The sequence below is a fragment of the Sinohyriopsis cumingii genome, chromosome 10 (genome assembly GCF_028554795.1).
Source record: "Sinohyriopsis cumingii isolate HCF-2022 chromosome 10, ASM2855479v2, whole genome shotgun sequence".
Taxonomy (NCBI): Eukaryota; Metazoa; Mollusca; class Bivalvia; order Unionida; family Unionidae; genus Sinohyriopsis; species Sinohyriopsis cumingii.
Genome location: NC_142970.1, coordinates 18,360,105 through 18,432,193, shown reverse-complemented (window position 1 = coordinate 18,432,193; position 72,089 = coordinate 18,360,105). Strand labels below are relative to the sequence as shown.

The following is a 72,089-nucleotide window of genomic DNA, read 5'->3' as shown; positions in this document are numbered from 1 at the left end:
TTACATTTACCAACTAGATGCACTTCTAGTGTACATTGACATCAATGTAAAGGTCTTATCAACTATAAGTTACATTAGTTCTAAACTTTGGTTACGTTGGCATAAATATTGAAGTATACCAAGGACTATTAGTTTGAGTGTCAAATACTCAATTGTTTCATTATATATTCAGTAAAACCTAACGTATTTATTTAAAAGGTGTTCAATGATGTTCAATTATTGGTGTCAATTTCAGGACAGAAGAACTGAAGAAACAGATCATCCTTGACTCGCAATGGGTGATATATGCCTTGAGAACCCTTATCACAGCTGAGGATTTCATCCTGAAGAAAATAAAAAAGCCCAAGGTCGTTCAAATGTGGCGTGACTTCAGGAAAACCGGAAAGCTCAAGCAAGACTTGATTGGTAATCTGATCAGCCAGAAGTTAAAATGGGGTTCAATACAAACATTTTATATAGTAATTACAAACCATTTCGTTTGTAGGCTTATACGCTATATTTCCGTTAATTTTGCATTCAATTTAAGTTTCCGTTTATGTATCGTGTCATAATTTAATGTTTCCATTTTCGAGCTCCGAAATGCATTCAGATTTGCATTTAATGTTTTTATACATTGTTCGCTTTATTTTCGCTCTGTTGAAACAACTTGGAAAATAATGGAACAAAGAAAGTCGGATTCTCCACAAACGAGGTTTAGTTGTAAAAGGAGAGAACTATAGTTTTGGTTTCTTTCCTTATTACAAGTGCACGTTTTGACTGTCAATTGCTTCAAATGGTAAAAACAGGATCGAACTTGTTTCAGACCAATGAGAACAGGAACTAAAAACATGTAAACATAACCGAGTATTTGAGAGCATATTTCTGTCAGCATGTTGAGTCTTTGTGAGCACATAGATTAATTGACAGCACATTTTTGTCAGTGTGTTGTGCATTTGTCAGCACATATAGCATTTATGAGCGCAGATAGGGTACTTTTGACGAGGTTTATGTCAGTGTCTTGAGTAAAAATCAGTACATAGAGTATTTTTCAGAATATTTGTGCCAGTATGTTGGGTGTGTATCAGCGCATACAGTATATGACAGCATAGTTGTGTCAGTATGTTGAGTGTGTATCAGCACATACAGTATATGTCAGCACATGGACTATTTGTAATGACATGGATTATATGTCGGTGCATATAGTATTTGACTGCTCATTTTTTATCAGTATGTTGAATGTTTTAACTTTAATAGTACAGATAGAATTACCAGCGATAATATCGAGGTATTTCTATGGAGAATGAACTAGCAGTGATAATATCATCATATCGATAGTTTTTATATGCAGATATAACTTTAAGTTATAATGTCGCCATATCGATATCTCCATACAGACACCCAAACCATTGAAAAGGTCGTCACATCGATATTTCTATACCGTTGCAACTACCAATCATCATATTTTCACACTAACATTTATATGCATATACAAATGCAAGTTCTAATATTGTAACGTCAATATTTTTACACAGACACCCCTACCAGCAATAACGTCGTTATATCGATATTGTATCGTTGCATATACATCTACCAGTTATAATGTCGTCACATACATAATTGTATGCAGATACAACTACTAGAACAATGTCACATCAATATGTATATTCAATTATCAGTGATAGACTAGTCACATCTATATTTTATATTCAGATACAACTACCAGAAATAATGTGGCCAATAGATCTTTACAGAGACAAGTAACATATAGTGTCACATCCTTATGTCTATACAGGTACAACTACGGCTGATAATATTGTCACATCAACATTTATATACAGATACAAATACTGTCAATAGAGATACGGCTAACAGTGATAATAATGTCACATCAACATTTATATCCAGATACAAATACTGTCAATAGAGATACGGCTAACAGTGATAATATTGTCACATCAACATTTATATACAGATACAAATACTGTCAATAGAGATACGGCTAACAGTGATAATATTGCCACATCAACATTTATTTACAGATACAAATACTGTCAATAGAGATACGGCTAACAGTGATAATAATGTCACATCAACATTTATATACAGATACAAATACTGTCAATAGAGATACGGCTAACAGTGATAATAATGTCACATCAACATTTATTTACAGATACAAATACTGTCAATAGAGATACAGCTAACAGTGATAATAATGTCACATCAACATTTATTTACAGATACAAATACTGTCAATAGAGATACGGCTAACAGTGATAATATTGCCACATCAACATTTCATTACAGATACACCCTATCAATGATGTCACATGGATGTTTTATATGCAGACACAACTACCAGTTAAAATGTTGTCACATAAATAATTATATGCAGATGCAACTGCTAGTGATAATGTTACATCACTATTTATATGCAGTACAAATACCAGTAATACTGCTGTAATATTATTGTTTATGCACATATACAACTACTAGTAATAATATTGTAGCATTCTTATTTATACATAGATGCAACTACCAGCGATAATATAGTCACATCAATCTTTACATACAGATACAATTACCAGCGATAATATAGTCACATCAGTCTTTACATACAGATACAATTACCAGCGATAATGTAGTCACATCAATCTTTACATACAGATAAAATTACCAGCGATAATATAGTCACATCAATCTTTACATACAGATACAATTACCAGCGATAATGTAGTCACATCAATCTTTACATACAGATACAATTACCAGCGATAATATAGTCACATCAATCTTTACATACAGATACAATTACCAGCGATAATATAGTCACATCAATCTTTACATACAGATACAATTACCAGTGATACTTTAGTCACATTAATATTACTGTACCGAAGAGAACAATACTACGATTTGCAAGGGGTGAAACAAAGTATGATTCAAGAGTGTTATGAACAAAGGATCTTCTTAAGCCTAATCGATTTTAAAATCAATTTACGAAAATCAGCGCTGTCCGATGCATCATTTATTGGTATGCGTTTTGCGGTTGTGTTAGCTGTTTCATGAAAACGCATTCGTTTTGTATTACCTCTTTCGCATTAATTATGCATTCATTTATTTATTTTTTTTTTTGCATCGCTGGACAAGTCGCTAATTTGAGCGTCTGCATAATAGGCAAATTTCGTTGGATACAAGTGTAATAAGTTACATAGATCGCTATATTTAGCCTAATTGTTGTAATGATAAAAATAGGAACCAATGTTTTTACATGACAATTTGCATTTTTCTCCATCTTTAAAAATTAAAATAATTCGCGTTGTGTGCAAGAAAGAACCATGTGTTTACAGGTTACAAATTAATTGTCAATGTTGTTCTTATTAATAATCGATGCTGTTCAGTGACATACATGTCCTATACATGCTAAACTACAGGAACAAAAACTATTATACGTGGGACAAGTGTATATCTACCATTCATTGCATCATTTATAATGTTAAACACGCTAATTGCTTCCGTTATCAATAGACGTCTTCTTTCTAAGGTCTCTTTTATCGATCGAGACACCTTCATAACATTTACAAAATATGTGCATTTCTCTTGCAGAGAATAATAATATTGCAGTGAGCGTGACCTTGTCAGACAGTGTAGTAATTTAACATGTTACAGAACTCACAGTGAGTCGTAATGTAGCAGACATCAAGAGTGGAATAGATTCTATACACTGATAGTATTGAAGTCAGCGGGACTGAGATAGATTGATTTATGAGCGATATAAAGTATGCAACTGATGCATATATGGAGAATAATGTGGTGAAGAGGGATGTTACTATTTAAAACTAACCAGCAATGTATTCTTTAGGCAGAAAATGTTTACATGTTATTTTCTAAGATATGTCTTGTTCAGAAAATATAACTTAAGCAATGACATGTTCTACTTCTAGATGCCATCTGGACAAAAGAAAATAATTCTGATTTTCACGACAACAAGGACCTGCTCTTACTGTTGATGGAAAAGTTGAATATAATTACCAGGTCAAGGGAAGTCATTACGGTTGGAGATGAGGTCAAGGTAACATTATGAAATTATCTGAATTTGCAAAGTCTCAGTCGTAAGGGTCCTTTTTTAAATGGATTATAGGGCATTGATCTATGTCATGTACAAAGAGGACATTTTACATTTTTTCTTCGGTCTGAATATTTACTAATTTCTTGATAAATATAAAAGCAATACCAATATTTGAAGTAGAGTAAGAAATTGGCAAGAAAGATTATGGTCGGAAGATTTAAATGTGTGAATGCAAGTAAAATAAAGGAAATTGTAACTTAGACCTTTCACTAGGCCAATACGTCCTAATTTGTGCATTATCACTACGCATGATTAAAACGATTCCTGGGACGAACTATCAAATGAATTTGACAATATAACACTGCCGTTTCTGTCAAATAATATCTTGAATTATTTAGAAGTGATGTTAGTATTCCATCCATGAGGACTACCCTGCATAGACTATATCAATAAAATCCTCCTCATAATTGCATGCAAAATGTAACCATGACCGTTACACTACCCTTATCTTTAACGCAAATTAAATAGAAAACATCCAAACTGAAGGACTTTGTTTTATAATGTTTTCTATTTATGACGCATATGGCTTCCAATGATAAAAACATAAATATAGTTCATATATATCGGTTGCGGATACTTTAGCAGTATAGGTTATGCTCCAATTCTGGGATTTACACTACTTATCCTTATGTGCTTCTTCAAGTCTCCAAAGGTCATAGGCACTAGCTCCAGTATGGTTTAACGAGTCGAATATGGGGGTCGGCAGCTAAAGGCTGCGTTTGCTTTGGCAAATCTACAGTTGGTGTCATTATCTGTAGGGAACGCACGTGACAGTGTACTGCCGTTGTATATGAATTTGTCCGCTTTCTGGAGGATTCTGCCATTCACTGTGATGGTAGGCTCTACATTAGATTGTTCTAGTGTTAGCTGGTTCATTACTCCTGTCTCATAATAATATAAACGGAAGAGAACTGGTACGTACTCTATTGTGTGTGAGACACATATCTGGCATCCAGGAAACAGTCGTCAGCGGAGCATGATCATAAACATTCACTTCATGGAAGCGTGTCTCCACAATTAGTCGCATTATATTGACAGGATTGTTATCAATATGGTATCTTATTTAGTTTCCAGAGTGATAATCATGGAAGGCATAAGTAAGTATGACGTAGATCATCATAGTAAAGAGGGATTAAGTCAGGACGCAACTCTTTTGGTGTCGGGGAAATGTTCGGATGACTCGACGTCGTTTATGACCCACGTGAGCATGCCATCATAGATTTGTTGAATCAGTATGATACATTTATTGGGATAACCAAATATTGTCATGATATTCCAGTCACCCTTATGACCGACTGAGTCAATACCTTTTGCAAGGTCAATGAATGTCATGTACAGGATGGAGATGTGCTTTTGGAATTTCTTATGCAGCTGACGAGGCGCAAACATCTTGATTGTGGTCCCTCGTACTTGCATGTAGCCATACATGTCCTCAGGACTGAGCCGTTGTACCATGTGATGCACAGCAATTAAATTGCTGCCTTTTTAACAGCACCGAAATCGTTGGTTGTCGCATGGTTGTCATTTTGCTATACACATATATACTTGGACTACTGATCGATTACCATATTCCTGCGGTATAGTTGTTTCAGTCCATACTGACTGGCAGGGTGCAGTCCTTTTGTGTGCCTCGTGCAAGCCTACGGCTCTGTAGACAAATGATAGCATATAATCTGCTTTGGATGATTTGCTTATCTACACCATAACAATTGATAACAATTGTATTTCAAAGTAAATCTTCATCGGAGGCCAGCATAACTATATATTGACTTCAGCATGGTACAAATGTTCTTGACTGATATATGATTGTTGCATTGTCGATGCAGTTGAAATGTTCTTCCAGTTTTGTAGTACTTTGAGTGTTAATTGAAGATGGCTTTCGTTCATTATTTAATTTGGCATCTAAGCATGGTTTAGATCTGATGTTTCTCGTTCAGTACACTTTGTATGTCAGAATCATTTTCGTCAAGACAATCTCGATCTTTGCTTCTGGAGGGACAGGGAGTGTTGTATGCAATTGGATATATAGAGATTATGAAGGAGGCCTAGTTTTCGTTGACGTTCTCGGAGTTCACATCACTTGCATTAGTTAGCTGGACAGTTCAAACGTCAATGCATGTTTCACCTTCTGCTATTTTCGTCAAGACAATCTCGATGTTTGCTTCTGGAGGTACAGGGAGTATTGTATGTAATTGGGTATATAGAGACTATGAAGGATGCTTTGTATTCGTTGACGTTCTCGGAGTTCATATCACTTGCATTAGTTAGCTGGACAGTTGAAACGTCAATGCATATTTCACCCTCAGCTATTTCAATTTCGATATACGGAACTTAGTGGATGAAACCGGATATTGCCTTAGAGACAATGTGATTATAATAAGGACACCATATTGTACTTGTCATGGCATTAGTAATTCAAAACATTCAACTGTGTCTGACCCTGACGATCCAATAGTCGATCAGATCCCGCATTTGGAACGCAAGCGAATCAATGACGTCCTGTTCCACCTGTTAGGAGGTAGACTTTGTTAGTGACTAAGATGCTGTGTTCTTCGCTACTTCAGATTTGTCCATTTCCAGTTCAAAGATGAAGGCTGAAAGTTTGAAAATAAAGTGTTTGCTCTGAAATTATGGTGATAGTTTATAACCATAAACGCCATATCTAATATTGCTATGTTTGGAGTTTATACTGTACATCCACACATAATAATGGGAACGAATAAGGAAACGCATTGATATATACCCATCAGAAACCAATATTATATTCATTGGACGTGTCTAGGTTATTACTAGTTACATTACTGAAGTACGAAGAAACTGCTCGTACGATATATTCAGTTGCTGATTGTAAATGGCAACCTTGTATGAGGATGCCATAACGAATCATACATAAAACTGTTGAAACAACATCAAAATAAGAGTGTAACTATTTATACGTTTTTCTTCAGTGTGTCAGTTATTCGATATGAAAATATGCAAACCAGAAGGACGTTTTAAGCGCATATTTCTTACATGTTCATAAACGGATATTTTATATTCACTGTTTCCTCTTTCCACAATGTCGGCAGTTTGTAGAATGAAGTCATTGAACTACATTATCTCAAAATTAATGGAACCTGCTGAACAGAATAGGATTTTACTATAGTTGAACGATTGCAATTTTTCATGAAGACCTCGTTCAACTATTAATGATATTATACACGCTACTGACGATGTATACAATTTTTGTATTGTCTCTTGCATAATGCTGTTTGTTTGATGCGAATATGGTGTGTGACATCAAGTAAATGTTTGCGTCTTATTCTCCATCTAAATATATTTAATTAGACTACACAGCATCTCAAAGTATCTTTCTCAGATTAAAACACTGATATAGCAACATTATGATTGTAATACCCTAACATAATGCTAATCTTGTCTCGTTTTTCTTTATACGTTTAGGTTGAGAATTGCTTCATTGTACCGTGCATGCTTAGCGAAAAGACACCATTACATATTATCTTCCCTGAACGCCATCCTGAAATGGAGAGCTCGTCAGTCCTTTGCTACGTCTTCACTGGAAAATTCTTGCCGTCTCCAATTTTCCATAGGCTCCTTGCTGCTTGTGTGTCTCAATGGCCAATTGCTAAGAAGAAATCAGAGAATCTGATCTTCTGTGGATGCTGCGTTTTTGAAGTCGACCCTTGTCATAAACTAACTTTACACTTGAAGGACTATGTTATTTTCGTAAGAGTGACAAGGATGAGTAAAATCTGCAAGCTTCCATCATCCGATGTTTGCATTCAAATTAAGAAATTCATTGATGATAATTTGGCAACATTCATTGGATACATGTGCCAAAACCTGACGTTCGAGAGGTATATACAGTGCCCCCAATCCCCAGCAGAATGTTTGGAAGCCATTATCCCCGTTTTGCGACTGCAAGAGAGTGAAGAGCTGACCTGCTCTTCCCATGAAAATGAACACACAGTTGCATCATATGACTTATTGAAGTTCTGGTTCCAAGATAAGGTGGGTGATTCTGGTGTACCCAGCAACAAAATGATAGGATTATATAGTGATATATTTGCCTTTTGGTCAATATCTTTGTACACAAATAATTCACGCCTTCGCTAAAATTTGACCATAGGTCATTATAGAAATCATAAGTGGGTCTCTATGATCCATTGAAAGGTTTAAATTGATGGAGGGATAACTTTGCTATATGCATATGTTGATAAAGTTCTACATTCCTCACACTGTAACGATGATGACATATGTAGTGAATACTTGGAAAACATAAAGTACCATATTTTTCTAACGGATCGTATGTAATTGATACTTGGTACAAATGAGGACCTACCATAACCATGATTTTCACATTGTACTCCCATTAAGTATTAGAGTCTAAATATACGGTATTTTGGACTATGCATAGGAGAATTGTAAGATTTTTCTCACAAGTAAATCATTCTTTAAAAAACTTTTCATCCTCATGGGTAAGAATTTACTAAACGGTTTCATTTCTGAATAATGTATTTGATAAATGTTGCGTCCTTAAAATAAAGGTAAAATAATGTATGATTTTAATTCATAAAATATCAGTGAATATTGATTTAGGTATGCTATTGGTTAGAAACATACACTCATGTTTATCGGTTTCATCTAATTAGGGTCATTTCTTGTGAATGATCTCATCTCAGCAAGTATGTATTGTAAAACATTTGTACTTTTACAGATCACAATATCAACAGATTATCCCATAATGTAAATGAAAATGTTTGTGACTGAACATTTTGTGAATGATAACAATCTTTAATGTAAACGTATGTTGCTCTGATAATATATGAATAGACTTTAATGAATTCTGGAAACCATAATAATTCCTCTCTATAAACTGGAATTACAACTAAGTATAGTAAAATAAAGTAAAATATCTGGCAAGCATTGAAACGAAAGGGAGAGGGATAAGTAGATTACAAACCAATCGAGTGGGATAAATACATAAAATAGTAATCGAGTGGGATAAATATATTGAAGAGCAATCGAGTGGGATAAATATATTGGAGAGCAATCGAATGGGATAAATATATTAAAGAGCAATCGAGTGGGATAAATAGATTAAAGAGCAATCGAGTGGGATAAATAGATTAAATAGCAATCGAGTAAGATAAATAGATTAAAGAGCAATCGAGTGGGATAAATATATTAAAGTGCAACCGAGAATAGTTGTAAAAGGTTTGAAACACTAGATCAGCTTAAATATAAAATTCATTGTCAGGTGCAATAATATTAGGTATAATATCTTTGATTTGGACAACATCTTCCAGTTAGCGACTTCAGCGAATATCATCAACAAAAGTCGAATTATGTTGACATATAATTTACCAGCTTTGGTATTAAGTAGTAGCTTAATAACATTTAATTACATTATCTTAAGACCACAACCGAGCATGTTCTAGTCAACCATGTCCTAATTACAGTATAAGGTCATACACATTAGATATTAAAGTATATAACTGGTATTCATCCAAGATACATTCATGATTGTCAACATTATAATTTTACTATCATTGTTGCGGTTCTTAGATGGGATCGAGATAGATTCTACAGCTCTACTGCACAAGGAAAACATTTTTATTTAATTACTTTTTACATTAAGGCAGTGTTCGGTTTTTTTCCAATCTGGAAAATATCTGCATGAATTTCATTCTAATGCTTTCAGTTCATAAACGTGCTAAGTGAATAACAACTTTTCGAGGACCATTTTGTATATACGTTTATATTCTGTTCGAATTTTGCACTTAAATAGTGAAATATTTTTTGAACGTTAGCTTCAGTTTTTTTGACGTTACTTATTTCCTAAAGTTATATTCTACTAGGGCAATATGCAAATGATTCATGACAATCTGCCAGAGTGTCTCGTTTGAGATTAATAGAACGACCAGTTAAGTGAACGAACATACATTTGATACTCTGTTTATTTCAATAAGGATGGTGCAACATTTTACAAAAGTAAACTATGCAAACTATATTCAATAGCATGTCCAAAAACAAGTGTTTTACCTTTCCTATAATAATTCCTTCATTAGGTTTATACTTAATTCGTTTCATCTATTTTGTACTTGGAGTTTAACTTCTAATCTCCTCTCAGGAATTACACCAATAGCTTTACTATGCAATTGTAATACTTTTTAATTAATTCGAAGATTCGAAGAAAAAGCATCTGTAATTTAACAATTAGTTTAATCTTTTCAGAAGTAATCTGCACTACTAATACTGCTGCTAACATTAGATCTACAACCTCCACAAGTTATTAATGTTTTTTCTACTAATGTTTTCACTACTACTGCTACCACTACTACCACTAATATTAATATAACTACTACTAGAGTTACCACATCCATAGTTGTCAATATTATTATAATAATGATTTCACTATTACTGCTGCCAGTAGAGTTATACCTCCATATCTTGTCAATATTATTCTAATAATGATTTCACTCTTGCTGCTACCAATTCAATCACTAACACTTATTACTAGCATTATAATTGGTTCAATTACTACTGATAGCACTAGCACTGCTATCTCTGCAAGTTATTACTATTATTATAATAATGTTTCCCCTACTACTGATACCACTAGCACTGCTATCTCAACAAGTTATTATTAGTCTAATGATGTTTCCACTACTACATATAGCGCAAAGCACTAATATCCCTACTAATTACTAATATTAGTCTAATGATGTTTCCACTACCACACATAGCACTAGCGCATGCTGTCTCTGAACGTTATTATTAGTCTAATGATGTTTCCACTACTACATATAGCACCAGCAATGCTATCTCTACAAGTTTTTAATAGTAGTCTAATGATGTTTTCACTACTACTGATACCACTATTTCTACAAGTTATTAATGTTAACTTAATGATGTTTCCATCACTATTGATCCACTAGTAGTGCTATTAACATACGTTATTAATATTTGTTGAGTGATGTTTCCACTAATACAGATAGCACTAGAACAGTAATCTCTCCACGTTACTAATATTAGTCTAATGATGTTGCCTCTGCTACTGATACCACTATCACTGCTATCTCTACAAGTTATTAATATTAATCTAATGATGTTGCCACTACTAATGATACCACTAACACTGACATCTCCACAAGTTATTAATATTAATCTAATGATGTTGCCACTGCTAATGATACCACTAGCACTGACATCTCCACAAGTTATTAATATTAATCTAATGTTGCCACTACTACTGATACCACTAGCACTGCTATATCTACATGTTACTAATAGTAGTCTAATGTTGTTGCCACTACTACTGATACCACTAGCACTGCGATCTCTACAAGTTCTTGATATTAGTCTAGTGATGTTTCCTCTGCTAATGATACCACTAGCACTGCTATCTCTACAAGTTTTTAATATTAGTATAATGATGATTCCACTACTACTGATAGCATTAGCACTGCTATCTCTACACGTTATTAATATTAGTCTAATGATGTTTCCACTACTACTTATACTATTGGCACTGCTATCTCTACAAGTTATTAATATTATTCTGACGATGTTTTCACTACTGATACATACATTAGATATACTACCTTCAACTGTTATTAATATAATTATAACAATGCTTCCATTACTACTGCTACTATACACATAATTTATTAATGTAATGTTTCCACTATTGTTGTTACCGCTAGAACCATTACCTCCACAATGTATACATTTAATTCTTAATGTAATGTTTCCACTATACTCTTACCGCTTGAGCTTATACTAGCTAAAGTTATCAATATTATTCTAATTTAGTTTCCACTACTACTGTTACTACTTGGGCTAATACTTGTGAAAATTATCAGTATTATTCTAATTGAGTTTCCAGCACTACTGTTACTTCTGGAGCACTTTCTACACACGTTTTTAATGTTCTTGTAATGTTATTTTCACTGCCACTGCTGACACTGCAGCTACTAGTTCCAAATGTTATTATTAATCATATTCTAATTGTTTTGTTAATCATGAATGTTACATATCCGATATTGTTGGTATATGATACATCTAAATGAGAATTATGCTAAAATAACCTCCCAAAATGTAAAGAATTATAATGTGACCTCACAAAATGTAGACCGCTCCGGTGGCCTAGTGGTTAGAGCGTCCGCCTCGGATGCGGGAGGTCGTGGGTTCGATCCCCGGCCGGGTCATACCAAAGACTTACAAAAATGGTACAACAGCTGCCTCGCTTGGCGCTCAGCATTAAGAGGTTAGTGTTAGGACTGGTCGGCCTGGTGTCAGGATGATGTGACTGGGTGGGACATCATGCTACATGTCTGCGGCATGATGCCCCAGTGCTAGACATCACTATAAACTGCCACATTGCAGACATCGTAGCGATATGACTGAAAAATTGTTAAAGCTACGTTAAAAATCCAAATCACAAATTACAAAATGTAACGTATGTAGCAAACGCTGTCTGTCCGGAATGGATATCCAGATCTAAGTTTTGAAACTACTTCTTTCATGCAGGAAATGGTTGTTTCTGTACAACCTCTAAAATGCTTGATTTATGACCATCTCAAAAATCTTCATACCATTACAACCTCTAAAAGAACGGTCGTCTCGTCATAAAGGGGTCATTAAGATTCTCTAGGCGCTGATAAAAGCTCTCGTCTGCCCTCCAAACTAAAACGATAGACAAAAAGAAAACCTTGTGTTCACCAGTCTTTTTGATTTAAGGTTTATGTGCCATTCTTACTATTTTTACAATTCGGTATAAATAATCTATCAAATGTTATCAAAAAGGACACAATATTTTTAAAACAAAATATAAATGAAAAAAACAATTATATATAACATTTAGGTGTAATTACACAACTGCCATTGTACTATGCAATTTCTAATTTAGCTTTCACAAAATTACATACGATTTACAAAGTCCGGATGACATACGTTTTATTTACATTTAACTACCCCTACCCCGTAAGAAAAAACAAGTTGCTATCATTTTAGGTTGCCTATCCATAATATCATGTGGTTTGAATGGAATGAAGATACCTATATCCGTGATTTCATGATACATATTAGGGCTTGTGTGATGATAATACTGAAATGTCTTTACTTTGTAATTCTCTGAAAACGTTTTATAAGCTACAAGTTAACAAATTGCCTCATCGCCTGATCAACAATTTGAAACTTTATGTAATTACAATACTGTATGCTACATAATCTCATCTGTTGGATTTATTATAATGTATAGTTTTTACTGTGCTCATTGGACGTTATATGGCCAAAGCCCATGGTTTACTGGTACATATTCACAATAAAATACATTTGGCCTTTAATACAGAATAGTTTATGTGATTACTGTATCCATTGTACGTCATCCGAAAGCATACCTTTGTTATCACTAGTCTTCGTAAGTTTATTTAGTGGATTACGTTGAATTCATCGCACTAACATGTATCCTATTGTCTATTTGTGTCCTAAATCAAAATGATGCCTCTCAGATCTCTGCCACGGCGGTCTCGTTCACATGTTTGTTCAAGGAACTTCTCCTGAACGGAAAGCCATATCGACTTTATTTCACCAGACGACTGTTTGTCTTAGGAACATGGTGTTAATATGGCGTCCATTATGGCTGCTATGGCTACACCACCTCAACAGAAGCCACATCACATGGAGACTTTCACCTGAATGCTTATTATTGTGCATATGTCTTTGCTACACCACCTAACATAATTCACATGAAATGGAGGCATTCACCTAAGTATTATTATTGTGTCTTGTTCTCACTGAATGAAAATAGTGATATCTGATATCCAATACGGTCACTAGGAAGATCAGTTTCAAACATTATTATTGTTATTTCTGCTAACTAGGTATCATACAGACGTTTCAGTTCACCAGAATAATTCTTATGCATTTGGTCTTAATTGAAATTGTGCCGATTGCATATTTGATTTAGCGGAAATATTGACAACATTGTTACATCTGAAGAACATTGAGGATAGATTCAAAACTCAAGAATTAGGAAGATGAAAAGGATTTTACCTTTGATTCCTTGAAACGTTATTTGGTCAGAACACAGCATTATTATTGAAGGAGTATTATTTTTGCTTTCTTTGTAGCAAGCGATGGAACCAGCTCAGCAAGACCGGACATATTCTGGACAAACAGACCTGATCACAGCTGAAAAATGCCAAGCATCTTTATGGAGAAGATCTTTGCCACCAGGAAAGAAGTATCATGTCTTTTTCAGTTATTCTAGTTCAGACATACATTGGGTAAAAGAAACTGTCGAAAGTCTGGAAAAAGACTACGGATTTGTTTGTTGTGAGTATGATCGAGATAATGCTCCAGGAACACCGTTGTTGCCATTTGCTGAGAATAGCATCAAATACGCGTGTAGAACTGTTGTAGTAATGAGCACGGAGGCGTTTAAAAGCGGTTTTGTTTTGCACGAAATTCAAATGGCTTTAATTCAGGGTTTCGACGAAGGGAAAAAATGTGTTGTTCCATTATTATTGAAGGACTGTGAAGTTCCAGGTCACCTGAGTGTCCTAAACTATATTGATGCTCGGGATCCCAACAAGAGAGACATTTGGTGGCCAAAGTTATTAATGGAGCTGGAAACCCAAGGTAATCACTACTGGTTCGAATTGAAGTAAGAGAAAATAATACCTTTATTGACTGTTGATCAGTTGGCTTGATACAATGATATGCTTTGCAATGTTGTTAGACAAAAAGGACTCGAAGTAATTTCACAAATATCATCAATTTCTTTCAAATGTTTGAACCACTTTCCATCATATTTAAATTGGTATGGAGCAAACTATGGAAAGGCTTATTGCATAAAATGAAATTGCATGGCAAATATAATCATGCATATAGGCTGTATGGCAAGACGATGAATTTCAAATATTAGACTTTCAAATAAAACTGAAAGTACCTCCTCAGAAATCATTAATGATAACCGAAACGAAGTTCATAATCAGCATCAAAGCATCAAGACATGTCATGTCTGTATATTAAACATTTGTTTCTGAATTGTGTATCAACTAATCAGTAGAACTTGAAAATAAACTCTGTAGCATTCCTGCATCAAGACCTTTTAGGCCTGTATATTTTAATTTGTACTTAATCATAGGAATATAAAAATATTGAGATACTGTTACAGTCTCCTAAAAAAGACAGAAAATGCAGCTTAGACAATCCTGAAAAGACAGACCCAATTTCAACATCAGCAAACCAATGAATCAAAGTTGTAGGATCTGGAAACTGAACTATTCCTTACGTAAATTTCGAACCTAAACATTATGATCTGGGTCTTCAGTAGTTATATTCGCTGGGTTCGTCACGCAACCTTGCGCCCATTGCAGTTATAACAAGCCATGATAATATATGCAAGGTAATATGACGCACATTTTGATCAATGTTTAATATTTTAAATAATACAACAAATTGGGAATTTTATTTAAAACCCATTGAATTAAATGCACCTTCCACACAATTAAATGCACCTCCCATACAATTAAATGCTTCTCCTAAACCTTTCTTCTTCAGTTTGTGAGGAGAAAGTGTCTGAGGCGATACCAACAGAAGACATGAACCATTCAGCTGAAGAAAGCAAGACCTTGGTCAAAACAAAGAAAGAGCTTGTATGTTGTACTCTCCGTATAGCTGATTACCATCCTTCTATAAATAGTCAATCACTCTAACACAAATTAAAGTGTATGCGTTAGCAAAATAAAACTGATGGGAAATTACTTCAGATCGGAAGGAATGACGAATAGTGCGAATGATGATTCGGAATTAAAAAGTGAGAATATTGTTTCATTCAATGCGCAGGGGAACATTTTGGGTAGTTATGTTATTGTTATTGTTGCTGATATTGTCGATTGGCTTTATTTGACGAAACACGTTGGTCATTCATTGCATGCTCACTCCCTGCGGACTCAAGGATGTAGACTATATCCAATGTACTTTCCCTGTACTCCATGTGGACTCAATAATGTAGAATACACCAATGGTACCTACTGAACTTTCAGAAGAACTTTTAGAAGACACCTAACGTACCTTCCTGTAATGGGTTCAGATTCAGGGATGTATACTACACTCACTGTTTTTCCCTTCTGCACTCCCTAAGAACTCGTGGATGCTGTATGCGCCCAAAGTGTGTCGCAAGAGTTGAATAATGGAGGCAGTAGCTAAGTGGTGAGCGAGCTTTACCAGTAACTGAATGTACGGATTCAAACCTTACAATCAGATGTACAGGTTCAAACCTTACAATCAGATGTGCAGGTTCAAACCTTACAATCAGATGTACAGGTTCAAACCTTACAATCAGATGTACAGGTTCAAACCTTACAATCAGATGAGTCTGGATAGTTGATGTTGGTGTGTACATAGGCTCGGCGATTTACTCAAATTGCATGCTTTAGCATGCACTATGCAAGTCATCATGTCCTACATCATTTATAAGAGACTCTTTCGAACTTGAAAGATGACTGGAGAGTACCTTGACTATATGCAAAGCAGTTGTTGCATTGGAGACATCGCTAAGACAGCTGTGTGTATCATGTAGGCGGGTGAATGAGACTTAGTAATTGAATAAAACATAACAACGTTAGATATTGAAATTAGTCTTAACGGAAATCGGATTTGTCAATTAAATATATTCAGACCAATCAAATGTAATATTTTTGCAAGGCAGTTTCTTATGATCATTTTATAACAGGATCTTTCAAAACTAAAATGACTATCAACTTGATTTAATACAAGCTTTTTGAATGTAGACCTTAACATTTGTCTAAATATGGGCATTATTATTGCAACTATTGCTTCATCAGACTTCCATTTTCCTAGTTACATAGCGTATATTAGATGAATAGTTAAAGTTGGAAAATATGATTTATTTTTTTCCATTCAAAATACTTCCTAGATTTCTGTTTATAATGTATATCGAAAGATCATATGTAATGCAAGTAAGTGAACTCGAGCTAACACTTGCCGCTTGAGTATAGATATATAGTTGGTTTAACTGCTTTCGACATACGTCACCAGCAGAGTGCTTATCATTATACGTATGTTCCGCTCAGTATCTAGGAACAAACTCCAGATGGCGGGACGTCAGTATTAATCAGGTACTGCTCATCTGTGATGGCCGTCATATGTTGTCTTTACATCTGAGACAGAGCCAACTAGACGCTCTCTCTCTCTCTCTCTCTCTCTCTCTCTGTGCGGCCCTGTCCAGTGCTTGGACATCTGTCTGCCGTGCCCTTCCTTTTATTCCCAATACATACTATTCATAAATAAAACGCATGGTAACTACTTTTGAATCACCTTGTAATGTGTATAATCGTATAATAAACACGACTGAACAAATAAATGTGCATGCGCATGTTTGTTTGGGATCAGGAAATTCTGTATTTATATCTGTAGTGTAAGCCTTAATCTAATTAGCTTTGAAACATCACTTGACAGTAAAAGTAATCAGACATTCCACACTGCACTAGAACTGATACACACCAACAGCTGGTTTATGTTATACATTCACTAGGGTTTAAGTTCCATGGGAAACAGACACTCAGGGCAGACTTTACTCCCCTTCCAAGCTGTATTGATGTCTTGTATATAATAAATACTATAGAACGCCTTCTGCAGTTATTCTTCAATAACAAATAACATTACATGGTGGCAGCGGTAAAAACACAGGATCGAAATTATCAGAGTTGAAAATGGCTTCATTTCAATTTACAAATCCGGACAAATTTGACTTTTCGAGACCTGAAACTTGGGAAAAGTGGTTTCAGCGCTTTGAACGCTTTCGGCAAGCGTCTGGACTTAGTGAAAAAGAGGAAGAAATTCAAGTGAATACATTGATTTATTCCATGGGAAGTGAGGCTGATGACATTTTGTCTTCGTTCAACCTGACAGAGGAAAATCAAAAGAAGTGGAAGCCCGTGACAGATAGATTCATGCTATATTTCATTCCAAAGAGGAATGTAATTTTTGAAAGGGCAAAATTTAATCAAAGAAAACAGGAAGAGGGAGAAACAGTGGACAGTTTTGTTACAGCTATCTATGTGTTAGCAGATAATTGTAATTTCGGGCCACTACATGATGAAATGATCAGAGATCGACTTGTAGTTGGACTGCGAGATTCAAAGCTGTCAGAAAAATTGCAGTTAGATGCAAATCTAACTCTAGAGTCAGCCGTTAGTCAAGCTCGACAAAATGAAGCTGTGAAAAAGCAACAAACAACGATACGAGCAAGTGGAGAACGAATGTCTGAAATGGATGCAGTAAAATCGTCTTCACTGAAATATGGGAAACAGAAACATAAAATCCCAAATGTTCAGCAAAATAATGTCAGCAGAAAAGGATGCATGAGATGTGGAAAGAAAATTAATCATTCTCGAGACCAATGTCCAGCAAAAGAAGCAGAATGCTACAAGTGTAAGAAAAGAGGACACTATGCAAAATGCTGTTTGTCAAAGTCAACAGTTCGCACAATAGAATCTAGAGAGGAATCTGGATTTCTAGGGACTAGTAGCACGAAGAAGGGTCAGCCGTGGATAACGCGAGTGAGATTAAACAGCACTTCACTTGTATTCAAGATTGATACTGGAGCTGATGTGACTGTAATTCCTGAGAGAGATTTAAGAAAAATTGGAGACCAAAAACTATCAAAGTCTGATCGAAAACTGTATGGACCTGGAAACTTTGAACTTAAAGTGCTTGGAAAATTCACATGTGGACTTGAATCAAACGATGCATTCAGTGTACAAGACATATTTGTTGTAAAGGGACTGAATCAGGCACTCTTGGGCAGGCCGCGATTCAGGCTCTCAAGATAATTGAACAGGTAAATATATCCTCAGTAAATGCCTCAGATAAAAACTCACAAAATGCAAGAAAAATTCACGATAAATCCATACATTTAGATAGGGATTATCGCGAGAAATTTCCAAATTTGTTTAAAGGTCTAGGGAAAACAAAATGGTTCTATAACATAACTCTGGACAAAAATGCCAAACCTTATGCCTTATCTACTCCAAGAAAGGTTCCTATCCCTTTATTGAATAAAGTTCAAGAGGAGTTGGATAGAATGGAAAAAATAGGTGTTATTTCAAAAGTAGATGAGCCCACTGAGTGGTGCGCGGCAATGGTTGTTGTTCCGAAACCAAACGGTACAGTACGAATTTGCGTGGATCTAACAAAACTGAATGAATCGGTTAAAAGAGAAAACCACCCACTACCATCAGTTGAATAATCCCTTGCAAAACTAGCAGGTGCAAAGTTTTTCACCAAACTTGATGCAAACTCAGGCTTTTGGCAGATAAACCTGTCAGAAGATTCACGCCGCCTTACAACTTTCATTACTCCTTTTGGAAGGTTTTATTTTAATCGCCTTCCATTCGGAATCAGTTCTGCGCCTGAATTTTTTCAGAAAAGGATGTCAGAAACGCTGGAGCGACTTGACGGAACACTCGGTCACATGGACGATGTTCTTGTCTTTGGGGAAACGCAGAAACAGCATGACGAAAGACTAGAAATGGTAATGAAATCAATTCAAAAGGCCGGCGTCACTTTGAACGCTGAAAAGTGTGAATTTTCGAGACCATCAATAAGGTTTCTTGGGCATGTTGTTGATGAAAATGGTTGCCGACCTGATCCAGAAAAAGCCAAAGCTATAACGGAAATGGAAACACCGAAATGCGTAACAGATATACGACGATTTCTCGGTATGGCAAATCAGCTTGGCAAATTTAGTCCAAATTTGGCAGAAAAATCAAAACCATTACGTGAGCTTTTGAAAGGTAAAAACTCGTGGACTTGGGGTCCAGATCAAGAACAAGCTTTTAGAGATATCAAGCAAGAAATGATATCTTCACCAACTTTAGCACACTATGATCCAAATAGAGAAATAGTTGTATCTGCAGATGCATCTTCATTTGGACTAGGTGCTGTGCTACGGCAGAAGCACGGAAGCACTCTGAGACCGGTGGCGTTCGCATCACGAGGTATGTCAGAAACTGAGCAACGCTATGCTCAAATAGAAAAAGAGGCCCTTGCAATCACTTGGGCTTGTGAACGCTTCAGTAGCTATTTAATTGGGTCACAATTCAAACTTGAAACTGACCATAAGCCATTAGTACCACTAATGAGCACAAAAATCTTGGGAGATTTACCCCCTAGAATTCAACGCTTTAGAATGCGTTTGATGAGATTCAACTTTTGTATAGTTCATGTTGCTGGCAAAAATCTATTAACTGCTGATGCTCTATCCAGAGCACCTTTAAGTTATCACTCTGAGAGTGACAGAGAATTTCAGGCTGAAACTAGCGCCTATGTTGATTTCGTAGTTAGCAATTTGCCTGCATCAAATACCCGACTTGAACAAATAAAGTCTGAATATCGAAATGATTCGATTTGCAAACAACTTGTACAATTCTGTGAAACGGGGTGGCCAGAGAAATCCGCTATTGACGGAAAACTTCAATCGTACTGGGCAGATAGAGGTGAATTTACAGTTCAAAATGGTCTTTTAATGAAAGGTACACGCCTTGTCGTACCAGAATCACTTCAAAGAGAAATCCTAGAGAGAATTCACGATGGTCACCAAGGCATAGTTAAATGCCGAGAACGCGCCAAAACGTCAGTTAGGTGGAAAGAACTAAGTACCAAGCTAGAGCACTTGGTAAAGTCTTGCCAAAATTGCATCGAAAACTCACGAGATCAAGCTGAACCAATGATACCAAATGAATTTCCAAGTCGACCTTGGCAAAGAGTCGCTTCAGACTTGTTTGAACTGAATGGTCAAACATATCTCTTGGTGATTGATTATTTCTCACGATACATCGAAATAGCAAAATTGCAAGGCACGGGTTCGAAAGCAATTGTCAATCATCTCAAATCAATCTTTGCGCGACACGGTATACCAGAAGTTTTAGTTTCAGATAATGGTCCGCAATACACATCCGCAATACTCAAAGATTTTGCAAAAAGTTATGGATTCAGGCATATTACAAGCAGTCCAAAATATCCACAGAGCAATGGTCTCGCCGAAAGGGCTGTTCAGACAATTAAAAGAATGCTTAAAAAAGCAAACGATCCTTACATAGCTCTTTTGACATATCGCGCAACACCATTACCAAATGGATACAGCCCTGCTGAATTACTGATGGCAAGAAAATTACAAACTACTTTGTCAGTGGCACCAAACAACTTAGAGCCGAAATGGCCAGATTTACTGAAACTGAAGAAATCGGAAAACTATCAAAAGCAAACTCAAAAGAGAAATTATGATCGTCGACATCGCGTCCGAAATATGAAAAAACTTCAGGTAGGGAATAAAGTATGGATTAAAGATCATTTTTCTTCAGGGATAATTAAATCTGAGGCATATACACCTCGTTCATACATGGTAGTAACTGACGAGGGAGAGATACGGCGTAATAGGAGAAATTTAGTTCCCATGCCTAACACATTATCGGAGCCTCTAAAAGTGAATGCTTCAGACCCTGATACTTTGACTGACTCAGATGAAAGCAAAGCAGTGCCAACCAGTCAAAACGGATATTTCACACGTTCGGGAAGATTGTCGAAACCACCTGAGAGACTGAACTTGTAAAATAAATTAAGCTGATGTAGCTTGTTCAGAAATGCGGTCATCAGATCACGTTTCGTTTCAATGTAAACTTCTCAGGAAGGGAGATGTAGTGTAAGCCTTAATCTAATTAGCTTTGAAACATCACTTGACAGTAAAAGTAATCAGACATTCCACACTGCACTAGAACTGATACACACCAACAGCTGGTTTATGTTATACATTCACTAGGGTTTAAGTTCCATGGGAAATAGGCACTCAGGGCAGACTTTACTCCCCTTCCAAGCTGTATTGATGTCTTGTATATAATAAATACTATAGAACGCCTTCTGCAGTTATTCTTCAATAACAAATAACATTACAATATCATCTAGGTAGACAAGATGCAACCTAATTCTGAAACAGAACGGCTTCCATTAGTAGAGATGTCCAAGGACCCTGGTAATCTTGAAGTCAGAAAACTAGGTAACAATGCCAGTTCTGGAATAGACACGCCTCCATCTGTAGATGTTTCCGAGGACACCGTGGACTACAAAGTCAACACACAAGGTAACACTAGTTAGTTACAAAATAACGTGGTCGCCGAATATAAAAATCACATCTTCCCAGCCAATTGCATATTTTGTGCAAACTGAAATGCATTACATTTTATGAAATATTTGCCAGAATTTGTTTTGAATATCATCCACTATAGCATCGGTATATTTATACTCAAATTTTGATTTGAGAAGAAATCAATCTTAAACTCACCACTGATATTTTAATGTCTAAAGTGACCTACTGATGTACAATATAAGTATTAAAGACATTTTCCTATTGAATGGCCAATCAATGAACAAGATAAACGTCATATTATTAAACTTTTTTCTATAACGTGAGCAATTGGTGTAAAGCACAAACGTTGAATGTTTACACTGTTTATATTAGGTTACCTGCTAATGAATATAATAAATGTAAACATTTACACCTTCTATTAAGTGACATATTTTTGTACTTTATACATCTTACAATTTTACACTGGTTTCTAATAAGTGGCTCTGATTTAAAGGTACAGTTTTATTTTGTCTCAGTGTATAGTTGAACAAATTGGCAGTGCCAAACTCTTAGTTGCCAAAGCACACAGCAAATATGGGGTTAATGACAAAGTAAGGTACAAGTATATGATATAGTAACACAGTTCATATCAGACGAATACATGCATTTTAGGACACAAGGGTTAATCTGCGATCTTGGGAAATGTTTATTCAATATCAATCATGTTGTCACTTTCATTTTTGCGTAATAAACATCCACATCAGTTTTAGGACGACTTTTAGGATGACCTATTTGATGTTGTTGCGTTGTGTATTATTGATACCGTACACCATTAGGCTTATGAAACTTTAACAAAACGGATGTCACTTCAGTGTTTTAAGAACATTTAACATACTTAGTCAGTCTGTGTACCTATGGAAATTTAAAAATGTGTATCGGTAATTGGCAATATACGAATTTAAAAATGACAAGAATAGGCTGGCATAGCTCTCGATAGAAATATTATTAAATTACTCAAACATTTTATGCAAGTAGAACAATATTAACAATATTTCATATTTTCCAAATAAGGAATGCACTTTCCGAAAATCTAGTGCGATAGGCATGTTTTTATTGGTTTATTTTCTGTTTTACCCTGTTACAGCTGGTACAATGCATTGTTGTATATCTAAGCCGAGATGCAGATTCTTCCCATGAAATGTTGCAATACCATACGTACTATAAGCTATTGAATGGTAAATGCAATAAACCAGCCTTCTTCAATCCAAGATTGTCGAGGATATAGGTTGGATGCGCGGTAGCCCCATCTCTTATCACATGTTATCTTAACGTTTATATCATCAGAAATAAATATAAAGGAGAAAACAAATTTTCTTAATAAATTATGTTTCTCTGAAAATACTTTAACACCCTTAATACTTCCCCCATCGTTCCAGCTTACCCGTTTATCCATAGCTCAGGTTAAATCTAAAGACATCTTTCGGAGGCAAAGGGGAGTATTGGCAGTGGTTATTGCCCTTTATCTGTATGATACAGACCAAATAGGAGTGAGTTCTTCGTGTTTTTGGATGGCTGGACTCAGGAGGTAGTACATTGTATCTCTATTGCTAATGTGACCGGGTACATATATTTGAAGAAACGTAATTCATTTAGAACATATGCTTTCTCAATATTTCTAAGAAGATTTATTGAATGTTACTGGTATCTTGTTATAACACATTTCCCCATAACATGTTAGTTTTTGAGACTAAGTTTATGTACTTTCAGACTTTCTGTGATCCTGCCATGACATGTCCATCTTTGCCAGTTTTCGTTATGGGGTCTTTGGGAAAAATACGTGTTAGTTTTCTTTTGGTGGTGTTTGTTTGTGAAAGTAATGGGGTTAGGTTAAAACAATAACCTTTTTCATAACGTTTGGCGGTAATGTACTTAAGATTGTGGAAGTAGCTTTGAAAGTCAGTTGTAAGGATCTTGCTAAGTCTAGTAAGAAAACACAGGTTTCTAAACTGTAAGTGAAGTTCAAGACTGCAGACTTTGACTAAATATCCTAGTCATTTAGACCTGGTACTAAATAATATCCAAAATCTACCATGCCCTGATGAGATCTACATAAAGGTTGATTAAATACTTGGCGGACACATGATGTGACGTGCAAGGTACTATTATCTACACGACCACCATGGCGAAATGCTAAATACTGATATATTGCTACATATTCAAACAATGAAAATATTACAGATATCTGCTGTTTCTAAAATGACTATCCTCATTCTTTAGTGACACCCCCAGAGATCATGTGGATGGATGAGAATGCTCAAAGGTTGTATAAAGAGGCACTAACAGCAGGATCAGAGAGGGTCTATAACATACAACTTATGATAATGGGACTTAAATGTGTTGGAAAGAAATCCCTCGCCCGACAACTGCTCGGAGAGGGAGTCAAAGAAAAAGGAACTGAATCAACAGAAGACATTGAGATTCAAGATATGTATTGTCAAATAGATCCTGGCACAAGAGAATGGAGAAAAAAGACAGGTACGTTTGTTGTCTTAAATTAAAGGTGTTGTAAATATATCTTCATTACCTTAGATAATTGTGCTGCTCATGTCATTTAATTTATGACATAGATAGCTGATTTAAATTTACTATCTGACTTGTTACTTTGCTTTGTATATATATATATATATATATATATATATATATATATATATATATACAAAGCAAAGTAACAAGTAACAAATTATATATATATATATATATATATATATATATATATATATATATATATATATATATATTATCAGAATGAGAGCATATTTTCATCTATACGTCAACATATTTGCAAGTAACAGAAAATCGGTCTACCGTTAGATTCAGTGGACACATTTGAACTACTTTTATTAACTGCAAGGCTGATTTAGACCAAACTGATTTATTGAATTCATTTAAAAGATCCTACTTTCTCACCACATGACACAATTATCACCGTTATAGAACCAAAAATCAAATAATTTCTCAAATAAACTTTCATTAGTTGAACAATTAGCACTATAAACAATACAAATATGCTTCCTTTTTTATTCCTTGACGTTGATTGTGAGAAATCTAGACGTAATAGTTAGGTTCGCGATTTCAACCCTGGTTAACCTAATAATGTCCTTAGATAGTACACGACAGATTTGACCACATACTTTCATTTGTTTTCAAAAACGTTATTTTCATTAATGCCATCAATAAGTATGGTGCATTCGAATTTGATATTTATCTCTCAAAATGTAGTATTGTTCTGTAGAAAGCTTTTGTTTCTAATGTAACATGTATTGCATCTTCATGTTTGTTACTGAGTGTTGTGCATTTTGTTAACTGTATTGTGTATTGATGTTTGATACATAATCCTGGAAAGGAAATCTGTAGTGTGCAAAATTATTTTTGCATTCATATTTGACACTTACCTCTCAAAACGTTTTCCATAGTGTGTACAAGGTATTGAGTAGTGTCTAGAATGTATTGTGTATTTAGCAAACATTATCGTGCATATGTATGGATTACTGTGTAGTGTGTTAAACTGAGTATGTATTTTGTACAAAAATGTGTTTTGTGTAGGAAGTAAATGTAGCATATGTAAACTGTATCGTGTATGGTGTAAAACGTATTATATATTCATACTTCATATTTGTCAGATACACGTTCATCAAATGGTCATCGAACAGCTGAAGCCGTTATGAAGCACGTAGGTCAGTAAGAGACCGGAAGCTATTAAAATCACGACTTCTTATGAGATCAGTCAATTGGTAGTATCGGACACTGGCATGGGGACACTAGTGGAGCCAGACAGAATGACTAATGATGCCGGTATAATACCTAGCAAAACAATAAAAATCTCATTACATGAACAAAATATACAATCTTCTAACCATGAGGAAAAACCCTCCAGCAGAAAACTAAATTCAGAAAAGTATTCCTCGAACGAGGCACGAGACATATTGGCTACTGATGCCAATATATCTCCGAGCAGAACACACCTACCTTTATTACGCGGGGAACAATCACAACCTTACGTCGCTGAGGTACAGAGCTCATCCCGTGCGAAGGTTGAAGAAAGTCGTTATTATAAAATTGACAAAGGCATCCAGAATGCAGATAGTGATAAACAATGCTCTTTTTTAGATTTAAGAAATCAGAAAGAATACCAACACGTAAATAGTATTCAAGGGGAAATTACGAAACATGTTCATATGAAAAAGGCTTTCCCAACCTCCATGAAAACAACATGTAACATTACTTTGCTGGATTCTGCTGGTGAGGTTTTGTCTTACATAACCCAACATGCCTTAATGTCTAGAAGAATGATGTACATCATTTTGACCAACTTGAGCTTGTCCTTATCTGATACAGTTAATGATGACAGTTTGAAGATACCTGCTGAAAGAGATGAGACCTGCACTATAAAAGGTATGGTCTTGTAATTACATATACATATTACCACACATTAATAAACATGGCTTTTAAGCTCTTGTAATTATATATACATATTACCACACATTACAAAAATGGCTTTTAAGTTCTTGTAATTATATATATATATATATATATATATATATATATATATATATATATATATATATATATATATATATATATATATGTTGCTACACATTTAAAAAAAATATTGTTTTTGTGGTCTTGTAATTATATATATACATATTACCACACATAAAAAACATGGCTTTTAAGGTCTAGTTACAAAACAACTGATATAATAACAATATTGTTGGTATATCAAGTTGTGAGACAAGGCGCATTACCACCCATTTCCAGTGTTTGAAGTGTAGGCTATCGCTTCTACTCTTTACATCGATGAAGAATTTCCACTGTTAAAGCATTAGCGACTTCAGAAAAAAACCAGACAAGCTATTAATAACCACCGTTTTCAAAATAATTAAAACATGTTTTTTCTCTCTATATCATGCACACGTGTAAAATATGTGGAAATCCGTGTACTGAGAGAAAAAAAAGAATTTGTACCTAATGAAGCAATTGAAATTGAACTTAAACCAGGTAACCTACGTTGTTTAGATAGTCCTAGCGGTCAGGTGCACACGTTCCATTCGATTTAGATACATTGTTCATAATATAAACGAAGTGAAGTCGCAATAACCGGTCGAACCTGTACTGCAAATTGCTTGGATATGAGGCGCAAACTTACTGTACTATATGGCTGTCATCATTATTATAATACTATATATATATTTAATACCAAAATGTCCGAAACTCAGCCTACCCCTTTATATCTTACTGTGTTGCTTTGTACGGCAGCAGACCTACAAAGACACATCAGGATGGATACTTAACACTAATCCTATATGGTATGCCTTCCACGACCAAGCCACCGCCACATCTCCTTCTCTTTCTATCTCTTATTTGATGTGTCGTCATATCATATTTACTGCTGTTCCTCCCTACCTTCCTCCCTCCTTCTCTCTGTCTCTGTCTCTGTCTCTCTCTCTCTCTCTCTCTCTTTCTCTCTCTCAACTGAGGATAATTCTGGAACAAACATGATGGTACATTTTACAGTCATACGGACCAACGGAAAGGAGCAAGGTAGAATTGGAGTACAGAAACAATTGTATGGTCAGTAGTAACGTTAATTAAATCATCCTAATGACTTAAATCAGCTGTAAATACATTTCAATGTTTGAATTACATCTTGTTGGTTCGTCATTTAGCTTAGTCTGTATTTCCCACTCTTTTCATTATGCCTCCAGGAAGGAAATGAATGGCTTCGAGTTCAGAGTTGAAGAATGTAACCATACTGTGTTTTTAATGCTCTACTGTTTTCATTTAAGCCATATATTATCTCGCAGTCATAAGTGTGTCTTATATTTATTTAATCAAAAAGAATGAAAAATAAAAGTTCAGAAAAGAAAAGAAGCAACTTATCAGTATTGCAGTGAGGACTATCATAGCCGCAAATGATAAAACATATATTTTTATAGGACGTACTGCGCAAAGTTCATTCTCTATGTCAAAAATAATGGCCTCTAGTCTATCGTAATTCCGGTTTAATACTAGTATGTGTATTAGTGTATGATACAAATAAAATATATGTACATTAGATACGCTGTATCAGCGACATACATACATACATACATACATACATACATACATACATACATACACACACACACACATGCATACATACATACATACATACATACATACATACATACATACATACATACATATATACATACATACATACATTCTATATATTCAGAGTACAGGATACAGTCTGGTTCCTGGTTTTATTTCTATTTTTATTAAAGAACTTTAATAATTTTAGTATTTTGCTCGCTATACCACTGGGTTGTGACATTACACGAATCCATATCATGAGATCACATAATTTCATCACGTGACGTGAAAAGAATAACAACAAATGCAAACTATTAATTTTGTTTTTTCACATATTTGATCGAAACTGAGCATTGATTTATAGTTTCTAATTCATTTTCTTCACTGTTTTTCTTTAACTATTGTTAATAATGTTAATATTTGTAGTCATTGTATTCATTAGTTGTTTTAGTAGTAATAATATCAGTAGTACTTATATAAGTAGCAGTAGACGTAGTTGTATTAGTAATATTAGTCAAACAGAAAGTTAATTCTATCTTGTGTGTGTTCTTTCAGAACGCCTAGTTTACTGGTTCAATTCAATTTTTTCTCGCCTCTTCGTGTCTTCTGATTACAAGTCACATATGGAAGTCAACGAGAAGAAACAAAGGCAAGGTAGTGAAAGAGACCAGGACAATACCAGGTCTTGTCCACCCATTATTCTTGTTGGAACACATGTGGACAAAATTCATCAGGTATGCAAGTTTGTTGTTATCGAGCACAACAATGGTGATACTGGACAATATGTTTAAGATTCAATCCAATCCGTCATCAACTATGTTAGTAGAGTTAATCACATTCATTCACTAATAAGTTCACAGATGTTATCTGGTCCATCTACTGTTTAGTTAGCAGACTGGTTCCAGTTTATTCATTTGTAAGTTATCCGATATTATTCAATCCGTTCACTGTTAAGTAGGCATCCTTAGGTTCGGTGTGTTAATAATTTAAATATTTTTAATATGAAGCTGGAATTAGTGCAGTATTTGATATATCGAATGCCAATTTGTATTTTGCAAAATGTTTCTAACACGCAACATAATTTTTTGCTTTCTTATTGACTAAAATGGGCTTTAATGATTTTCTAACATTTTGTAGCAATCAATAAACAAGCAGAAAGAGTCTTATTTTCAAGAAATAAGAAAAACGATAAAAGACGAGCCAATTAGTCGTTATTTGGTTGACGAGGACTTTGCCATCAACAATCTAGCATCCGATTCCACAATAAATAAGCTTAAATCCAAAATATTTGAAGTGGTCGAAAAACAAGAGTACTGGGGAGAAGAAATTCCAACTCGCTGGATACGCCTTGAAAGAGAATTGAAGCTGTTAAAAAAGACAGAAAAACAGGTAGTGTATATGCTTTAAGAAACTTCAGCTGATTTGTGTTGTATTCATGATATATGTTATTATATACAATTAAATCGTGTATAGAGAGTTATCATACTGAAATGCTACCTAAATCACGGTACTAAACAACTGAACTTGTCGTACCAACGACGAAATTGATTTTACTTTCTCTAGGTTATCTTATTTGACGTAGTTTTAGAAAAGATATTTAAATAAGGCAACATTTATACATTTGCTTTCCTTAAAAATGCCAAATCTTTGTAATTAATCTATCTATCATTATGTATCATTATTATTTTTTTGCGATGATATAATTTTATCGCATTTCTGTAGATGTGTATTAGGAAACTTCAGACTAAACTTTTTGATTGTATCACTAGTTATTCCTGAGTATTGCATTCAAACAAGAACATTTTACTTTAGCACATCGTTACCATGTCATTGTTTTCACATTCGTACTAGGAAATAAATGCATATCATTTTAGCACATGCGTATTATATAATTTTTAGCTTAAGCGTACCATATCATTTTAGCGTAGCGTACCATATCATTTATTACATGACATTTTGCACCACATACATAACATGCCATTGTAAGTACATTCGTGCCATGTGATATTTAGTAAATCCAAACCGTGTTAGTTTGGCACATATATACGATGTCATTTTTATTAATGTGATTATTATGATGGCCAGGTCATCGAATACGCTGATGTAGAGATGCTTAACGATTCCCTCCAAACCAGAATTGAGCGTCCAGAGGAACTCGAGCTATTTCTAAAATTCGAACATGATATTGGGAACATCGTATTCTTCAAGTAAGGAAGATTATGTCTCACACCTGGACATTTCTATTGTATCTTGTCTTTGCTCTCGTTTGCTTTCAGAAACAAAATGATTACGAGACGCATGATAATGGATGTAATATATGATTGTCTTTGTTAAAATCAAAACAATGTGGAGCGCAAATTCTATAATGAAATGTATGTTCATATACCAAACTTAAGATTAAACTTTGGAAAATACTTTTATGAAACCACAATTAAACTTCATATTAAAAATTATAAATCACCTTTTTGTGTTTAACCTGTTTCATTTACATTTTCTTTGTTTTATTGGCTTTTGTTTTATTTTGTGCAGCACGGAACGTCTCCGACACAAAGTTGTTCTTGATCCTGAACTATTGATTCGTGGACTGACCACTTTCATTGCATCTGAAAAATTCATTAAGACACGTCAAGAGTTGGCAGACAAGTGGTCCGAGTTTAAGAGAAATGGGCGACTTGCAAGAAGATTCATAGGTATTAATACATGATTTATGTACCAGGCGTCTTGCAAGAATATTCATAGGTATTAATACATTAGTTGTATACCAGAAGATTTACAAGAACATTCATAGGCATTCATATATTAGTTGTTAACCAATGTCAAACACTGACGCGATTCCAGCTAGAAGTCATATGTTTACCCCAATCAATGCAAGACTTCAGATTTCACAATCTGTCAAATATCTATGAACCGCACATCTGCATGGTTTCTCTTCATTATTTATCCGTACCGACAGCAGTTTACTCTGTAGAAACTATACAACTATCCCTTAACACATGGTACCATTTTAACTAAGCCACCTTAGGTCAGTAAAAATATGGTTCCCAGGTACATTTTAAGACCTGCCAACCCTGACGAGACCGTCTCAGTAAGGCAGTTGATTTTGTTCCCATACTATTGACGAGTTTTCAGTAAGATGTATCAAAATATCAATAACTGCTATTGTAAAGCTGTAAAACGTAATTAAATGTTCGACGCATCAACGATAAACATTATGTTTAACCGAAAAGTTTGTAAAGTACATGTAGACTTTATTTACCACTAGTACAGTTGCACAAACTCTAGTTCCAAACCCTATGCAGTTCAATGGCTTGTTGCTATCTCTCAACTTGACATAATTCTTGGAAATTCATTTCCATTTCACATGACGACAGCAATCATCTCTCCCGCCGCGAGACATCCTTAAATTGGTACGTGATGTCTAATAAACGTATTTGTGTCCTATCCAGCTTTTATTCACAAGAATCTGAATACTTCTTCCATTAGTTCCACGTTGATTATTAACACTTGTCAAGAAGCTTATTGTCCTCATAACATGCACAAAATTCTGAACGCCATTTTAAAAAATTCTGCAATCAACAGTTTGATCATGCAGACGCTTCGCATGAACAAATATATGCAGTTTAAAGCGTCTAGGTGCCGCTGTTAAGTTAGTCTGGTCCCCTGACTAATTTCCCGAAACCTAAGATGAAACCCGGATCCAAATAAAGCGCGGAAGGACCTATTTTCCGGATTTTTCGGCTTAGATGTTTTTTCCGTAGTTCTTGCTAGTATATTGTAAGTCCGTATTTTAAGGGTAATTTTCGTAAGACTTACGGCAAAATTGTAGGAGTTGGCAGGTCTGCATTTCGCACATTAATAGGTACTTTATTATTCGAGGGTCACTCATTCGGTGTAGACCTAAATTCATTACTAGTGAACCATGGCATCATGGAAACTTACTTAAGCCGTTACTCCAGGACGTTTGCTCATAGCAATTGGCTAATTATTTCGGGCAAAGGAACATTAATATTGCACGGAATTCCAATAATTAGACAATTAATCACAAAAATCTAAGAATTCTTTAAAGCGGTGCGTTATAACCAAATGCGCATACTCCAAATGTATTACCATTGTTATTAATACACTAGTTCACTACCAGTCTTGCTATGAATGTCTAGTTTGCGTTAAAACTGATTATTCAAACAGATCTAGCGACCTTACTACATGGAACTAACAAAAATGTAAATGTTCATGTAAATAAAATCTTGATATAAAATATATATGACAAAATAATACAAGGTCTAGTTTAGCCATTTTGGAGACAAAGCATATGTCCTTGATCTGTCAGCACCAATGGAACCTGTTTCCCTCATTCCTTGCAGCTAGATTACTTTGGTAATTCCATTAAGTTTTGAATTCTAATGTAGGTGTTTATTATATCTTACCTTCTCACTTAAAATGATAATGTTAGAGTAAGTCATTAAGTAATCATTGATGTTTCTGTTACATTAAAGAAGGTGTTCTGGCAAGCTGTTATAAACGTAATTTTGTGATTGTATTTTTCTAGCTAAGTGTTCATTAGCGACCAGAACCATAAGCCAACAAAATAAGTTATAGTTAAGCCCACTTAGTATTAGTAGACAATCGGCCAACAACACAGTTTTAAGGTGAGACACATTTAGCAGATAAACGGTCAACGACACAGTTGTAAGGTGAAACACGCTTAGCAGACAATGAGCCAACAAAGCAGTTTTATAGTTAGGCACTTTGTATTAGTAAACAATCGGCCAACAACACAGTTTTAAGGTGAGACACAGTAGACAATCGGCCAACAACACAATTTTAAGTGAGACACACTTAGTAGACAATAGTCCAACAACACAGTTCTAAGGTAAGATACGCTTAGCAGACAATGAGCCAACACAACAGTTTAATAGTTAGGCACATTTAGTATTAGTAGACAATCGGCCAACAACACAGCTTTAAGGTGAGACACTTACTAGAAAATGAGCCAACAACATAGTTTATAGTTATACCCAACTTAGTGTTGGTAGACAATCGGCCAACAACAGTTTTAAGGTGAGACACACTTAGTAGACAATCGGCCAACAACACAGTTTCAGGGTGAGACACACTTAGTAGATAATCGGACAACACCACAGTGTTAAGGTGAGACACACTTAGTAGACAATTGGCCAACAAGAAAGTTTTAAGGTGAGACACATTTACTAGACCATGATACAACAGCACAGTTTTATAGTCAGGCACACTTAGTATTAGTAGACAATCGGCCAACAAATCATTTTTAAGGTGAATCACACTTAGTAGAGGAAAAGCCAATAAAAGCAGTTTTATAGCCAGGCAGACTTGGTATTAGTAGACAATCGGCCAACAAATACTTTTTAAGGTGAAACACACGTAGTGTACATGTAGCAAATAAAAACAATTTTATAGTTAGGCTCATTTAGTATTAGCAGACAATCGGCCAACAACACAGTTCTAAGGTGAGACACGCTTAGCAGACAATTAGCCAACAAAGCAGTTTTATATTTAAGCTCTTAGTATTTGAAAACAATCGGCCAACAACACAGTTTTAAGGTGAGACACAGTAGACAATCGGCCAACAAAACATTTTTAAGGTGAAACACACTTAGTAGACGAAGAGCCAATACAAGCAGTTTTATAGCTAGGCAGACTTAGTATTAGTAGACAATCGGCCAACAAATACTTTTTAAGGTGAAACACACGTAGTATACATCTAGCAAATAAAAACAGTTTTATAGTTAGGCTCATTTAGTATTAGCAGACAATCGGCCAACAACACAGTTCTAAGGTGAGACACGCTTAGCCGACAATTAGCCAACAAAGCAGTTTTATATTTAAGCTCTTAGTATTTGAAAACAATCGGCCAACAACACAGTTTTAAGGTGAGACACAGTAGACAATCGGCCAACAAAACTTTTTTAAGGTGAAACACACTTAGTAGACGAAGAGCCAATAAAAGCAGTTTTATAGCTAGGCAGACTTAGTATTAGTAGACAATCGGCCAACAAATACTTTTTAAGGTGAAACACACGTAGTATACATCTAGCAAATAAAAACAGTTTTATAGTTAGGCTCATTTAGTATTAGCAGACAATCGGCCAACAACACAGTTCTAAGGTGAGACACGCTTAGCAGACAATTAGCCAACAAAGCAGTTTTATATTTAAGCTCTTAGTATTTGAAAACAATCGGCCAACAACACAGTTTTAAGGTGAGACACAGTAGACAATCGGCCAACAAAACATTTTTAAGGTGAAACACACTTAGTAGACGAAGAGCCAATACAAGCAGTTTTATAGCTAGGCAGACTTAATATTAGTAGACAATCGGCCAACAAATACTTTTTAAGGTGAAACACACGTAGTATACATCTAGCAAATAAAAACAGTTTTATAGTTAGGCTCATTTAGTATTAGTAGACAATCGGCCAACAACACAGTTCTAAGGTGAGACACGCTTAGCAGACAATTAGCCAACAAAGCAGTTTTATATTTATGCTCTTAGTATTTGAAAACAATTGGCCAACAACACAGTTTTAAGGTGAGACACAGTAGACAATCGGCCAACAACACAATTTTAAGGTGAGACACACTTAGAGGACAATAATCCAACAACACAGTTCTAAGGTAAGACACGCTTAGCAGACAATGAGCCAACAAAGTTGTTTAACAGTTAGGCACACTTATTATTATTAAGGTGAGACACACTTACTAGAAAATGAGCCAACAACATAGTTTATAGTTCTTTCCAACTTAGTGTTGGTAGGCAATCGGTCAGCAACAGTTTTAAGGTGAGACACACTTACTAGACAATGAAACAACATCACAGTTTTACAGCTAGGCACTCTTAGTATTAGTAGACAATCGGCCAGCAAAACATTTTAAAGGTGAAACACACATAGTATACATCTAGCCAATAAAAACAGTTTTATAGTTAGGCTCATTTAGTATTAGTACACAATCGGCCAACAACACAGTTCTAAGGTGAGACACGCTTAGCAGACAATGAGCCAACAAAACAGTTTAATAGTTAAGTACACTTAGTATTAGTAGACAATCGGCCAACAAAACAGTTTTAAGGTGAGACACACTTAGTAGACAATCGGCCAACAACAAAGTTTTAAGGTGAGACACAATTAGTAGAAAATGAGTCAGCAACATAGTTTATAGTTAGGCCCTACTTAGTATTAGTAGACATTCGGCCGACAACACAGTTTTAAGATGAGACACTTAGTAGATAATCGGCCAACACCAAAGTAAGGTGAGACACACTTAGTAGAAAATGAGCCAACAACACAATTTTAAGGTGAGACACACTTAGTAGACAATGATCCAACAACACAGTTCTAAGGTAAGACACGCTTAGCAGACAATGAGCCAACAAAGTTGTTTAATAGTTAGGCACACTTATTATTATTAAGGTGAGACACACTTACTAGAAAATGAGCCAACAACATAGTTTATAGTTATATCCAACTTAGTGTTGGTAGGCAATCGGCCAGCAACAGTTTTAAGGTGAGACACACTTAGTAGACAATCGGCAACAACACAGTTTCAGGGTAAGACACACTTAAAAGACAATCGGCCAACAACACAGTTTTAAGGTGAGACACACTTACTAGACAATGAGACAACATCACAGTTTTATAGTCAGGCACACTTAGTATTCGTAGACAATCGGCCATCAAAACATTTTTAAGGTGAATCACACTTAGTAGACAAAGAGCCAATAGAAACAGTTTTACAGCTAGGCACACTTAATATTGGTAGACAATCGGCCAACAAAACAATTTTAAGGTGGGACACACTTAGTAGATAATCCGCCAACAACACCGCCAACAACACAGTTGACGGTGAGACGCTGTAGACAACGAGCCAACAAAATATTTTTTATAGATAAACACACCTAGTATTAGTAGACAATCGGCCAACAACACAGTTTTAAGGTGGGACACGGTAGAAAATGAGCCAACAACACAGTTTTAAGGTGAGATACACTTAGTAGACAATCGGCCAACAACACAGTTTTAAGGTGAAACACACGTAGTATGCATCTAGCCAATAAAAACAGTTTTATAGTTAGGCTCACCTAGTATTATTAGACAACGGGCTTACAACACAGTTTTATAAAACAAAACAGTTTTATAGTGAGACATACTTAGTAGACAATAAGCCAGCAACACAGCTTTTTAGTTAGGCACAATTAGTATAAGTAGACATTCAGCCAACAACAGTTTTATAGTTAGACGCATTTATTAGTAGTGGAAAATCAGCGAACAATACAGTTGTATAGTGAGTCACGTTTAGCATTAATAGACATTTGGACAACACTATAGTTTTATACTTAGGCATGTGTATCATTAGTAGACATGAGCGAACAGCACATTTTTATAGTGAGACACTTAGTATTTGTAGACAATCAGACAACAACACGGTTTAATAGTGAGACATATTTAATATTATTAGACGATCAACCAGCAACACTGTTTTACAATTAGACCCACTTAGTATTTGTAGACAATCAGACAACAACACAGTTGTATAGTTAGGCACACTTGGTATCAGCAGACAATCAGAACAACACGGTTGTATAGTTAAGCAAACTTATTATTAGCGGACTATCAGCCAACAAGACAGTTGTATAGTGAGAAATACTTAGTATTTGTAAACAGTCAGCCGACAACACAATTTTATAGTTAGACGTACATTGTATTCCAGTCGTGTTTATGGAATAAATCATATACAACCCGTGTTCCACAGCAGCCAAATGAAAGTCGTAATAAACACAGATCATTTCATAACTTTTATTCAGCGGGAGGAGTCCTAGTTGTTTTTATTTTGATAGACATTCAAGATATCATACTCACCTTAGGGGCTTTACATTAAATTTCAGATATTTCATGCTTACACTACATCGAGTAATTCAAACACAAATTAGCAGTTATTAAGTTATGAACTCGGCTAATCATCCGCAGGTGAGGACGGGACACGATCAGGTAAGCATGAATACTTCTTCAATAATCGACTGATATGGTATATTGTCAACGAGAGTCGCACACCGTGCACACACGTTTTGATGTTAGAGGTTTCACACAGTGGATTGTACATTCAATAGACTGCAGAAACACTTCAATTATCCAAATATCTAGATTTTCTTCTGTATGCTGCGTTTTTGTGCACATCTTGCCGTTTAACAATAACAGTTGGTCGTAACATATTATATTGAAAACCTACTGCAAGTTCACGCAAAAATGGTTCTAATGATCACTATAATTATCTTTACTGTGGAAAATGTGTTTAATTAATGATATAATGCTTATTGCCCATCTGTTACCATGCCAACAGGAGAGTTCCAGTGAAAGCTTGTTCATATTCATATATAATGTATCAACCATACAAAGACTATACATATACATATATAATGTACCAAATAACGATTATTCACATACATATGGTAATATACCAAAGAAAGGATATTTGTTTACATATATGATGTGCCAAATAACGAGTATTCACATACATATACAATATACCAAAGAAAGGATATTTGTTTGCCGAAATAATGTACCAATTAAAGACTATTCGTATACATATTGAATGTATCAAATAGCGACTATTCGTATACATATATTATGTATCAAAGAAAGACTAAATCCTCAGAAAGTAATACTTATTACAGATTTGCTGTGGTCCCATCACCCTGGTCTTCATGAACATCGAGAGTACCTATTGAAGGTAATGGAAAGGATTAATATTATTGCAGGACCTCTGTGGGATGAGGAGAACAAAGAAGTAAGCAACCTCTCTCAACGACGTATTCTAGGTCTTGAATAGGAAAAGTCTTCACTCAACACATTACTAATATCAGTTTACTTGTTTATATGAACAGTCTGATCGAGTGGTTTAGTTCACGTTTTACTTTTCGTAAACATACATCGCAGTCGGCAATTGATGAGAACATTCTGACTTGTAGATTTACTTTATGGATGCAAGACGTAACCTTAAATTCTGGTAAATCGTTGTTAGAGTTTTTAAACAATCACTTTACGCATTTTAAGCGGGGAAATGGATATTTTCTATAAATTATCCTTTTGATGCAGGACTATTACTGGGTCCCCTGTATGATCCACGAGAAAGTACCTGATGACATAAAAAGTGTCTGGGAGAGTGGAGATACAACCAAGACACCTACGTTATGCTTCCAATCCATGACTAATTTCATACATGCAGCTGTATTCTTCAGTCTCATTGCCTTGTGCTTGTCTAAATGGCCTCCAGGAATGGAAGGAAAGAAATATCTCCTCTTTAGTGGTCTTTGTGTCTTCGAGCTGGATGAATGCCACAGCCTGATGTTGGCTTTGAACGACAGTGTTATCCATGCTGCTGTGATACGATACACCAAAAAGAGACTGGTCCCTGATCTGTCTGTTTGTATTACAGTACGGAACTACCTGCAAACATCATTATCTGAGATTGCCGACCGACTGTGTCCTAGCGCTGTGTTTGAAACTTGCATCAAATGCAATGAATCGTCCCTCCTGACAAACGAAGGTCTACACAAGCTAAGTTCTCTGCGCAAACACGATGAAATGCGGTGCAACTCTCACAATGGTATCCATTGTATTGACTCACAGGAACTGCTGAGTTTCTGGGAGGTAATTTCAATCTCTTACTGATTGCTATATGTGTATGGAGAAAGAATAATCTTAAAATGAAACTGTCTCGTTTATATTCGCATTGCGGCATCCAACTTTCCAATATTATTTGTCTTCTAGCAATCTATGTGTCTTCATAAAATTTAGAAAAATAGTAAAAACCGTCAAATTAAATGTAGATTAATATGGTTATGATTTGGACAACACATGAAATCATGTACATGGCACGAATACTATACCATATTAAGAAAACTATGCCAGAGAATATGTGTTCAAGTAGCGGTTATTATGTTAATGTTTAGCAAAGTAATTTCATATTTGTCAATGAGTTGCAAAACACCGTATGTGAGAGAAGTCACCACTTGATTATTGCATTTCTCAAGTCAAAATATTTACCCAACACAAGACAATTATCTTTTGCCGACCACTCCAAATGGGTACCTTTCGCTCTATTTCATAATTAGTTTTGTAATCAGTGCTGTGCTTAGAAATTTTTCAGATATCCGCAATCTCGTTTATGGGCATTATTTGGATAACTCATATTAGGTCAAACAGTACTGACTAGGCACATTGAACCACCTACAACCATTATTAGACATTGTCATCCTCTGATTTTCTTGTCGAAATATAACTATGGGTGCACCTTGTTTTCCACCGAAGATCTTGTCTGAATGAAACCATCATTAGACATTGTCAACCACCGACGCTTTTGTCAGAATTTGACCATAATTAAATAACGTCATAACCTCCCTATTGGATTTTATTTTTAATTTATTTTTTTATTAAATGATAATTCATTTCTTTCTTGTATATCTAATATTAATCATCTTTTAGTAATATGTCTTGTGTTAATTATAATTTCAGGATACTGACAAAAAGAGTAAGTAATTAAATATTCCATTTTCATGAATCTGTTTGGCAGTTTGTCAAAGTACCAAGGAGAAAAAGAAACAAAATTTAATATCAGAATTTTGTATATATCTTCTAATAAATACAATAGCAGCATAGACTTCACAAACAGTTATATTGATTTTTTATCTAATGATTACCTTTTGACATATCATACAATTTTAACCATCTTTTTTGTTGCGGATTGTTGTATGTAACATATCTATATTATCTTATGGGAAAAGTATTAAGGATAAATGTCTCCAAATATTATATAATGTATAAGTACTATTCGATTTCACTGTTTTACGTTCATCTCCAAAACTCCAATAATTGTGTTCCCAGAATAGACATAAAATAACGTCAAATGATATGTATGTATGAATATTTTTTCACTACCTTTCACTTAAATTATTTTAAAAGTATATGGAATAAGGCAAGGAATCAACAATTGTGCATTTCCGATTACTCCTTGCACTAAGTTGACTTTCGACATATCATGAAAAAATATATTGACACATCATATATGTCTGTCCGTGTATGATTCAGTGATTACAAGCATTGGTTGTAATTTACTGTCGGTGTATATTCAAATGAGTAAATGTATCGGTTATGATGTACTGCATGTATATGCTCTAATGAGTACATGCATAGGCTATAATTCTCTGTACGTGTATGTTCTAATGAGTTCGTGTATTGGTTATAATGCACTGTACGTGTTTGTTCTAATGAGTGCATGTATAGGCTATAATGTACTGTACGTGTACGTTCTAATGAGTACATGCATTGGCTATAATGCACTGTGCGTGCATGTTCTAATGAGTACATGTATTGGCTATAATTCAGTGTACGTGTATGGTCAAATGAGTACATTCTATTGGCGATAATTCACTGTACGTGTATGTTCCAAAGAGTACATGTATCAGTTATAATGTATCGTACGTGTATGTTCTAATGAATACATGTATTGACTATAATTCACTACACCTTTATGTTATATGTATCGGTTATAATGCACTGTACCTGTATGTTCTAATGAGTACGTGCATTGGTTATAATGCACTGAACGTGTTTGTTCTAGTGAGTGCATGTATTGGCTATAATGCACTGTGCGTGTTCGTTCTAATGAGTACATGCATTGACTATAATTCAGTGTACGTGTTTGGTCAAATGAGTACATTCTATTGGCTATAATTCACTGTACGTGTATGTTCTAATGAATACATGTATTGACTATAATTCACTACCCCTGTGTGTTCATATGAGTACATGTATCGGTTATAATGCACTGTACGTGTTTGTTCTAATGAGTGCATGTATTGGCTATAATGCACTGTGCGTGTACGTTCTAATGAGTACATGCATTGACTATAATGCACTGTGCGTGTATGTGCACTGTGCGTATATGTTCTAATGAGTACATTCATTGGCTATAATTCAGTGTACGTGTATGGTCAAATGAGTACATTCTATGGTATAATTCACTGTACGTGTATGTTCTAATACGTACATGCATCGGTTATAATGCACTGTACGTGTATGTTCTAATGAGTACAAGTATTGGCTATAATTCACTGTACGTGTATGTTCTAATGGGTACACACATTGTTTATAATGCACTATACGTGTATGGTCTAATAAGTACATGACTTGTTATAATGCACTGTAGGTGTGTATTCTAATGTGTACATGTATTGGTTATAATCAACTCTACGTGTTTTTTGTAATGAGTATTTGCATTGGTTATGCTAGACTGTTCGTCACTAGATATAAAATCAAAAATCTAAACTTTGAATAAGATTCAGAGTTAGTTTCAAATCTGTATACTTAGTACACACCACCAACCGAAAACACATTCCACTAGACTGCGAAGCAAAACGCGAAGTTTAACAAATGGGCTTCAATCTGTACGTCAGTGAACGTATAAATAATATTGTAAAAGCCTTTCTCAGTTTTAAAATAACTCAGCATTTCAGATTTGCATATTTTCATAAAGACAAAGAAATATTATGTAAGAGAAATGTATAATATTTCAGTCCCTACCAATGTGATATCTACTATTGCAACAAAAGCGAAGATCAATTCTTGAGAATTTATTGTTTGGTGGATGTCACGGGAGCCAAAGTACTCACATGGATTTTACATTTCCACACCATCACTCCAAGCAGCACTCTGGATCAGTGTCGGAAGAACCCCGATGGCTTTAAAATTTGTATGACATCACGCCAAGCTGCAGACTGGATCAGTGTCGGACAACTCAGATGGCTTTTACATTCGTATGACATCACTCCATGATACAGACTGGATAAGTGTCGGAAGAACTCAGATGGCTTTTCCATTTGTATGACATCACTCCAAGATGCAGACTGGATCAGTGTCGGAAGAACTTTCGTCGGAGCCGAAGTATTCAGATGACTTTTATATTTCTACACGATCACTCCAAGATGCTGACTGGATCCGATGATTTATGAGCAAGAAATTCTTACCCTTCTCAGCTGAATCTCATATTTTCTCTCACTAGAAACACGGGTGTGAAACGTTGTGACATTGTTTTACCGCAGCTCTTCTTCTTCGCTATTGACCAGAAAACGGAACATAATGTACCTGCATATAGAGAAAAATAAACTTTGTGTTCAATCAACCAAGATTACAAGGAGTGATATGTATTTAAGGTGGAAAAATATCACAGCCACATTGGCAGACCCTGTCAAGATCTATAACGCTGCTTGTGTTAAGACGGAGATTCGGGAAGAAATTAACGAAATTCAACTCTCTGGATCTGATGACCTTCTTTTTAAGCTTGAAAAGGTTAAAAAAGGACCGGATGCGGTAACTGAAATCTGAAATAAATTATGACAGGGATAATTTGTATTTAATAAAACGGTTCACATTTATATATCTGCATTTAATTAATTTTCAGACTAGAAACAAATGTCAATCAGAAGTAGAAGTTAAAAACTGTTATGGTATATCACTGACAATGACTGGCATTGATTTACAATACATGCATCTTCTCAGTCATAAAATGTATTGTTTTATTAGTGTAGTTTACTGGCAATCATGTGTTCATATAATGATGTTGCATATGTTATATTTATTCAGATTTGTATGTCAAATTTATTGTATGTCTTCCGATATTTATTTCAAATGTTTTATCTTTGTTTAGACATATAGGTCAACTTTCTTATAATGTTAATAAATTTATATTCAGTGATTAGATGTATTCAGATAGGTATGTTTAACTGTTATATGTGTACAAATGTTATGGTTAATCATCATATGTGCACATATATGTAGGGCTAATCTTTAAATTTGTACAGATATGTGTGGTTAATCATTATATGTGTTAATATATATATGTATGGTCAATCATTATATGTGTTCGGATATGTGTGGTCAATCATTATATGTGTACACATATATGAATGGTTAATCCTTATATGTGTTCGGATATGTATGGTCAGTTATTATATGTGTTCGGATATGTGTGGTTAGTCAATACATGTGTTCGGATGTGTATGGTTAATTATTATATTTGTTTGAATATTTATGATAATATGTTTTGTGTTCAGATATTTGTACAACATGATTTATTTGTGTGTGTGACTTGGATTTTTAACGTAGCTTTTACAATTTTTCAGTCATATCGCTCCGACGACTGTAATGTGGCAATTTATTGTAAAGTTTAGCACTGGGGCATCATGCCGCAGACATGCCCACCCAGTCACATTATCCTGACACCAGGCCGACCAGTCCTAACACTAAACTTGTAATGCTGAGGACCAAGCGAGGCAGCTGTTAGTATCATTTTTGTAACTCTTTGATATGACTCAACCGGGGATCGAACCCACGACCACCTGCATCCGAGGCCGACGCTCTAAGCACTAGGCCACGGGAGCGTTCAAAATGATATGTGTTCACGTATATATGTTAAATGTGTTATATGTGTTCACATGTTTATGTCAGATAGATATATTTATTAGACTATTTATGTTACAATTTTTATATTAGTCCAGATGTGACGATAAATATATTTAACGTATTCACGTAGTTATGGTAAATATGTTATATCTATTCATATACTTGTGATATACATGTTATATATATATTCACATATTTATGTTAAACATGTTATATGTGTTCACACATGTGCGTTAAATATGTTGTATATGTTCATATATTTAAGTTTAATGGTTAAGTTAGTTTAGATATTTATGTTGAATTAGTGTATTATGCAAATAAGTGTTAACATATTGTCAGCTAATATACATGTCTTCCATAGTTCAAGTAGACGCCCATTCATTGACGTGAGAACGGCTGGTTACTTTTACCATGTATATATATATATATATATATATATATATATATATAGATAGATAGATAGATAGATAGATAGATAGGGATATGATGCAGAAATATAATGCAAAAATGTCACTTATTGATCATAAAATTAATAACCCATTCACACGTCAATTAATGGGCGTCTATTTGCACTATATATACATATACATATAAATATATATGCATAAACATATATATATACATATACATATATCTGAATAGAATACGGAATTTATATATGGACATAACTGTTTTGAAGTATAATAAGAAACAGTCATACATCGTATGATTTGGTTTTAAGTTATCGCTTAAAAGCGTGTTCTTAAGTTCTGAGTTTCCAAGCTTGCAATAGTGTAGAGAACTAGAGGTAAGTTGTGTTATCGGTATATAAACTTGTTTTTATTTATGCTAAAAAATTCCAGTGTAGAGGCAGTTAACGATACACAATTCATGTTGCTCTATCAGGAAATGGGTGATTTAAAAGCTGTGCAACTTTAGTCCATCATCCTGAACGTCTGATTATGAACTGACAGAACATTTTATCATTGGTAGTACAATGTTTTGTTGTGTTGTAGGTTCATGTGCATTTAATATTACATACGGAAAAGGAAAGTGTTTTCTTTTGAGATGAAACGAATACCAATCTATCTCGAAGATTCGGTGCATGTAATGGGTCATAGTTCGAATATCCGTCAACTATGACAAAGCATTAACATGGTCTGTGTTTATTTCATATTATTTCCTTAGTCCATCTTCGTTTTTACTGAAAGTACCTTCATCCCTCTTCACATCTTCTGCCAATCTGTATGATACCACTGTTAACTCGACTATCTGAATTTAAGGCCGGTACCAAATGCCGGGAATAGCTGTAATAAGTTTTAACTCTTCCCTTTGAAGTAACTTGATCAACGTGGACGTAATGCATACGCAACCAATATATACCTTATTGCTTCACTTTTGTATCTAACGTAAACTGAATTATAGGATTGTGTGCATTTAATCCAATACCATTCAACTTCCTAATTTATGATAAGACTTAATTATGTATGACCTTCTCTTCATGTCGAGCCACATTGCAATTTATTTTGTTCCTCACTAGGACTTTTCCAAACTTGTCCTAAGTTATTCACTAGCCAGTGGGCAACAACTTATGATGGATCGGTATGCAGAATATACACCATTGGCTGGACGCATTCTGTCAAATGGGACATATATTTGACGACCCTGTTATATTCCATATATTCTTATGTCACGCCGTACATGAATCACTTTAAGTTCTGATTGCTTTTGAAATTCAAACTAATCCACTCACGTCAAGGATAAAGTCCAACTAATCAACTTAAGTTTAGGATACATTCAAGCTAATCGACTCAAGGCTTTGGTAAACAACACCAATCTGAATAAAAACAGACAATTCATAGCTAATGTACTGCCTGACATAATTATAATGTATACCCATACAGGTGTATCCTAGTAACCTGACAGCATCGCTTAAAAGTGTCGATATAATCATCAGTAAAGTACTTATTAGTAAATGGTCCATGGTGAAGAAGCCTAAAATGTCTCCTGTAAGCCGACAGGGACAACAATCACTTGAATTCAATAATCTGAAGAAGAAAAAAAATTCAACCCCAAACTGGACACAGTATAAAACAAACTTAACGTTTCATGTGTTAAGGAACGACTGGTGGCATTCGAATCATAACATCAGCTATAAGACTAACTAAAACGCAAAACACATTCTGGGATGGGAAAAAGAGTTCATCCTTCTAGAAAAATACAAGTTTATTTACGAATTAACACGTGCATCACTTCATGTAGCCCAGGTATGACATTGACTTAACTTACTGATTCTTACTGTGAGATATGTAAAAGAATTTTTTTACCAAAACTGTCACTTATGTTAAGATCACCAATTATATACAATGTTTATATTATTAGGTATTTACATAAATGAAATAAATAACGAATGTCAATCAAGTCAAACAGAACTGAAATTAGTTCTAATAAAATAAATATTCAGAACAACTTTATTTGGATCTTCCTATATCGATATTCCTTTGGAAGGTCATTATGTACACTCCCCGATAAACATATACGGCAATACTTAATGTTAAAGTACGTGTGCATATTTGGAAGAGGTCAAATTAAAGGTGTTGTCCAGTTCAAACTATGTGATGTCACAATGAAAGCAACGCATGTTAAAACACTTCATTCTGCCTTATAATGTGACAATTAGACATGAGGTCATACTACCTTATATTGTGACAATTAGACCCTACGTCATGCTAAATTATAATGACAATTAGATCCGACGTCATACTACTTTATAAACTGACAATTACAACCAACGTCATACTACCTTATAATGTGACAATTAAACCAGACTTCATACTACCTTATAATGTGACAATTAGACCCAACTTCATACTACATTATAATGTGACAATTAAACCCGACGTTATACTACCTTATAATGTGACAATTGGATCCGACGTCATACTTCCTTATAATGTGACAATTAGACCTCGACGTCATACTACCTTATAATGTCACAATTAGACCCGACATCCTCTTTCCTCAACCCACTTTATACCTAGCCAATACTGTAAATGCATTAGCATCAAACAATTTCGTCTGGAAATGTCTTTATGACAGTTACGATGAAAAGCATTCACTAACCAGACTGAATAGACATTGGTTAAACTATACTAGTAATACTTGTTAGAACAACATGTACTATTTCATTTTAGATGCGTAAATGTGTCTGCATGACCACATTAACATACACTAGAGCACAATGAACTACCGAGTCTGGTGTTTGGTATTATTACTCACTTGGCAAACATATCTGAACACATATTTTCTGTTCATAATGACAGTGAAATAGAAATAACACAAAATAGTGTGAGATGGACTAAACTGAAGATTAATATATGCTGAAATTGAAATGAAATGTGCAAGTACATCATACATACACATATGCATAATACATACTTACATGTAAGTACATCATACATGCACACATCCATAATATATACTTACATACAAGTACATCATGCATCATACATTCACACATGCATAATACATAATTACAGATAAGTACATCATACATACACACATGCATAATACATAATTACATGTACGTACATCATACATACACACACATACATAATACTTGCTTACAGATAAATACATCATACATACACATATGCATAATACATACTTACATGTAAGTACATCATACATACACACACATACATAATACTTGCTTACAGATAAATACATCATACATACACACATGCATAATACATACATTTAAGTAGATCATACATACATACACACACATATATAATAAATACTTACATATAAGTACATCATACATACACACATGCATAAAACATTCATATAAGTACATCATAGATGCACACATACATAATAAATAATTACATATAAGTACATCTTACATACACACATGCATAATACATACTTATATATAAGTACATCATACATGCACACATGTATAATACATAATTACATATAAGTATATCATACATACACACATGCATACTACAGACATAAAGTAGATCATACATACACACATACATAATACATACGTACATGTAAGTACATCATACATACACACACATGCATAATACATACATACATATACGTACATCATACATGCGCACATGCATAATACATAATTACATGTAGGTACATCATACATACACACATGCATACTACATACTTACATGTAAGTACATCATACATACACACATGCATAATACATAATTACTTATACGTACATCATACATACACACATGCATAATACATACTTACATATCTGTGTGATCCTTCAGATATTTACTTCAAATTGCTTAGTTTCTCAAAACGTTATTACCAATTCAATATTTTGAAAACTTTAATTGTCAATAACCATGTATTCTAAACTTAATTAACCAATTCCCATTTTTTAAAAACTGTATTTACCAATGTCCTTTGTATTACAAACTTTATTTACAAATGCCCATATATTATTTATCAAAAATGTATTTACCAAGTCACATGTATTACAATCTTAATTTAGCAATGCCATTGAATTACAACATTTTATTTACCAATGCCCGTGCATTACAAACTTTATTTGCGAATGCCCATATATAAAAAATGTATCTACCAATTCTCATGTATTACTCACTTTTTTTAGCAATGCCAATTTATTAAAAATATATTTATCAATGCTTATGTACTGCAAACGTTATCTAACAATGACATTGTATCACAAATTTTATTTACTAATACCATTGTATTACAAATTTACCTAACAATGCCTATGTATTGCAAACTGTATTTAACAATGCCATACGTACAAAATGTATTTACCAATTCTCCTGTATTACATTCTTTATGTAACAATACCATTGTTTTACAAATTTTATTTACCAATGTCATTGTATTACAAAGTTTAGTTACCAATGGCCATGTATTAAGATATTTATTTAACAGTGACCATGTATTAAAAACGTATTTTCTCTAATGCCCATGCATTACAAAATGTATCTATCAATGACCATTTATTGGTTGAAACTAAATTGCTATCAACAATAATGGTACGCACACTGTCATCAAATAATTTAATATAATTATCTTCTCATATCATATGGTCTTCTCTTCTTTATCCTAATGCGAAAACAAAAATGCATAAAAGAGAGACAGTCTTAACACACAGTTGAATACAGATCATGCATGACATTCAATCAATAAAAGTGAAAATGTAATAGAAACAATACTGGCATATTACAACATAATGATACATATATTATTACATATATTAATACATGTGTAAATAAGCACGCAAATAAGATCGTCATGAGTCCTTGCCAAACTGTATAATACATCTCTCACACAGTATGCATACAATTGACATTAAAACCAACTATATTTCTATGGTCTTGTTTTCCATTGTGGAACACCAACTCGAGATTGTTCTTTCCTACACCAGTGTGTAAAATTTTATTCAATTAATGTCGCTTATTCACAACAAGCTATATGTTGTTAGAAGCATATTACCGATTATGTGAATGTCGTTTATCTACAACTGGCTATGTAGTATTAGAAGCATATGACATTGTCATTATGTGTCATTGTTAGGCTGAATTAATATGACATATGCATGCAAGTAAATAAAAAGATAAATAAATACATGTACAGTGAAAGATAAGTGCAAAATTCCGAATGTAGACAAAGTGAGATACCACATTTAGCCTTTCTATCAACCATCCGCCCATTAATAACACATCCGCAGAATTTTGCTCCTTCTTATAATTTGTGACTTTTCACATGATACTGCTTAAAAATATAAATTCTTTACTTCCTCACCTCCCTCAAAACAACATGCTATCTACGAAAAGTTTATAGCGTGGTGTTTAACACATCTCCATGGTATATATATATATATATATATATATATATATATATATATATATATATATATATATATATATAAATATTTCCCTGTCTAAAAACATGGTATTATGCACATATTCCGTCAAGATGATCTATCCTGACAGAGTTAAAGAGAGATAACTCAAAACTGCTTGAATCCAACAGAGGAGAGTTGTTGCTCTTGTTATTCTATAACAACTCCATGGTACATAAATATAATATTTCCCTGACTAAAAATCTGGTTCAAATCAGACTGACACTTGGTCCAAATGAACCTGCAATCAGGTTCAAATCAGCCTGACACTTGGTCCAAATGAACCTGCAATCTGGTTCAAATCAGACTGACACTTGTTCCAAATGAACCTGCAATCTGGTTCAAATCAGACTGACACTTGTTCCAAATGAACCTGCAATCTGGTTCAAATCAGACTGACATTTGGTCGAAATGAATCTGCAATCTGGTTCCAATCAGACTGACACTTTGTCTAAATGAACTAGCATTCTGGTTCAAATCAGACTGAAACTTGGTCCAAATGAACTAGTATTCTGGTTCAAATCAGACTGACACTTGGTCCAAATGAACTAGCATTTTGGTACAAATCAGACTGACACTTTGTCCAAATGAACTAGCATTCTGGTTCAAATCAGACTGACACTTGGTCCTAATTAACTAGCATTCTGGTTCAAATCAGCACGTAATTGGGTCCGTATCAGGCATGGTCCAAATGAGCCAGCATGCGATTCCATAATCATGATATAATTTTTAACCTATACTGTATAAATGTAAGGGGAGAATGATTAGGGAGTCAACCGAAGTTTCAATACTGGTTAAACCAGGGTGCAAATAATGATGATTTAGTGTTTTCTACAATTTTTCCAAGTTTTCCAATATCCAACAATTTTTCAAACAGTCTTGTAAATGTCAAAAGTTTTCAAGCTAAATTCCAACTGTACATTTTTTACGGCCAGATTATTTTCGTGTCTGAATCCAACAAGCAGACTCACAAGCGATACGATTTCCGAGTATATGTGATTCTTGGCTATAAGCATGTTGCAGCCATGATTTGTGTAGGCTAATCGTGTCCTCAAAGAAGAAATAGGTTTCCACTTTAATTATAGCTTTAGGTTACTTTGATAAATATACTTAGTGTGTATTATCAAGTTGAGTTTGACTAGTTACACAGATTTGATCTATAATTCGCTGATTTGAATTAATATATATATATATATATATATATATATATATATATATATATATATATATATATATATATATATATATATATATATATATTGTCAATATTTGTCTAGCCTGGTCTACATGAGTCCTTATTATCAAGATGTGATGTGATGTGATTTTGATTTTTAACGTAGCTTTAACAATTTTTCAGTCATATCGCTACGATGTCTGCAATGTGGCAGTTTATAGTGATGTCTAGCACTAGGGCATCATGCCGCAGACATGTAGCATGATGTCCCACCCAGTCACATTATCCTGACATCAGGCCGACCAGTCCTAACACTAACCTCTTCATGCGGAACGCCGAGCGAGGCAGATGTTAGTACCATTTTTAAGTCTCTGGTATGACTCGGTCGGGGATCGAACCCGAACGCTCTAACCACTAGGCTACCGGAGCGTCTTTATTATCAAGAAGTAGTCTACACGAGGTAAATATATGGTGAGCATCTATTGTCCTTATTATTAGGGCCTGGTCTACCTGAGTCATTATTATTAAATCCTAGTCTACCTGAGTCATTGTTAATAGGGCCTGGTCTACCTGAGAAATTATTTTTAAAGCCTAGTCTACATGATTCCTTATTGTTAAGGCCTTGTCTCTCTGAGTTGCTAGTATTAGGGCGTGGTCTACCTGAGTCCTTACTATTAGGGCCTTGTATACCTCAATCCTTAATAGGGTCAGGTCTACTTGGATCCTTATTATTAGGGCCTTGTCTACCTGAGGGAAACATGTGATAGCTAGCATGGATTCTGCATGCTGGATATGAGCGAGACATTTCCTTAAAATCTCACGCAAAAGCTGCATCTACTGCAATCCTTATGTTTTGAGCGATCCGTACTAATATTTGTAACCGTTTTCTACAATATAGAGTATAAATTAGACTTTTGCCCTTAACAACCGAAGCTAGAACATGACGTGTGAGTAATGACGATTTGTTTTTATTGTAACCTACGCCTCATTAATATTAGTATTAGCAAAGCCAAATGTCACCTTGCATTGATTCACCATTGTTGTTGCGTTGGCTATCATCCGACATCTTTGATTTCTGCAAAGAAAGACTTTTACACCTATCTACTCATAAGAAGAGGTCTCAAGGTGTCATTAAAAAGTTATTTGATACATCATCAAAGACAAAGGCTTGAGGGCATTGTTACAAAATTATCATCTGTAGTGGAGCATTTAATTCGTACTTGAAACTATTTCTTTTATGAGTTTAATCTACGAATCGTTGAAGCTACGATTCGCCACTGACATTAAACAATACCAGTGTATTCCGTGTGCCAATATACACTATAAAGATCACAATGGACCGCATTGAAAAGACACGAATATGTAAGATAATAGTGTAGTGGCATAATTAGAAAAGGAATCTTAAATAGAGGAGGCCATTCTTGTTATATAGAGTTACTCCCCCTGGATGACCTATACTGTACCGGGTCAACGGAATACCATGGTGTATTGTTACCATTCCATTCACTTTGTTTTGTACTGTATTTTCCCGCTTTAGAAAGTTCATACTATGTCAGTACATCAGAACTCAGTCGCTTCTACAATTTGTTTATTTTCCTTTTTTAAATCTAGTTCAACGCCATATAGCGTAATTACATATCTTTCGGACCATAAAATGATTTCAAACTTAGTGTTGTGGAATTATTGTTCCTTAGGTTTTCCCGTTCTTTATCATATCCTTCAATGTACACGACCTTCATAGAATGTTTATCTATGTGACAAGTCCGTACTATGAAATGCCACTCTGTATATTGACTGCAGCTGACAAAGTTACATTACAGTGTATGAAGCTGCACTTTATGTGTAACCAAAGGAGCTTTACTATTTTAACTTGGATTATGGCAGTTTTTTGTGGCAAGTATATTAATTCGTTCTGAAATGTTACATTTTCCCGATTGTGTGGTTTGTAAACCAAAAGACAAAAAAAAAAAAACGTTCTCAAAGGAGACCAGTTATTCTCATGTTTTCCGAGCTCTTATGGGTTTACATGTACTCTGAAATCATAGAGCGTTATCAAGGCAAAATGTTGCATCACAATAGGTTTTATTTTTGTTCCAGTATCGTCACAAATAAATGTAACTGGCCTAGTTTCTTGTGAGCATTTAATGAGTCGGTATTTCTGTTAAAGGTTTGATCTTTACAATATCAATTGTCGACACCACTGTTAAAGATGATTAATTATTAGCATTATTATTATCGTTACATTACCAATTGTCGCCACCACTGAATGACTCGACCTTGAGGATGTATAAAACTATTTTTAATTTTGGACAATATGAGTATGTGTGCGTGGTCAAAATAGTTTACTCTGTGTGCTTATTGTAGCTGAATTATGGTTCTTTTTGTGTGTTTGTGTGTGCTTATGATAGCTAAAATATATACCATATGTGCGTGCTAATGGTAGCTGAAATATTTGCCATGTATATGTGTTATTCGTAGTTAGACCTTATGCGTGTGTGAGTGTGTGTGTGTGTGTGTGTGTGTGTGTGTGTGTGTGGAGGGGAGGGGGCTTTTGACACCCAAATGATATTCATTACGCGTTTGATTATATATATATATATATATATATATATATATATATATATATATATATATATATATATATATATATATGTTATATGGACTTTAGTAAACCTTATTTACACCAACTTACTTACTCCAACGTGGCCTTCACGGCAACAAAGTCGCACCCAGAAAGCATCGCTAATGATTGAGAGATATTGTAACAGAACAAATGCTTGTTTTGACTGAGATTTTGATACATAGTTTTAGATGAATTTAAAGAGACGAAGTAATCAACATTATTTAACTGGTTGCGGACTAACAAAAATAAAAGATTTAAGAGAACAAATATCCTATGTTGACAGGAGCTAACGTTCTGTCACGTGGTTCAAATGACCTTACACCAGAAGGTAGATCGCTTCGCCTACCGAACACGTGACTTGACAACCTCTTAACCTCCGACAAACATTCTGTGAAAATGGCGGGCGTGATAACCTTAAAAGATATACCAGACGATAGTGGTCAGAAATATTTGCCATATGAAGCAACATTGAGACAGAGACAGAAAGCGAGAGCATTTATCTATCGCTTGCACTTCTCTAAGTTATTTCGGAATGCGGAGAACTCGCCCCATGGAGAACTCGCCCCCACGTATATGGAGAAGTCGCCACAGAGTGGTTGGAGAAGTCGCCCCAATTGGTTGGATAAGTCATTCCAACACTTGTCACCAAAATAACCTTTTTATAACAGAATTAAGTAATCTTTTACGTGATTCATATTTATATTTTTATATACAGGCGATCGCAAAAGAGATATTAACTAAATTAAAGCAATATCATAGTAATATTTATAAGGACGAAACTAAGTCTGTATATAAGCTAATGAATGACGACATTATAGTGATTAAAAAGGATGATAAATCAAACACTATTTTTATTGTGAATCAAGATGATTATGTTAAAGAAGTTGAACTTCAATTAGAAATTAAATAAAAAAATTCAACATGCATTAATGAGATCACTAAAAAATAATAATTCCGTATATGAGGAATTTGATACATTCCCTCTTAACATACGTACACCCCAATTCTACTTATTACCCAAAACTCATAGAAATCCTGACCATAATTTACGTTAACATTTTCCAGGACGAACCATTATATCAGTATGTAATTCATATACTGAAAACCTATCCAAATTTATTGATAGTGTTTTGCAACCTTTATTGAAATCACTTCCTTCGTACATTAAAGATACAACTACTTTCATTAAAAAGTCGAAGTCTATTCCACATCTATCTGATAATTTCAATACTGGTATCATTAGATGTAAAATCACTATATACCAACATTCCGCCTGAAGATGGTATTGAAGCGTGCAAATATTTTCTTGATAACAATCCTAATAATAGCACACCATTTAGCGAATATATTTGTAAAATAATAAAAACTTATCTTGGTAAATAATTATTTTCAATTTAATAATACGAATTACATGCAGATAATGATTGTTAATATGGGTCATATATACTCTTTCCTTTCATGGGTGAATAAGAAAAGGATTTTCTTCAAAATGAAAAGTTTAATCCATCTGTTTGGTTCAGATTTTTAGATGACAGAATTATGATCTGGAAACATTCAATAGAAGAACTGGAAAAAAATATTGATAACACAGTCTCTACAAATACTATTAAAATGCATATAATAATTTGAAGAGCAGAGCAAAAGGGACAGATAACACTTATTTTTCGTAAAGTACAGAAGCGGAAAAGTTGAAAAATTGCACATTTTATACATTTAATATGTTATTAAGTTGAAGAAAAACAAAAATAAATAACGCCTTTGCGAAACCGTTGCGAAATTTGTAAATATATACAATGGCCGAGTGGATATCGACAGAAGCAGCTTGTCGGAGGAAAATGGCGGACGTAAACAGTGACTGGAGGTGTGTATAATAGCGCTCGCTGATTGGTCAATCGAGCAGAATGATTGACAACTGAAGATAGGTTAATTGATACATGAACGTAAATAGTCAGGCTCAGTGAATAAATTGACAAACTGTAATTAAAAGGCTCTGTACGCAACTTTTATACTTATCGCTTTCCTATTGTAATAAAAGTAAAAGAAAAAACCCAAAATATATATTTCCAACAGTTCACATGTATGTATTATTGTTAATCAAGTCAGTGAAATATGAAGGCGTTAATAACTGGTAGGTTTTTAATGATGTTATAAGAAACTTTGAACAGGAAGTGAAAATAGATACTAATTGTTGCAGCATCAGCTCATCGATCACCAGTGGATTTCCTCCACTATTGCTCCGCATAAATTGCATAAAGTCAATTGTTAACGGCATTGCTGAAGAAAGTAACTGATGACTCTGGGTACCAAGGTTGTAAATCTTCCTGTAATTCAGTTATTTGATACTTTCGCCTGGACAACATCAGTAGCTATTGAAGAGATTGTGGCTTATATTAATTTAGCACTACATTTAGGACAAACTTGCTTATGGGACTTAGCATCGAGTAGGTTTTGGGACTGTACGGGAGCTGTGGATTGAACAATGCATCAAGATTTGTGATGGCATGTGGCTTATCCAGGAGAAAATTCATCAGAGAGATATTTTATTTGCGCATCAGTAGAAATTCAAATTCAATTAATACTACGATTTCAATGATCAGGTATGATTCGGACAAACCAGTTTTAAATGGCGTATTATTGGTATTACGGATCGGTATGGTCACTGACGAATAAATGAATATTTTGTAATGTTAGATACACACATATGTGATATATGTTTCCTCGGTGTTGGCATCCCACTCAAGGTTTCTTATCCTTCTATATCAATAGTGTAGATACTGAATTCTAAACTTCGGTGTCAACACTTATTTTAATTAGCAAGGTCTTTAAGTTTAGCAGCATGTTACAGGATGTTAGTTATAATGTAAGCCGAATCATACCTTTTAGTTCCAAGTTTTACATTTCAACAGATCCTGTAATTAACATAAATATAGCAAATGCAATGCTGAATATTCATTGGGTGGGGGCTGCTATTTCCATTTCAGATGTTTTATTTTATTTTATCTCAAAATATGTTTTCAAATAATATGATATATAATATGTTGTTATTTTGTTTTAAATTAAAGCAACATATTTCAGCTATCAAGCGACGGAAATTTTCAGAAAACAAAGGTCCCAATCTTCTGCCCGAAATAATTATTTTGCTGGTCCCTAATGTATTCGCCATATAGCGTGGTATGTTGAGAAATACCCGGTTATATACATTCGGGCGTACTTATATGAATCTTCATCCAGGTTTTTTAACAAGAAGAATAAGTATTCAGGAGTCCAACATTTTTAATTGTGTCTTAATAATATGTCGAGCAGATAAGCTGCTTTGCATTTCATATTTGGAATTTACTGTTTATATTCAATGTAAATATCAACCTCAATAATTTATATATGGACGATATCGTGTGTATAGCAACAAGGATAACTCTTTTGTAAAAGTACTCGATATCTTGAGCATAGACTCTCTCTCTCTCTCTCTCTCTCCTCCAATGACGACCCCACACACATGTATTTAAATTTTAAATTAAACCGATAACCGTCAAAGAAAGGAATAGTATATTCAGGTAAAAGTTGTCATGTCAAACGTTGCGTTTACAAGTCATAAGCAATGAGAGTAAAGACAATTGAAAACTAATGTCTGGAAATTCGATTCGTCAAGGGCCTATTCAAAAGTAACAGACATGAACAGTTAATGGCAGTTAAATCGTCTTGCTCGTTCAGGTTTGAAATTGAATTCTATTTTGTTACTAAATTTAATTCCTATACCTCGACGAAGTTTCAAATGAGGGTAAGAAGGTGACTGATTAAAGGTTTAAGGGGTCGTGTTTTTATTGTTCTTCAAACTTAAAATTGCAAATACGTAATGTTTAGTCGGATAATTGTCAATCTATTTATCTTTAGAATATTTAAATTGTTTAATAATGGTCCCTTTAACTTTGAATTCTTTATTCAAAGCCTAACACCAGGATTAATGGCCAAAGGAAAATAAATGGTTCAACTGTATTATGTGTTCAATTTAAAATAATATTTAAATGCACTGAACTAATTTTTGTGATAATCAAACAGTCAACAAAAAAAAATATATAAATTTTAGATCATAAATGAAGCATATTGTCATAATTAAATTTCTGAGATTTTATAAATTATCGTTGGTTTTTCTCTACTATGTTAACATCCTCGGATACGGAGCCCGTGGGTTCGAATCCCGGGCGAGTCAGGCAAGAAACCTATAAAAATGGTAGAACTGCCTCGAAAGGTTCAGTATTAAGAGGTTAGTACTCGGACTTGACGTCCTGAAGTCAGGATAATGTGACTGGGCGGGACATCATGCTACATGTATGCGGCTTGATCCCTCTGCGCTAGACATCACTATAAACTACCACACTGCATACATTGTAGAGATATGACCGAAACATTGTTAAAGTCACGTTAAAGATCCAAAATCACACACACACACACACACTCACTCACTCACTCACACACTATGGTAACATAAGGAATTGACCAACACGGTAACGTAAAGAATTAAAACCATCACGTTAACGTAAATAATTAATCTGCTGGGTACTAGAGAATCTCTGTTATCTCTAAGTAATCCATTTTTAATTAACTCATCATGCTTGCAATTAAACGAGTGATGTACCCTGATCCACCGGAAAACCACAAAGTCCCACATCTTATCTCAACACACACTGTGATGTTATCCATCTGTATATTATGTGTTAACAGCAAAGACTTGTCAGTTTAATGATTAATTGTTATCGCTTTTAAGACCAAGTCTACATGATGGTGTGTATGCATTGACCTTGTTATTATGGCATGGTTTACCGTAGTCTTCATTAATAGGGTCTCGTGATATTGGACCCTTATTATTATCGAATGGTCTGCAAGCGTCTTTATTATTAGGGTCAGGTCTACCTGACATGCATATTATGGTATTCTTGTCCTTATTGTTAGGGAATGGTACACCTGAGTCATTATAAGTAGGACTTGGCCACCTGAGTCATTAGTATTGAGGCCTGGTTTACCTGAATCCTTTTTTTATTATGAATTAGTCTACCGGATTACTTATTATAAGGGCTTGTTCTACCTAAGTCATTAGACTGAAGCAAACAGAATATTTACGTAAATTTGTAACAAACAAACAAACCCATAAACTTAAGAGCTATCTGCTTGATTGTACAAAACAAGAACTAGAGAAAAGTGCATGAAGGAAGGAAATCAAAAATTATCTTAGGTCATTATATTAAGACAAATGAAATATTGGCTTTTGAAATCATGGATGAATGAAACCAAAGAGAATAACAGAGAATGGAATCAGAGAAAGGAAACGGAATGAGACAGTTACAGTTGGTAATGGAAACTCGATACCTTATTAACTTTCCTTTGTTAAACACACTTCTAGGGGGTTCCATTTAAATAGAAAGGAAATAAAAAAAGGCAATGAGTTGCGCTTGTGTATATGAAAGAAATCTCGACACTTGTACATGATATGAAATAATGGGAAGAAACTAATTAAGAAATCAGAACAAGTTTCATAATTATTTGAATTTTTAACATGCTAAGATGAACATCTGATTTCAAGCACGACATTCTACAAACTTCACTTGTTTTGATTTACGACAAACACCGGATAGAACATTTTGATTGCCTTAAGCTTTAAATCCTAGCAGAAGTGTTTCGTGTCGTGAAAAATGTTATTTATTGAGCGCATATTGAGGAACTCTTCATTTTAAAACTTTACTAAATAAAGTTTGTGAGCGCTATTTTTAATCCAAAGGGAATCAAGCAGCTCATATATTTTTTATCTACCGTTCTAAATTACAAGATTCGTATTAATCATTATACTGTACACATGACCACTGACGCACATTTATTATCTATGTACTTCGTATGCAGTACACATGACCACTGGCAGACATTACATATGAATGCACATTGTATAATGTACACATGACCACTGACAACCATTAAATATGTATGCACATCGTATCATGTGCACATGACCACTGGCAACCAATATGTATGCACATCATTATACTGTACACATGACCACTGGCAACCAATATGTATGCACATCGTATAATGTACACATGACCAATGGCACACATTAAATATGTATGGACATCGTGTAATGTACACATGACCACTGACACACATTAAATACCTATGCAGATCGTATACTGTACACATCATCATCATACATTTATCACGTCGACATTTCCTTTAGGGATTTATTATGTCGACATTTCCTTTAGGGACTTATCGTGTTTTCCATAGACATTTTCATTTATCTGTACATTAAGTTTTTTAAATACAAATTTAGATGATACAGTTGATATTAAATAAATAAATACAGTTGATATTAAATAAAGGAACAATCCGCTGAAAGAACCGGTCAAAGCTGAATTCGCTATTAAAAGTCTGGTAGCACTGTACACACAATCTGCTATTGAAAAATGTTGTATCACCATATCACACCATGTGAAGGCGCAATTAAAATATTCTGTATCACTGTGCGCACTTTCCGCAATAGGAGACTGTACAGAGAGAGAGAGAGAGAGAGAGAGAGAGAGAGAGGGAGAGAGAGAACACAACTATATATAAGTTAAGCATATACTTCTTAGTCACACAGGCCAAGACGGAAATGTATGCATATAAATCAACCTCTCTCTCTCTCTATCTGTCTCTGCCTCTCTCTCTTGACTAAACCGACCTTAGTCCAGCTAATGTCAATAAAATATATAACACAGTTGAAGGGAAATGTGATGTCCACATTGACGTTACAGTGACAGACAGGGGTTGAAAAATAACGACCGATGTAACGAAAGTCAATCCAATACTATTCAGTAGGTTCATTCATTCATTCATGTCAAGCGAGTCTTTTTAAATATACTAAATGCAAATATTTTATGGAGTTTTCATCTGTGTGCTCAGCTAGTCTTCTAAGCAAATATTCACTCTTAAATCGATAACAGTAGGCCAGAGCAGCACTTGTTCCAAAATGGGGGAGGGTCGCGGTGCATAGTCAAAATCAAAAGGATGAAAAGGCTTGCTGGCTGTTTCCAATTACCGGTATGTGTCAACAGTGTACGTATATTTGTTCCGAAAAGATTTGCATGCAGCAAACGTGCATATTTTAATGATCAGGTGATATCAAACCCTTATATCTTAGGTCAGTATCAAACTGATTGTTTTGGGGGGAGAGGGGGTGATTGATCAGACTAATGCAAGATAGGCCCGATTTTCCATAGGGTCTCAACCATTTAAAATGAATTTCTTGAGGAATATAGACAGCTTCGATAACTTTCTAAACAAAGTTTTAGCATTCTTTTCATGTGAAACTGAAATGCTTTGCTAGTACAACAATGAAAAAGGAACTCCAGCTTTCATATTGAGTGAAAGAAATATACTTAGATAGTTGTATACAACAATTGAAACTGGAATTTTAATCTTCTTTATGGCTGGAAGGGAGACAGATAGTTATTTTTATACATCAAATAATAACGAACATTTTAAATGTTTGACTATATATATATATATATATATATATATATATATATATATATGAGTACAAAACAGTGATCTCTCTCTATCTCTCTCTCTCTCTCTCTCTCTCTCTCTCTCTCTCCAGTGATTACGCTGGCATAATAACTTTTTAATTTGCATACAATCAAGAATGAAGTCAAAGTAAGAAATATGATATCCAGGTTAAAGTCCCATTGTCAAACGTTGTGTAAAAAGGGATCAGCAGTTTGGGTACAGACAATGAAATACTAATACCTTGAAATTTGGTTCCAAATTATCCTATTCAAAAGCAACTGACGTGAACATTTGATCAGTTTGTAATCTTTTCGCTCATTCAGGTTTGATATTGAGTTGTTTTGTTTGTTTGGCTTTGGTCTTTTTTCCTTTCATACAAACCTCGACGACGTCCTAAATGAAGGTTTAAGTCACTGTTTGTTAATATTCCATTGTTTAATAAATATATAGAAGTAAACATTTCTAAATGCTAAACTTACAAATATGACTTGTATGAAATTCAATGAAATTTTTGTCCGATAACTAGTTATTCTTGGTTTCTCGTTCCTCATAAATATTAAAGAACAATTAGAAATACGGACAATAAGCAATTATTCCCACCTTAATGTAATGGAGAGCAACTGTGGTTCGGTTGGAAGGGCTTCAGATTCATAATTTTGGGATCGGGGCTTCGATACCCACATACGCCGGATCAGTTCCCTTAGTGTGTTGTTGTGAAATGTAATTACCTTCCATTTCCTAGCATGTTGCGACCATTATCTTGAAAACTGCTGCTGAATCATGGCTCGAACTCTGCACATAAATTAACATAACTGAAGTTCTACGTGCTACTACGTGATATATCATAAACAGTGCACCCGATTATGGACACGCAGCCAATGTCTTTGAATCTACGGTAACTGTGGGTTCCCAAGTCTAGCTTAACACACACACGCACATACACACAGATACACACAAACACACACATATATACTGGATGGATAGATAGATATATAGATAGATATATAGATAGATAGATAGATAGATAGATAGATAGACTTAGACATACAGATATATAGTCAGACTTAGACAGACACATAGAGACAGACACAGACATACAAATACAGATACATATGCATACAGACATATATATATTGATAGAGACAGACACATATATAAATACAAAGAAAGACATACACATAGAAAGACAGACACAGACAGACAGACACACACATAGATCAGGGTTTATTCCTCAGGCGCTCTAAATCCTGCATAATGCTTAGTCAAACTGTCACAACTGAATTATGATATTTACCCTCACCCACCCGTCCACAACAAAGTCCCATCTTCCTCTAAATATATGTTTCGTGAGGAATGCATTTGATGGTGGGCGTGTATTCTGCTTGTTGAATGTGAACTGGAGTCTTGCTTCACTTCATGCAAAGGATTCACGCACCGCAATCCTTAATGTTCAAGTGGACAGTACCCTAAGGAATGTTTTACTGAATGGACCTTACCCTGAGAAATATACCACTGAGTGGACCGTACCATAAGGAATATTGTAGTGAGTGGACCGTAGACTAGGAAATATTCCACAGAATGGACAGGACCCTAAGAAATATGCCACTGAGTGGACGATACCCTAAGAAATATTTCATTTGGTGGATCGTACTCTAAGAAATATGACAATGAGTGGACCTTACCAAAGGCAAATTCCACTGAAACGTCAAAAGATTATAAGTCTATACTGTTGACTTATACCTCCTAGTTGAAAGACAAATATCTATGTTGGTCGTGTGTTTGAACATCGATCAAAAGTTTGTCTTTATCTATCCTGCTCTTTGCACACAAACTTGAATATTTGTATATTTAGTTCTTCAATATAAAAATGAGTGTAAGCTAAAGGTAACCAAAGTATATACCTTATGCGAATATTGCTAATGGAGCTAAAATATAAAATTATGTGAGTGTGCTAATGGTAGCCAAGATGTATAATGTATGTGTGTGCTAATGGTAGCCAAGGTATATAAAGTATGTGTGTTCTAATGGCAGCTAAAATACATACCTTGTGTGTGGGCTAATGGTAACTAATATATACATATATACCTTAATTATGTGTGTTGATGTTGATGTTAGCTAAATATATACCTTATGTGTGTGTGGGCTAAAGGTACCTAAAATATATGCCTAATGTGTATGTGCTAAAGGTAGTTAAAATGTATACATTATGTGTGACTAAACAAAATAATATATCACTAGTGCTTCACTAAGACTAGTGATGTTGTAGGTGATATTGTATGTGTACTTAGAATCCAGATGGGATCAATAGCTCTCCGAAACTCGTGCTGTCCATTTTCCTTTCAGGTATCTGATAACGGCGCTGTGCCCAATTTACCCCACCAATACAAGAACTCTACCTTGGTCGAAAACGACGTTGTGGCTGTAGTGATTCTGTTATTTTTATTTAACTCTATTCTTTGAATCTGATGCCGGGACCTACCTGTACTCATTTTGACCAAGATGAGCCAGTACATATGTTGAAATATGTCTCCGATACTTAAATGTTTGAAAGATATAGTTTCATCTCATCTATATCGGCTAACGACATCGACGCCGGTTAATACAACGTCAAAGTGACCTAATTTATTGACGACAGCGATACCCTTGCCAATAATTACCTAGAATATAATAAGTTTAGTTATCGCGTGACTTTTCCCAATGACGTGTTATACATATGGCATGCTAGTGTTTTAAATAAGAAATTAGTGTATGGCGTGCTAGCATGCAATACGAAAGTTTCTAGGCGTAGTCGTAGAATAATGTACTCTTGATGCGCTAGCGCAATGTGTCAGCTTCTGCAAGTTTAGCTTTCTTAGTGCCGATAATAATAATTCGAGCTCTTCTTTGACCCATCGCCGGTAATCTAATTCCGTTCAAATCATGAATACGATTTACGTCAGCGATGCGCCTATTATGTGTGTTTTTCGATGTAATGCAGAGCAAGGTCCTAATAATACTTTTAATACTTTGCACAGTGCACATGAACCATTAATATCAAATTTTGTTTCGCCATTCGATAGTGCAAATAATGATGATTTAGGGTTTTGTACAATTTTTCCAAATTTCGCAATATCCAACAGATTTTCGAACAGTCTTGCAAATGTCAAATGTTTTCAAGCTAAATTCCAACTGTACATATTTATGGCCTGATAATTTTCGTGTTTGAATCCAACAAGCAGACTCACAAGCGACAAGTTTCCCGAGTATATGTAATTATTGGGTATAAGCATGTTGCAGCCATGATTTGGGAAGGCTAATCGCGTATACAAAAAAGAAATAGGTTTCCACTTTAAGTATAGCTTTACGTTACTTCGATAATTAAACTTAGTGTTTATTATGAAGTTGAATTTGACTAGTTACAACAATTTTTATCTATAATTCACTAATTTCAGTCAAGAATATTAATTACGTTTATATTCTGAAACTTAGCAATTTCTTAATGCGCATATTTCTTCTCAAGTCCATTTGTTAGCAAATTATTTATCTCTTTAGGACGGGGCCCCGAGTGGCCGAGTGGTCTAAAGTGCTCTCCGTTACGGAACACTGCCATCTCACCTCTGTCTGCGTCGATTCGAATCTCGAATTCAGCCAATGTGGGTATGTGAGAAAGATTGCCAGTAGCTTCTCGTGGGTCGGTGGTTCTTTCCAGCGTTTTCCCTGGTTCTTCATCCACCATTAATTCTGGCCACCATGTATAGCCTATAGTCTGATGAAAAATGGCGTTAAACCCTATAACAACAACAATATATTTAAGACTGTTCCTGTTGATATCTCTGATACATTGAAGTTATGCAACTTTATTCTAGTGAGTATATGTCATATTTTCTTACCACATATCACCTCTTCCTTGTTATCTCGTATGTGTGGAAATTTAATGCGAACATGCATCTACCTATATCAGTCATATTTCATTCTATAAACGTTTGATCATTAAACGAGTATGTTCAAACATCACACTTTGCAGGACTTAAAATCTCAATTTCATGAATTTCTGTACTTTTGGTAGTAGTGTATTGAAAAGATACTCCATCTCTTTCTTCACGTTCTCCTCCTAGAGTCCTTGTCCTCCTCTTCATCGACTCTATACCAACAAGACTTGTCGACTCCAACTTCTCTGCTAGTCTTACTTCCGTCTCCCCTCTTAGAGACTCCGCACTCATTCAGTCGGAAGTTCTGTTCCCCCAAAAGCCTTCCTTTACAAAGCTTTATCTTTCCTTAGAGTCTCCTCTCGAAGTGTTCCGCCAAATTACGAGTGGCTTTCTCGGAGTAATCCTATATGCTGAGCAATCTTCCCAGGATAACTAAATTTTCGCTTGCTAGTTAGAAGCTATAATTCTGATCGAAATTGTTATCACACCCTCCGTCTTAATTGATATTGGATCTCACTTTAATTCGATGTAATCAAACCAGCGGACGATGTCCTTTGCGTATTCTGTCCACGTTGGGACGGATTTAGAAAACGCCCTGTTTCCCACTTGCGGTTCCTCTGATCTCGTAACACATAGGTGGGAAGTCGCTCGATCTAATACCTGTGCCGATTCAAGATGCCGGATCGTCTCTCTGGTCACGGTAACCTTGCGTGAGAGATTAACTCTAGACTGCGGCCTTTTCAGATATCAAACATGGCTTGTAAAAATAGCGTCTTAGTTTATACACCACTTACGAACTGTGGCGAAACAAACGTGACACCCCCACGCTTGAGAATAAAATCGTGATTTTATTTCCCAAAATTTCTCCAAATACAAATGTGCGTTACTACACGCAATAAATGAAACAAAATCAAAATGACGATACACACAACATATGGTCATCTACAGAGCGATATATGCCATTTTAGCGCTCTCGCACACGAAATCAGCACCAACGTTTTCTATTCCTTTCATGTATCTGATATGCATATGGTACTGCTATAAGAACAATGACCATCGCCTCAAGCGTCCATTCGCCCATTTTGTATGCGCAAGATAGGCGAGGGGTTGATGGTCGGTCTCCAATTTGAACTTCCGCCCTTATAAGTACCGCTCGAACCGTGATATCCCGAGAATGATTCCGAGGTATTCCCTCTCCGATACGGAGTAGTTCTTCTCGGCAACAGACAGTTTCAGACTGCCATACGCGACAAGACAACCTCTAGATAGCGTGCAGCGTAATCTACCACCGTTGAAATATACTGATTTATTTTAAGCCGACGCGGGTCTTATCGGTCCGATCAAAATTTTGCGTAACGCCAAAATGGTTCAGCGACACGGGGTGTATTCCCCAAGGGGGCCGGTCTATGATCGTTTTAAGTGCCATTCTCTGACAATTGTCACAGGAGAGACAGAACCGCTTAACATCTCCATTAACCCCTCAATAGGGCCTGGCCTACCTGAGCCCTTACAATTAGGGCCTTGTCTACCTGAATCTTATTAGGGTCCGGTCTACTTGGGTCCTTATTATTAGGGTCTGGTCTACCTGAGGCAAGCATATGATTGCTAGTATGCATTATGCATCCTGGATATGAACAAGATATTTCCTTAAAATCTCACGCAAACCGCAATCCTTATGTTTTTAGTGATCCGTATTCTAAGAAATAATCCATTGAGGTATTTTTATAGACTTAAACATTTTAGCTGTTTATAAGTCGATACAGAAGTACATATGTTGGTGGTTATATTCCTGAAAAACAATCCTCTTTTTGCCTATTTTAGATTTTCTACACAGATTTCTAATATTTGTAAATCGTTTTCTTCAATATAGAGTTTAAATTAGACTTTTCCTCTCAACAGCCGAAGCTAGAACATGACTTGTGAGTTATTACAATTTGTTTTTATTGTAACCTCTGTGTCATTAGCATTAGTATTAGCGAAGCCAAATGTCACCTTGCATTGTTTCAACCATTGTTGTTACGATGGCTATCATTTCACAACTTTGATATCTGTAAAGAAAGTATTTTACACCAATCTACTCATAAGAAGATGTCTCAAGGTGTCATTACAAGTTTATTTAATACATCATCAAAGACAAAGGCTACAGGGCATTGCTACAAAATTATTCTCTATAGTGGACTATTTATATCGCACCTGAAACGATTTCTTTCATGAGTTTAATCTACGAAGCTTTGAAGCAAAGATTCGCCGCTTACATTAAACATTACCAGTGTATTCCGTGTGCCGATTTAATCTATAAAGATCACAATGGAATGCATTGAAAATGCACGCATATGTAAGATAATGTTGGAGTGGCATAATTAGAAAAGGAATCTTAAATAGAGGAGGCCATTCTTGTTATATAGAATTACTACCCTTGGATGACCTGTACTGTACAGGGTCAACGGAATACCATGATTGTATGATCACCATTCCATTCATTTTGATTTGCACTGTATGTTCCCGCTTCACAGAGTTCATACTATGTCACAACATGAGAAATCAGTTATTTCCAATTTTTGATTATTTACCTTCTCAAATCTAGTTCAACGTCTTATGACATAATTACATCTCCTTCTGGACCTTAAAAGGATTTCAAACATAGTGTTCTCGAATCATTGTTTCTTAGGTTTCCCCGTCCTATTTCATATCCTTCAATGCACACGACCTTTATAGAATGTTTATCTAAGTGACATGTCCTTACTATGAAATGCCACTCTGTATATTGACTGCAGCTGACAAAGTTACGTTATAAGGTATGAAGCTCCAATTTATGTGTACCCAAATCAGCATTGACATTTTTATTTTGGATAATGGCAATGGTTTGTTGGCAAGTACCTTACTTCGCTCATAAATGTTACATTTTCCCGAGGACCCCCAGTGGCCTAAAGCGCTTACCGTTACTGATCACTGCCATCTCACCTCTGTCTGCGTGGGTTCGAGTCTCGGATTCAGGCAATGTAGGTATGTGAGAAAGGTTGTCAGTAGCTTCTCGTGGGCGCTGGTTCCTTCCGGGGTTTTCTCGGGTTCTTCCTCCACCATTAATACTGGCCACCATGTATAGCCTATAGTGTGCTGAAAAATGGCGTTAAACCCCACCACAACAAAAAACGACAACATTTTCCCGGACGTGCGGTTTCTAAATCAAAAGATACTAAATTTGTTCTCACCGAAGACCAGGTATCCTCATGGTTTCCGAGCTCTGATTTGTTTGCATGTACTCTAAATTGACAAAGCGTTATCAAGGCAAAATGTTGCACCACAATATGTTCTTTGTTTTTATATTTATTCCAGTATCGTCACAAACAAATGTAACTGACTTCGTTTTTGGTGAGCATTTAATGAGTCGGTATATCTGTTAAAGATTTGATCGTTACAATATCAATTGTCGACACCACTGTTAAAGATGATTAATTATTAGCATTATTATTATCGTCACATTACCAATTGTCTCCACCACTGAATGACTCGACTTTGAGGAAGTATAAAACTAGTTTTAATTTTGGACAATATGAGTATGTGTGCGTGGTCAAAACTGTTCAATCTGTTGATTATTGTAACTGAATTATTTACGTGTTGTGTGTGTTTTTGTGTGCGAGTATTGTAGCTACAAGATATACATTATGTGCGTGCTATTGGTAGCTGAAATATCTGCCATGTGTATGCGCTAATGGTAGTTAAAATATAGATTTTGTGCGTGTGTGTATGTTTGCTTATGGTAGTTGTAACATTTGCCTTGTGTATCTGTTATTAGTAGTTAGAAATAGACCTTATGCGTGTATGAGTGGGGGTGGGTTATGGTATCCAAAATATATTCCTTTCGTGTGTGCTAATATATGTACATTATATGGACTCTATTAAACCTTGTTTACACGACCTTATTTACTCCAACATCGTTTTCATGACAACATGGTCGCACCCAGCATGCATAGCGAGTGACTGAGATATATTTTAACATAACAAATGCTTGTTTTGATTGAGATTTTGACACATAGTTGTACATAAATGAACTTGCACTTTTAGATGAATTTAAAGAGACGTAGTGATCAACATTAGTTAATTGGTTGCGGACTGACAAAATTAAAAGATTTAAGAGAATAAATATCCTATGTTGACAGGAGCTAACGTTCTGTCACGTGGTTCAATTGACCTTACACCAGAAGGTAATCGCTCCGCCTACCGAACACGTGACTTGACAACCTCTTAACCTCCGACAAACATTCTGTGGAAATGGCGGGCGTGATAACATTAAAAGATATACCAGACGATAGTGGTCAGCAATATTTGCCATATGAAACAACATTGAGACAGAGACAGAAAGCGAGAGCATTTATCCATCGCTTGCACTTCTCTAAGTTATTTCGGTATGCGGAGAACTTGCCCCATGGAGAACTCGCTCCCCGCGTTTCTGGAGAAGTCGCCCCAGAGTAGTTGGAGAAGTCGCCCCAATTGGTTGGATAAGTCATCCCAACACTTGTCACCAAAATAACCTTTTTATAACAGAATTAAGTAATCTTTCACGTGCTTCATATTTATACTTTTATATAGACGCGATCGCAAAAGATATATTAACTAAATTAAAGCAATATCATAGTAATATTTATAAGGATGAAATTAAGTCTGTATATAAGCTAATGAATGACGACAGTATAGTGATTAAAAAGGATGATAAATCAAACACTATTATTATTGTGAATCAAAATGATTATGTTAAAAAAGTTGAACGTCAATTAGAAATTGAATAAAAAATTTCAACATGCATTAATGAGATCGCTAAAAATAATAATTCCGTATATGAGAAACTTGATATTTTCCCTCTGAACATACGTACACCCCAATTCTACGTATTACCCAAAACTCATACAAATCCTGACCATAATTTACGTTAAAATTTTCCAGGACGAACCATTATATCAGTATACAATTCATATACTGAAAACCTATCCAAATTTATTGATAGTGTTTTGCAACCTTTAAAGATACATTAAAGATGCAATTACTTTCATTAAAAAGTCGAAGTCTATTCCACATCTATCTGATAATTTCACTAATGGTATCAATAGATTTAACATCACTATATACCAACATTCCGCATGCAGATGATATTGAAGCGTGCAAATATTTTCTTGATAACAATTCTAATAATAGCACACTATTTAGTTTATATATTTGTAAAATAATAAAAACTTATCTTGGAAAATAATTATTTTCAATTTAATAATGCGAATTACATACACATAATGAGTATTAATATGGCTCATATATACTTTTCCCTTTCATGGGTGAATTAGTGAAGGATTTTCTTCTAAATGAAAACTTTAATCCATCTGTTTGGTTCAGATTTTTAGATGACATATTTATGATCTGGAAACATTCAACTGAAGAACTGGAAAAATATTGATCGCCTAAATCATTTTCATCCGTCGATTAAATTTACTTATACTGCATATAGTACGCATGTTTCATTTTTAGATGTAAATGTAACAAAAAAATATTGATAACGATATCTCTACAAATATTATTAAAATGCATATAATAATTTGAAGAGCAGAGCAAAAGGAATAGATAACACTTATTTTTCGCAAAGTACAGAAGCGGAAAAGTTGAAAAATTACACATTTTATAAATTTAATATATTATTAAGTTGAAGAAAAATAAAAATAAATAAAGCCTTTACGAAACCGTTGCAAAAATTGTAAATATATACAATGGCCGAGTCCATAACGACAGAAGCAGCTGGTCGGAGGAAAATGGCGGACGTAAACAGTGACTGGAGGTGTGTATAATAGCGCTCGCTGATTGGTCAATCGAGCAGAATGATTGACAACTGGCGATAGGTCAATTGATACATGAACGTAAATAGTCAGGATAAGTGAATAAATTGACAAACTTTAATCAAAAGGATCTGTGCGCAACTTTTATACGTATCGCTTTCCTATCGTAATAAAAGGTGAAAGAAAAAACACAAAATATATATTTCCAACAGTTCGTATGTATGTATTTTTGTTAATCAAGTCAGAGAAATATGAAAGCATTAATATCTGGTCGGTTTTTATATTGATGTTATATGAAACTTTGAACAGGAAGTGAAAATATATACTAATCGTTGTAGTATCAGCTCATCGATCACCAGTGGATTTCCTCCACTATTGCTCCCTATAAATTGCATAAAGACAACTGTTAACGAGATTGCTGAAGAAAGAAACTGATGACTCTGGGTAGCAAGGTTGTAAATCTTCTGGTAATTCAGCTAGTTGATAGTTTCACCCGGACAACATCAGTAGCTATTGAAGAGATTAGTAGAAATTCAAATTCAATTAATACTACGATTTCAATGATCAGGTATGATTCGGACAAACCAATTTTAAAAGGCGTATTATTGGTATTACGGATCGGTATGGTCAGTGACGAATAAATGAATATTTTTTAATGTTAGATACACACATATGTGATATATATTGCATCGGTGTTGGCATCCCACTCAAGGTTTCCTTGCCTGTTATATCAGTAGTGTAGATACTGAATTCTAAACTTCGGTGTCAACACTTATTTTAATTAGCAAGGACTTTAATTTTAGCAGAATGTCCTTTACAGGATGTTAGATATAATGTAAGCCGAATCATACCTTTTAGGTCCAAGTTTTACATTTGAACAGATCCTGTAATTAACATAAATATAGCAAATGCAATACTGAATATTCATTGGGTGGGGATGTTATTTCCATTTCAGATGTTTTATTTTATTTGATCTCAAAATATGTTTTCAAATAATATAATATATAATATGTTGTTATTTTGTTTTAAATTAAAGTAACATTTTTCAGCTATCAAGAAACGGAAATTTTCAGAAAACAAAGGTCCCAATCTTCTGCCAGAGATAATTATTTTGTTGGTCCCTAATGTATTCACCATATAGCGTGGTATGTTGAGAAATACCCGGTTATATGCATTTGGGCGTACTTATATGAATCTTCATGCAGGTTTTTTAAAAAGAAGAATAAGTATTCAGGAGTCCAACATTTTGAATTGT

The 72,089-nt window shown here is 34.8% G+C and overlaps 2 protein-coding genes and 1 non-coding gene across 3 annotated transcripts; all 3 read left to right on the top strand.

Moving 5' to 3' along the window:
- Positions 1 to 12,244: 12,244 nt before the first annotated feature.
- On the top strand, positions 12,245 to 12,321 carry Trnap-cgg (transfer RNA proline (anticodon CGG)). The gene has a single exon. It is a non-coding gene; the product is annotated as a tRNA-Pro (tRNA).
- A 16,653-nt stretch (positions 12,322 to 28,974) lies between these two features.
- Positions 28,975 to 38,477, top strand: LOC149789670 (cyclic GMP-binding protein C-like). Its single transcript, XM_089971682.1, has 5 exons — positions 28,975 to 29,131; positions 29,535 to 29,786; positions 30,483 to 30,604; positions 30,927 to 31,087; positions 38,100 to 38,477. The coding sequence occupies exons 1-5, from the start codon at positions 29,021 to 29,023 to the stop codon at positions 38,252 to 38,254; spliced, it is 801 nt and encodes a 266-aa protein (XP_089827808.1). The 5' UTR covers positions 28,975 to 29,020; the 3' UTR covers positions 38,255 to 38,477.
- Positions 38,474 to 48,963, top strand: LOC149789669 (uncharacterized). Its single transcript, XM_089971684.1, has 3 exons — positions 38,474 to 39,075; positions 39,940 to 39,955; positions 42,000 to 48,963. Exons 1-3 carry the CDS (start codon positions 38,515 to 38,517, stop codon positions 42,050 to 42,052), a joined length of 630 nt encoding a protein of 209 aa, XP_089827810.1. The 5' UTR covers positions 38,474 to 38,514; the 3' UTR covers positions 42,053 to 48,963.
- Positions 48,964 to 72,089: the final 23,126 nt, after the last annotated feature.

Coding starts and splice junctions, on each gene's coding strand:
- LOC149789670 (XM_089971682.1), top strand. CDS start 29,021: ATGGAAGTCAACGAGAAGAAACAAAGGCAAGGTAGTGAAAGAGACCAG. Junction 29,132..29,534: donor ATGTGGACAAAATTCATCAG/GTATGCAAGTTT, acceptor AACATTTTGTAG/CAATCAATAAACAAGCAGAA. Junction 30,605..30,926: donor GGGAACATCGTATTCTTCAA/GTAAGGAAGATT, acceptor TATTTTGTGCAG/CACGGAACGTCTCCGACACA.
- LOC149789669 (XM_089971684.1), top strand. CDS start 38,515: ATGCAGGACTATTACTGGGTCCCCTGTATGATCCACGAGAAAGTACCT.